Below are 72,089 nucleotides of genomic sequence, written 5' to 3'. Positions count from 1 at the left end.
ACAGTGACAACAGTTACTGGCCAATTATTTGTAGAACTGGTGTGATAAAATTGTGGCCCCCCAATATCACATATTGAAGTGGGGTGTTATTTAACAGTATACTTTTCTAAGATTGTATTTTAGTCCTGCAAAATTTGGCCTTTTTTGCTGTGTTAACTGTGCTACACACAGTGACAACAGTTACTGGCCAATTATTTGTAGTGTGATAAACCTGTGGCCCCCCAATACCACAGATTGAATCGGGGTGTTATATACCTTTTTCCAGATATACTGTTATTCTCTAGAGACTTTTATCACAGGGTAATTTAAAAACATGACAGGCAGAGGAAGAGGCAGACACTTACGCAGAGGTTTTAGGGGTAGGGCAGGAGCAGTAGGCAGGAGCCAAAGTGTAAAGTTTCAGAAGGCGCGTTCGATTACGTCAAAGGACACACCAGACTTGGTTGAGTGGCTGACTCAGGCTTCCTCTTCTGCACCCTCCTCATCCTCTCTATCTGCACCTTCTTCACTCTCTGCTGTGTGCACCCCCAAAGACACCACCACCAACACCACCACCACCATATACCCTACGCTTGAGTCACTGGGATTATTTTCCGATCCATCATAAGACATTTGCGATGCGCAGCCATTATTGGCATTGGATCAGGAAGAGGAGGTAGCAACAGCCGCCATTTAGCAGTCTGACGACAGTACCCAGATCAGCCCAAGGAGGTTGGTCCCCGCTGTTGCTGCCTACTCTGAGATCTCGATTGTTAGTGGTGGGAAAGGTGACATGGATGGTGACATGTCTATGGATGTCACATGGGTGCCCACAAGAGAGGAAGAGGAGGGGAGTTCAGAGGGAGAGACGGACCGGCAGATAGGGAGGAGAGACAGGCAGAACTTGCATTGCACAAGAGGTACAAAGCAGACTGCAAATGTATCAGGAGCGAGCCATCAACCATGTACAGTCACATCTGGCGCTCCCAGGATGCCGGCACATGTCTCTGCAGTGTGGGCTTTTTTTAATGTGTCCGTTGCTGACAACAGTGTTGCCATCTGCAGACTTTGCAGTCAACACATAAGTCGCGGTAAGCCCAACACTCACCTAGGGACAACCGCCTTAAGAAGGCACCTGAACTCCCATCATCGAGCCCAGTGGGAGCAAAACCATCAGAACCCACAAAGCCACACTCCAGGCTCTAACCGTCCAGCCTCTTCTCCTTCTCCTCTCTCCTCACATTTGTCCTCCACTCCACCTTCCATGATGCCGTCGTCACGTTGTTCTGGAAAAAGGCAGGCTTCTGTGGCCCAAATGTTGGAGCGGAAAAAAATGATGACGCCGGATAACCCTCTTGCCCAATGTTTGACTGCTGGCTTGTCAGTTGTCAATTCTTGTCAGAACTGATAGCCCGCCAACTACTGCCATATCAACTGGTGGACTCGGAGGCCTTTCATAAATTTGTGGCCATTGGAACACAAGCAGGAAATATTTCTCGCAGAAGGGCATTCCAGAGCTGTATGGCCATGTTCAGAGGCAAGTGACTATATCTCTGGCACACAGTGTTGGTGCCAAGATACATCTGACCACAGACACATGGTCTAGCAAACACGGGCAGGGAAGGTATACCACTTTTACTGCCCACTGGGTAAACCTTCTGACAGCCGTCAAGCATGTAACCTGTGGCACCCGTGTAGATTTGATTGTACCGCCACGGATTGCATGCAGGCCTGCCTCTTCTTCTCCTCCTCCTCCATCCTCCCTCTCCTCCTCGGCTGACTCCTCCTTTTCCGCTGCTACCGTCTCTTCCGCTGCGCCACCCAAGATCCCCAGAACCTATTCCACATGCCAGGTGAGGCGTTGCCATGCTGTGCTGCGTCTGTTGTGCCAGCCAAGAGCCACACTGGTCCTGCACTCCTTTCAGCTTTGCATTCACAGGCAGATCAGTGGCTGACACCACTGAATTTGACAGTTGGTATAGTGGTGTGCAACAACGGTGCCAATCTGCTGAGCGCGCTGAAACAGGGCAAAATATCACACGCGCCATGCATGGCACACGTCCTGAACTTGGTGGTGCAGTGATTCGTTGCCAAATAAAAGGCATTTCATGTTCATAGAATGGCAAATTTTTGGGGCCTTTCAGGGCCGACAATTATTTTTTCTGTGAATGCCTAATGTACCTCCAGCCACCAAATACTATGTTCTTTGCTGTCAGGTAAACCCATGTGGGCTAATTTTTGGGGTCTATACTGGTCGACACTTACTTCTGTATCCTATGTATGCCTAATGTACCTTTAGCCACAGAATACTACGTTCTTAGCTGTCAGGTAAACCCATGTGGGCTAATTTTTGGGGCCTATACTGGCCGACACTTACTTCTGTATCCTGTGAATGCCTAATGTACCTTCAGCCAGAGAATACTACGTTCTTAGCTGTCGGTTAAACCCATGTGGGCTAATTTTTGGGGCCTATACTGGCCGACACTTACTTCTGTATCCTGTGAATGCCTAATGTACCTTCAGCCACAGAATACTACGTTCTTAGCTACATAGTTACATAGTTACATAGTTAGTGAGGTTGAAAAAAGACATCAGTCCATCCAGTTCAACCTATGATATGTGTGTGTTTGCTTTTAATCGTACATTGTGTACCCCTGTATGTTGTGGTCTCCAAGGTGCCCATCTAATAGTTTTTTGAAACTATCAATGCTCCCAGCTGATACGACTGCTTGTGGAAGAGAATTCCACATCCTTACCGCTCTTACAGTGAAGAACCCCTTACGCATTTTAAGGTTAAACCGCCTTTCCTCTAGTTTTAGTGAATGGCCACGTGTCTTATTGTATCTCCTCTCTCTGAATAGTTTGTTCCTTATGCTAGGGTCGCCAGTACAGTATTTGTACATTGATATCTTAGCTGTCAGGTTAACCCATGTGGGCTAATTTTTGGGGCCGATACTGGCCGACACTTACTTCTGTATCCTGTGAATGCCTAATGTACCTTCAGCCACAGAATACTAAGTTCTTAGCTGTCAGGTAAACCCATGTGGGCTAATTTTTGGGGCCAATACTGGTCGACACTTACTTCTGTATCCTATGAATGCCTAATGTACCTCCAGCCACCAAATACTACATTCTTAGCTGTTAGGTAAACCCATGTTGGTTTATTTTTTGGGGCCTATACAGGCCGACACTTACTTCTGTATCCTGTGAATGCCTAATGTACCTCCAGCCACCAAATACTACATTCTTAGCTGTCAAGTAAACCCATGTGGGCTAATTTTTGGGGCCAATACTGGCCAACACTTACTTCTCTATCCTGTGACGGCTTATGTACCTTCAGCCACAGAATACAATGTTCTTAGCTGTCAGGTAAATGCATGTGGGCTAATTTTTGGGGCTTGGAATGGCTGACACTTAATTCTGTATCCTGTGAATGCCTAATGTACCTTCAGCCACAGAATACAACGTTCTTAGCTGTCAGGTAAACGCATGTGCATGGGCATCCGCAGGTAGGGGCAAGGTGGGGGCAAATGCCCCCCCTTGGAATCTCAACTTCCCATTTTAAGTGGTTGTTAAGCCACTTTATACCATCCTGTCTGTTCTTTTTAATAATCATGTGTGCCTGTGTGTCTGTGTTTTAAAAAAATAAGCTGTTCTTTACCAGTTTTAAGAGGGCCGAGTGCCGCTCACGTGACCTGTCGGCTCTCTCCTCTCTCCGGCTGACAGCTGCCTGCAGCGGGCAGGGCCAAGGATTCCTCACTGATGTCAGTTGGGAGGGGAGGAGGAGGGGAAGAGGAGAGGAGGAGAGAGGTGGCAGGTCACGTGAGCGGCGAGTGGCACTCTATACTTGTAAAGAATGGCTTAATTTTATAAAAAACAGACACAGGGGCACACAGGATTATTAAACAGACTGTAGACAGAATATGAAACTTTAAATGAAACTACAGCAGCAGGAGAGGAGGGGGGTGGGCACTGACACAGGAGCAGACAGGCAGGGAGGGAGGGGGGGAGAGAGGACAGAGGAGGACAGGAGGGCTGCGGATGATGGAGGCACGTAAACTGACCACGGTGTCAGGGCTCAGCAGCCATGGTATACCGTGGTCAGTTTACAGAGGGAAGGACATAGCCAGGCAGGATCAGCTAGGTATTTTAGGTGATAGAAGGGGCCAAATTACACAGCAAAGAACTGTGCTGTATAACATGCTTTAAGGGAATATGCTCAAAATAAGTATAATGACTAAGCCTCTCCCCTTCAAGACATTGTTGAAAAGGGGCGGAGCATGGGTGACCTTAAAATAATGCCCCCCCCCCCTGAAAAAAGTTCTGCGGACGCCCATGCGCATGTGGGCTAATTTTTGGGGCCTGGAATGGCCGACACTTCTTTATCCTGTGAATGCCTAATTTTTCAGACTGGGATTGAAAATCAATGGGTCTGTAAAGGTTCCGCCAAATTGTGGAATGGATGTGGACCCATTTTACAGATGTGTGAATGGACCCTATAGGTATTTGACATGTTTTTACCGGCTGCTGTCTGTTCTGGCTGATTTATGAAAAAAAAAATGTTTTTGCTGTAAAAAAAATAAAAAATAAAAGTTAGGGCAACTTTTCCAATTGCAATACTTCTGTTATGACATTGTCCATGTGCTGGGACTATTTGTGCACAGCTAGTATGTCTTTTGTGGCTGCAAATATGACCTAAAGGTTTTTAAAGTTCGCCTCCAAATAAAGTCAATGGGGCCCACTGCGAACTTGCGATTCACGGACTTTTGAGAAAATTTGCGGCTGACGTTCGCAAACTGCCCCGGCCGATGTTCGTCCATCACTACTGTAGAGATCTTCCATAAAAAACAGCTTGTAAATCAAGTCAATGGAAGTAAAATTGGCTGTTTCCACCGGAATTTTGGGTTGGCCAGTGAATGGGGGAAGTACGGGCACTGTGGTGGGCTTCCAAATAGGATTTGCCAGGGCATCAGGAAGGACACTATATGCTCTATGGGCCTGTCTTCAAATTCTTGGAGGCTGCGGGACACTACTTGTGCTAAACCACTGCACCAGCTTGAACTGCATTTATGGGACTCGCCACGTCACCAAGTGTTACTGCAGTGCTGGTTTGACAATGGCCAGGATGTACTAGGCCGCTGGTGCTTGCCAGTTCACCAGAAGGTTGAGCAGCACTATTACCGACACTCTGCTGCATACAAGAACCCTGCGATTGCTGCACCTCAGCAACAGAAGAACGGAGTAGGGTATGCCTGACCTTAGCAGGGGCCACTACTCCATCGTCAGAGCTATCTGTCAGGGTTCCACTTCTCTCTTCAGGTTCCTATACTGAGCCTGATTCTGACAGTGAAGCTTCCCCATCACTCTCATCTATCATGCTTAGTATCCTGTAGGCCTCTACACTAGTGTACCTTTCATTTGAAATTTTGGCCAATTCATATACAGGTAGCTAGTGTGACTCACAGGCAAAAAAGCACCTGATTCTCGAGGACTGTTTGAATCGCCAAGAAAAAAAAAACTGCTGACAGGCCTGACTCTGCTAACGCTGCAGTTTTGTGTGTTGTGTATTGGAAGTGACAGTAATCTATTGATTAATGCACTTTTGGGATGGGCAGATGGGCTAAACACAGGTGCTGGCAGGTGTATTGGCCGATCCTGCTAACCAATGTTCCCTTTAAGGTGACCGTGAGGTAAGTGCACAGACGGGAGGAGGACGGGAGGAGACGCGGGGAGTCGGGACTGAAGAGAAGCTGCCGTCAGGTAAGTGCACTGGTCTCGCAGGGGGAACGCTGGCATCTCTGCCTTGAAAGGTGGCACACTGGCATCTCTACATTGAAAGGTGGCACACTGGCATCTCTACATTGAAAGGGGGCATGCTGGCATCTCTACATTGATTGGGGGCAATGCTGTGGCACTATGCATTGATTGGGGGCAATGCTGTGGCAACCTGCATTGATTGGGGGCAATGCTGTGGCACTCTGCATTGATTGGGGGCAATGCTGTGGCACTCTGAATTGATTGGGGGCAATGCTGTGGCACTCTGCATTGATCGGGGGCAATGCTGTGGCAACCTGCATTGATTAGGGGCAATGCTGTGGCACTCTGCATTGATTGGGGGCAATGCTGTGGCACTCTGCATTGATTGGGGGCAATGCTGTGGGCACTCTGCATTGATTGGGGGCAATGCTGTGGGCACTCTGCATTGATTGGGGGCAATGCTGTGGGCACTCTGCATTTATTGGGGGCAATGCTGTGGGCACTCTGCATTGATTGGGGGCACGCTGGTCACTCTGCATTGACGTCCCCCCCAAGCGGGCCACAGAAAAATTATCAAACGTTGACCGTTCCGCGGCGATAAAAAGGTTGGGGAGCACTGCGCTCAGAAATTTTTTTGATTTGCTCAGCACAGTAAAAAAATTAGAGGGAACATTGCTGCTAACGCTGAGTTTTTGGAAAACTAAACTATGGGGGACGCTAGTATAGTTCTGATCAGATCAAAAATATTGATCCGTTCAGACACTATACTAGTAATGGAGGTGTTTAGTATGTATATGTGTGTGTCACTGGCAATTCAAGGGTTAAATTATATCACTTAATATGCGGCGGGGATCTGACAATGTACTAGATTGACGCTAACTAGTGTTAACGCTAACTGATGTCACCTGTGACACTAATATAGTGATCAGAAAAAAGATCTGTACACAATAAAGGTGACACTGTGACAGGGCAATGAAGGAGTTAACTGGGGGTGATCAGGGGGTTAAGTCTTTATGGGGAGGGGGGGTGGCAGGTACCCTAAACCTATTTGGGACTGAAACTAACGGTCTCTAACACTAACTGAAGTCACAAGTCACACTATTACAGTAATCAGTAAAAAAAGCTATATACTGTATATAGTGTGCACTGTAACAGGGAGTGAAAAGGGTTAACTGGGGGGTGATCAGGGGGTGATCAAGTGGTTAAATGTTTGCCTATGTATACTGGTGTCAGTGTAGTGATTCTGTACTCACTGTTAGATGCTTTCTTCTCTCTCAAGCTGGAACCGAAAAGTGCTCCACAAGGGGAGAGAGCATAATTTACTGTGCCTGTATTTTGTAAACTGGTCTGCCATTGGTCAGGAACGAACACCAGGTCCAGGCCAAAAATCATTGGCCTGGACCTGATGACTGATCGGTTCTGAACCGAATCAGACCATCGCAGGGACAGAGGGCATATTTACAAAAATGTGTAAATATGTATACATTATCTCACAAAAGTGAGTACACCTTCCACATTTTTTGTAAATATTTTATTATATCTTTTCATGTGACAACACTGAAGAAATTACACTTTACTACAATATAAAATAGTGAGTGTACAGCTTGTATAATAGTGTAAAGTTAATGCCCCCTCAAAATATCTCAACACACAGCCATTAATGTCTACACCGCTGGCAACAAAAGTGAGTACACCCCTAAGTAAAAATGTCCAAATTGGGCCCAAAGTGTCAATATTTTGTGTGGCCACCATTATTTTCCAGCACTGCCCTAACCCTCTTGGGCATGGAATTCACCAGAACTTCACGGGTTGCCACTGGAGTCCTCTTCCACTCCTCCATGACGACATCATGGAGCTGGTGGATATTAGAGACCTTGCACTCCTCCACCTTCTGTTTGTGGATGCCCCACAGATGCTCAATAGTATTTAGGTCTGGAGACATGCTTTGCCAGTCCATCACTTTTACCCTCAGCTTCTTTAGCAAGGCAGTCGTCGTCTTGGAGGTGTGTTTGGGGTCCTTATCATGTTGGAATACTGCCCTGCAGCCCAGTCTCCAAAGGGAGGGGATCATGCTCTGCTTCAGTATGTCACAGTACATGTTGACATTCATGGTTCCCTCAATGAACTGCAGCTCCCCAGTGCCGGCAGCACTCAAGCAGTCCCAGATCATGACACTCCCAGCACCATGCTTGACTGTAGGCAAGACACACTTGTCTTTGTACTCCTGGTTGCCGCCACACACGCTTGACACTATCTGAAACAAATACATTTATCTTGGTCTCATCAGACCACAGGACATGGTTCCAGTAATCCATGTCCTTAGTCTGCTTGTCTTCAGCAAACTGTTTGCGGGTTTTCTTGTGCGTCATCTTTAGTAGAGGCTTCCTTCTGGGACGACAGCCATGCAGACCAATGTGATGCAGTGTGCAGCGTATGGTCTGAGCACTGACAGGCTGACCCCCCACCCCTTCAACCTCTGCAGCAATGCTGGCAGCACTCATACTTCTATTTGCCAAAGACAAACCCTAGATATGAAGCTGAGCATGTGCACTCAACTTCTTTGATCAACCATGGCGAGGCCTGTTCTGAGTGGAACCTGTCCTGTTAAACCGCTGTATGGTCTTGGCCACCATGCTGCAGCTCAGGGTCTTGGTAGTCTTCTTATAGCCTAGGTCATTTTTATGAAGAGCAACAATTCTTTTTTTTCAGATCCTCAGAGAGTTCTTTGCCATGAGGTGCCATGTTGAACTTCCAGTGACCAGTATGAGAGAGTGATAGCGATAACACCAAATTAAACACACCTGCTCGCCATTTACACCTGAGACCTTGTAACACTAACAAGTCACATGACACCGGGGAGGGAAAATGATTAATTGGGCCCAATTTTGACATTTTCACTTAGGGGTGTATTCATTTTTGTTGCCAGCAGTTTAGACAATAATGGCTTTGTTTTGAGTTATATTGAGGGGACAGCAAATTTACACTGTTATACAAGCTGTACACTTACTACTTTACATTGTAGCAATGTGTCATTTCTTCAGTGTTGAAAAGATATAATAAAATATTTACAAAATGTGAGGGGTGTACTCACTTTCATGAGATACTGTATATATTTTGATCTTCTAATATCTTGTCTGGGGTATTAGTAACTTTATTTAAGGTTGTCAGCTAATTTTGCACCTGTTGTCTATTACTACTAAATATATATATATATATATATATATATATATATATATATATATATATATATATATATAGTCGCACTGTGGTCGCTTATTTTGCTCTGTTTGCTCCCAGATAAAGGGTTCTTTGTATCCCTAAAAAGTCAGAGTTTGGGAAGTTTCCGGATTTGGGAAATTAATTAGTTTTCTACTTAAGTTTTATGTATAGGCTTTTTCTGCACTTTGATATGTTGAGCAATTTGTCAAGTTAGGTAGGTGGGCACCAAGACGTAACTTTGTCCGGTTGGGCCCCAGTGCTCCAGTCCATTTCTGGATCTAGAATACTACCTATAAAATATGGCACAACCACTAGTGTTAAGGTACTTATATATACTGTATCTACATTATGGATCCTAACAGGATATAGAAAGACAAAAATTCAGACAGGAGCAATGAGAATATTAATTTATTTGATGTTATTTAATCAACAGAATAAGCATTGCTACATTTATTAGGACTATGCTGCATGTAATCCAGTGTGGTTTTCACTTCTTGTTTCCTCCTGATCCTTTGTTCTGTTGGCTGGAGTCTAGAAGTAGAAAGACAATTTAAAAGTTTTTTTTTTTTAACCAGTGGCAGAATTATAGATAATTCTAACAATAGAATTGTTAGTCAACATTCTAAAACTGTAATCCTTTTTATGCAAGTCACAACTGTTTGAAAGGTTGCTATCCAATAAATCCATATGAACATATACAATGGTGTCACTTACAACTTATTTATGATCCATACAACTTTTATTTGTTTGTTTTAAAGTTTAAATTAGAATGTTTAAATTTAATTATCTATGTCTGAGCTATAGACACCATTGCCATTTTGTTTGTTTTCTCCACCTGAGTTTTTTTTTTTTTTGTTTAGAGGGCACACCTAGGAATTGCACAAAAAATATGCATAAATTGACGCAGTTACAAATAAAGCCAAATCATCCCAGAAGAATCACAACAGTATTTAATATACATTATTAATTGAAATAAATAATGAAGTATAAAAACATATTTGGTGACCCATTATGCAAGTAACACCAATTACAAATTTCCTAACAACATATAAAGATTACCTGATTTGCTACCTCCAATACCACCTTGATCACCACCACAGCTGCCCCCTAAATGAGAAAATGAGCATGATTATTTGTGACACTATTACCTACGTTTCTTTAATGTCACAATATTAGGTCAAAAATGCAAAATATTTTTTATCATGGACCATTATTATTAGGATTGAAAAACATTACAAGTAATAATTTGGATAGCACTTTACCAGATTTGTCACCACCAAGTCCACCTTTCCCCTGGCTTTGTCCAGCATCACCGCCTCCTATGATGGAAAATACATATTTTTTTTAAGAATTATTATAAAAGTGGTACACTGTGTAGAAGTGTATTACCATCATTATTTAGAAGTGTTATATGTTATTAACATGTGAAAGTGAACCTGATCTGTTCTAAAATGTTTCTAAGGTAACAGCTGTGAGGAAGTGTAGGCAGCTTGTGGTTCCTGCTAGTACCTGTGCTAAGTTGACCATACACTAATAGAATTACGCTAGAATTTTTTTTCTTTTAGTTTGAGTTACTAACTGTTAGTGGGTTTAAAGTGACATTCGTTTTTGACCAGGGTGATGAGAAAATTCAAAGGACAGGATGAAATTTTTTCTCAAACAAATGAATTTCTAACAGTGTATGTGGTTTTCATTTGGGAAATTACATTTTGTCCAAAATTGAATGTTAAAAGCACACAAAATGTTGCCGTACATTTAAACGATTTTCATCCAGTCCTTGAATGTACAAACAATTTTCCATATGAAAAAATGTATTAATGTATGACCAGCTTTAGTCCCTAAACGAATCTCTGTATAGCCCCATAGATCATAGGTGCAGGCAGTATGTGGAACCTCAATAGTTTCCCTCATCTAGATTAAACCCTTCAACCCCCCCCCCCCCGTTGTCAAATTAAGTCCATCAAATTGGCCATCAAGTTGAGTCAAATTGAGCAGAAGTTGGGGCATAATCTGCTACCTAGGGTGTCTCCAAGGGGCTCCGTAAGGGCACCTCCAACGGGCTCCACAGTGAGTGAAATGAAGAAAATACGAGTAGCATTCACAACAATGTGCTGTATTTCAACATAGTGTGCATATAAACTTTTGTCACTTTTTCCCTTTAGATTTGCTGTAATTTTCGAGTTTTATACATTTTCAGAATTTGCAGTTTTCGTTCTGTACATTACCTGATTTGCTGCCACAATGATCTCCTTGATCCTTTGACTGTCCACTGCTATCTCCTAATGTGGAATGGCAAAATAGTAATCATTAAGAACTGCAATTATATCAAATTCTGTATAAAAAAGTGGGGCTGATTTACTAAAAGTAAATAGGCTGTTTACTTTGCCAGGGAATTTTCACTTTGCAAGGGTATGTTCTCTTAGCTTAATGAATGCAGTGAAAATTCACATTGCAAAGAATACCCAGTTGTGTGAAAGGAGAAAAAAAAAACATATTTCTTGCATGCACATGATTGGATGATGGAAGTCAGCAGAGCCTTATTTCATTCACTTAGTTAAGGGAAAGTTCCCTTGCAATGCGAACAGACTTTTTACCTTTAGTAAACCAACCCTAGTATATAATACGTTTAGAGTTAAAGTGATACCATTTATTGGTTAACTCGAAAAATGGCATGATACTGGTATTATGGCTTTTGTCATGAAAAAATGTTTGGTCTCTGTAAAAGCAGTTTCAGATGGCTTTCCTGTTTCTAATAACAAGATTAAAAGACATTTGAACCCATTAGTATTATCATCATTTTAATATTATTTAATCACTTTTGTAGAGAACACATTGCTTTGGTACATGGATTAATTTTGGCAGCATGGCATGTCTCTTACTTAGCTAAGATCGAAGATGGTACTGCTTGGTAACAGGGCATTGCTGTCATTTAAAGCGGGGCTTTTATGTTCAGTTCATAGTTTGCAAAAACTTGTAAATATATGAGTATGGAAAATATATGAGTACAGCTGGTGTCAAGACACCTCCTTATTTGAACCCTACTCTCATCTATAGAGAAACCCCCACATGATAAATATTTAGAAATGAATGATAAAAGGCAAGGTTACCAAACGATGGACCCATAACTCCTTAAAGATGCAGGGCATGCTGGAACCAGATGTACTCAAGGCAACTGAGGACATTATGGGGGAGATTTACTAAAACTAGTGCACAGAATTTGGTGCAGTTGTGCATAGTAACCAATCAGCTTCCAGATTTTATTGTCAAAACTTAAGTGAACAAGCTGATGTTAGAAGCTGATTGGTTACTATGCACACCTGCACCAGATTCTGTGTGCACCAGTTTTAGTAAATCAGCCCTTATGTGTTTGTGCACCAAGAACATACATATACCCTACCCAGCACCAAATGATGCAAGACTTTTAAAAAGTACAAATACTGGTTTTTATTACTCTAAATCTATTGTAAATTAGGTTGCTTAAGAGAGCTTTTCATTATGCATGTATATTCACAATTGTTACAGCTGAATTTTGTGATATTATGTATATTTAGTTTTACAAATCACTTTTTGTACTTATAGAGAATATTCAATTTGGGATTGGGAATAATTTATGTCAAAGGACAATCATGGGATTTTTTCCATCAGTATTTCCCCAACCCCTTTTTTTCCCTTTATAGCTATACCAGGATATGAAAAGAAAATGATGTATAGGACTAGTACTTATTAAGGAAAAAAATAAATAGCGGCATAAATGCGCAATTGCGCAAAAATATTTTTATTTTAGGATTGGGATTCCCTGAAATCCAATTACATTTTCCTCTTTACTCCCAGTCTGCATAGGTATGTGGATAAAGTATAATGCTTACCTGATTTACCACCACCACAAGAACTTTTATCTTGTCCCCACCCAGAGCCACCTCCTAAAAAAAAAACAACAGGATTAACTATTCCTACCTGAAACCACATATTTTGTTCTGCAGATATGATTTAAAGTAAAATAAAAAGTCTAATGTATTATTTAATTCCTATCATCACTGCATGCAAACATTTTGTAAGTGAAAGAATATTTAAAATATAAAACTGTTTTCCCCTTAGATTTATAAGACTATGCCTACAAGTTAGTTAATAGGCCTCATTTTCATGCAAAAAGGTTCACTTTAATATTTATATGCATATTTGTTTTGTGAACTTGTTTACCTTAATAGAATTACATTTTTACAGTGTTAAAACCAGGCGATTTGCCAAAAAATTAAGTTACCGAGGCCTAGCATAGAATGAAAAACATTTTATACAAAATTATACTAGAAATGCAAAATAATTTAAATCGTAGTTGTATATGCTAATATCACAGAGCATTTACACATAGACATTTTCCTTCCATGTATCTTGTTTACTGTAAAGCCTAGCCAAGCATTTACCTGTTTTGCCTCCTCCGTAGGAACTCTGATCTTGGCCTTGTCCGGCTCCACCACCTTAATTGAATTTGTAGGAGATGGGTTACTTTATAATTTTAAAGCACATTATACAATTGACATGGTTTCATAAATAATTGATCAGAGTTTATAGACATTTGATGACTATCTCGTTCTGGTTGTTTGCAGCTTGATCAAGCCACAATATAATGCCTATTGCACCTGGAAGATGCTACTTGTTAAAATATATCTTAACCACCCCACCAAAAAAAATAATTATATTGCAGCTTACCAGTCCTCAGACATGGTGGGTGCATTAGTTTCCCTTTTCCAGGCTTTTTTCCTCTTTATTTTTATCTGGTGTTCTGGCAATAACACACTTCCTGTTCTAGGGTGACATCTCTTACTTACTGTACCGTATGAATGAAAAGCAGCATTGTCACCATATAACAGCACTAGAAACACTTCCACTCCACTTATCTTCTCCATAATAGAGGGAAGGGTTCTGTATTCCTCAGGAAATGCTGAGAACATTGTAACTGATACGAATGCAGGATGGTCATGAAACACAGGCAGCTTACAAGATTCATGGCAGGATCACCAGGTATTTTTTGCACTTACCAAATAGATATAACTAAATGCTTTTAATGGCATATTTACCAGACAAAAAGAAGAGAAGTTTTATTTTAAGGTTAACAAATATGTAAGACTCGTCAAGTGAAATAGTGGGCAGACTGGTTAGAAAACCATGTTTAAATTGCAATATTTTTTCCTGATAAGCCTAAACCAGATATGTTTTCAGCTCTTCAATACCACAATTCCATTGGTAACATGGAAACTGTCATCCGAGGTAACCATTTGTATTAAGGAATCCACCAGAAGCTAAAGATGCAAGGAGTTAGTCAGACTGTGCATGTTGCTCTTTAGGCTGGCCATAGATGACTTGCTTTTTTTCAGTCAGCCACTGGACTGATTGAAAAAAGGCAAAAAGATTCTCCATGCACACAAGCGAGGTGGATGGAGGAATCCTCCCCACTGTGCCATTGTAGTCTGACAGCGGGTCTCCTTTGCTGTCAGAATACACTGATCGCTCTAATTGATAAAAGTTTTTACAACATTCCCTTTCGACAGAAGTCATACCTTGTCCCTGCTGAAGCGGCTGAATTTTGAACCATCTATGGATAGCTTTACTTTCTATGTCCATCTTAAAGGGTTCTCTATTGTTAGGGTACTAGGATTTATTTGATGTTAACTGTTCTGGGCTTCTTATTTTTTAAAAGTGCACGTACATGTCAAGATAAGGCCTTCTCAAGGCAGCTGCAAACCTTACATGTTGCTTTTAAGGAAAGAATGTCAACTAGTTGGTGAAGTTTTTGAAGAATTTACAACACTGGCTTTTCTAATTATAAATTTACATAGGCAAACTGCCTTTTATCCAGACAAGGTTCAAATTATGATATATACATATATCACATATATCAGTTGCAGCTGGATTTTTCTATTCTTGTATAACTTCCATTGTACTGATCTAATTCTTTGTACCTATAAGGAAAGTTCTCATTAGTGGATGATTCATGATTATCAAAAAAGGAATTAGGCTTTGGTATTCACTCAACATTCTTTTTCAACTGACAGTTACAACAGAAAGACAGTACAGTGGTAAATGTGTAGCTGGTGGTATGTAAATAATTTAAAAACTGAGTAATACCCAACATCTTACCTAATTTACCACCACCAGAAGAACTCTTATCTTGCCCCCATGCTGAACCACCTACATTAGAAAGAACAAACAGAAGAATGAACTATTTGTTAGGAAATTTGAATTTGAACGCATTCGTGGTAAAAGACCAATTTATTGTTTATCCTCTTTCAAATGTCATTGCATGCATGCATTTTGTAAACTGGAAAATATTTACTAACTTATGATTGAAGCACTGATCTGCTAAGATACATTAGGCTCTATCTCTCTGTACATTTATAGGCCTCATATTCATGCACATACCTAATTCCCCTTTATTTTGCTGATTTTTATTTTACCTTATAGAATCATCTCACTGCAGTAGTAAACTGGGACCTTTACACTAACACAATTTACAAAAGCTCAAAAAAATAATATATATACTGTTATATTGTGTGTGTATATAGTTGTTTATATACACATTTTAATTATTATTATATGTAATGCATGAAAAATAATATAAATCATAACTCCATATTTATCTGATCATTTAAAATTTACAAGGCAAATCAGCCATTCTAAGTTGTATCATTATCATCCAGGATTCGTAGCCGGTTGATTCCTTTCTGCAAATCCCAAGCTTGTATTTATTTACCTGTTTTGCCTCCTCCCTGGCCGCCCTGGTCTTGGCCTTGTCCGCATCCTCCACCTTAAAGAAAAGAGAAGGAGATGGGTTACTATGTAATCTAGAGTACAGTAGAAAATGTGCATGGTTTCTCTATAACTGATCAAAGTTTATTCTTTACAAGAATAAATGTATCTATAGATTTTAGATGACTTTTTGACCTTTTTGGCTGGATCTAGTTGCGATTTAATGTCTACGGTCTAAAATACATACTTTTCCTGCCAAGTCTTATAGGGAGAATTGTGGTAAAATTGGATAGAAAACCCTGTCCCATTGATATTGTTTTTCCAAATAAGCTGGTGCAAGAGGTCTCTGCAGTTCATTCCTTCCACAGGCTAAAACAGATAGTATTGCCCAAGATGGCCAGTTGCATTTACAAAAAGATGAAGATGCAGATGCAGATTCCGGTGATGGTCTAATCATGTCTTCAATAAACTATATAAATATATATATATATATATATATATATATATATATATATATATATATATATATATATATATATATATATATATATATATATATATATATATATTGTTTTACTTGGCTGTAAATATTTAAAGATTTAAAAAATCCCTAGATTCCTTACTTCTGTGATGCACTGGTTGAAAATTCAATGTGATCAAATTGGGGTATTTTGATCAACAAATCAGTGAATCTGTATGTGGGTGGTTATGTACCCATTCTAAATTAGAATGGTCAAAGCATAATTTGAATATAATATAGAATGTTTAAAATATCTATCTATCTATCTATCTATCTATCTATCTATCTATCTATCTATCTATCTATCTATCTATCTATCTATCTATCTATCTATCTATCTATCTATCTATCTTTGCGTTATGTGTCCTATTGGGGAGATTTCTCTTTATTTAACATCCTGGAGATATAATAGCAATTGAAAGAATACATCGTCAAAGTGAGGGAAAATTCCCTCTTAGACAGCTATAACTAGAATAGGCATAGTATTAAACTCTCTTCCTGTTCTGATGACAACAGTAACATTTAGATTTTCCTTCAATGAATGTCCTTGTGACCATTGTCCTAGAGGGAGGCCAGAAATGACAATGAAAACCTGCCAGGCTTTCAACACTTCCCTGTTCTAACTAAAACTAAGAAACCATTTGGGCTTTAGAAATATTTTAAAACATAGGTATAATTAGATATATTTATAATCTAGCAACCTTGTGACATGATGCATGTTGAAAACAAACAGTTTTGTACACTGTCGGATCAAATTTATATTTTGTATATAGTTAGTAACTTTAAGTAAGTTGCCAAAGTTTAGGTATCAAATTCAAAAGATGTTATTTCACTGTTACCTGTCTTGCCTGCTCCACCAAGGCTCTGATCCTGAAATTGTCCTGCAGCACCACCATAGAAAAAAAAATATAGTTATCTATAAAACTATACATTTTTTTTACAAAAAAAATCCAAAAATCATATTATCAAGTGCCCTTAATGTTTTGTTGTGTTAAAAACAGTGGTTAACTGTGTTTATTCATAAAAAAAAAACGTCAAACTTCCTATGTAGCAGATGGTTTGGCATTTACTTTAAAGTGACGCTTAAGTTGATATGAAAGTTGAACTCAGGGAAGATCTTTAAAAAACATTCATGAAGCTGAAATTTTATTCAGAAATCACCAGCCTAAACGTTTATTGTGTCTTGTGTTATTGTGCGACCAGGACAGGAAGTGACAGTGGTTAGAAATGGTGACCAAGCAGCTGCCCCTGTTCAAACAGAAGGGCGAGATTGCTTGATATCCAAAAGTTTGGTTTGCTATTGTCTCTGTCCCTATTGACAAGTGTTTCTTACTTTCTTTGTGTCACTTGAACAGATAGCGGAGGTAAAGACTGTAATGTAGTTCTTGTTTATAGTATACTACCATATATTAGATTCAGAATGTTTAATGAGGATACTAAAATTTTAGGATTATGCAGCGTTAGAACTAGAACTGACTTTGGGGGGGTTTGCCCCCCCCCCCCCCAAAAAAAAAAGCCTGCTATGTACAGTCGTTTTACTGTTTAGTCAATAATACTTCATTTGATTCAGATATTTCAACTGACTGACAATTGTACTCATTACACACTTTATTCTTGAACAGTTTTGTTAATACTGGTTAAGTAGTTGTTCTGTTACCTCCGTGAGAGCTCTGATCTTGGAACTGTTGTCCGGCACCAACAGCTAATTCAGATATAGAAATTATAAATGTTAATGCAAGCAAATTATAGCTTTTTTATGCTGTTTATACCTTAAACAATGTATGTGAAACTCAGATGAAACAGTGGGCTTGGATCTAAAGGACTAAATCTTCCAATTATAAATGTTAATGCAAGCAAATTATAGCTTTTTTTATGCTGTTTATACCTTAAACAATGTATGTGAAATGCAGATGAAACATTGGGCTTGGATCTAAAGGACTAAATCTTCCAGGGGAAAATATATCCACTGTGAGCCCTTTTATGTGTGCTTAAATTTCCCAAACATTAGTCATTTATTTTTGTTCAACCTGATTCCCCCATTCACACATTCAAAGTGCATGGGGGACACTCTATGCTGTGTCTTTGTATTCCGACAGCAGGGAAACATCCCCAACATCAAAATTCACTGATCAGTACTGCCCTGCTCATCATGCAGACATTTTCTAACAGACTGATTGACACGGTAGATCAGCTTCACTTTAACCACAGTAAGGTTGGCATAAAGCATAACTCCACTTGCTAAGAAAAAATCATTCCCCTCTGGGTGATCTATGTAAATTACATGGATTATACCAACCTTTGTTGCAGATTGCTACCTTTTGTTATTCTGAAGAAATTCCTGTTTGTTCCTCTGTGCCTGTGCTAAATGGGTTTAATGGGAGTGATTTCATAATTATCAATCAGCTGTGCAACTGAAGAGCACTAATGAGGAAATCTGCTGGGACTGCATCCCTTTAGATGTATCTCACCAAAAATGACATTTTTGTTGCAGGGGATGCCTGAAATCTGACTTGTATCTTAGGCAGACTTATGGGAAAATTGGTGAGCCAATCACACAAATAGGAAATTATGTTTCGGGGGGGCATTTTGTACACATTCTGTGTGCAAAACACCTCCAGATAACCATATTGCATTGCATTTTCAGAAAATTACAGCGGCTGCAGATTGAAAAGAAAAGGTAATTTTTAATAATATTAAATTACAATATGACTTTTCTGGTGCAATTGTATATGCTATATTATTTTTACTTTATTTGCTATTTTTTGCCCAAGAAAGTGGAGTTACCCTTTAAGCCTATACCCACCTAATTAAAAAAAAAAAAAGATTATGGCATGTTAAGGAAAATTGCAACTTACAATATTTGATAACTAAGAAAGGGGTCATAAAACATTTTTATTCCAAAATTATGCTGGGAAAAGTAACTTGTCAACTGGAGAACAGCCAGTGGTGCATCTGTTTTTTTGTTTTAATCTCTAAACCACTGAAGGCCACAGAAAATAATCTTGAAGTTAATATGTTGTCTATAAAACATCAGTTTGAAATGTCTGCCTTCAAACATTTACTATGGCCACATAAAAATGTTTTTTTGTTTCTATTAAATATTTATATGTGCATTTACCACTTCAAGATTCAAATGCTGGAAATACATCTTGAAAAAACTTTAACAACGTTACTAGGGCGTATCCCTTACATTCAGCTTCCTCCCTGCCACAGCTTCACCACACGTAAAAAAAACAGCTGAGAGCGGCTACAACATTAAATAGCGGATGTAGCTATCAAAACGCAGCCACTTCTGTGTAAAATGACACTTGCAGGAGTTATTGGGTAATACAGTGTAAAAAATGTGTTGTTACATAGTAGTTATTATTTAATTTATATTTAGATTAAAGGTATGACCTTTAATCTGCATATGATGTCATTTAGAAAAAAACTTTATAGGAAAAATAAACTACTTTTTAAAGTGCACTCCTATTTAACTCCCTTCTAACCACCTTTTAACCCTTGGTTAAACCTAATTAGCCCTACTTAACTCCTCCCTCTCCTTTTCCCCTCAGCTATTGTTTTTCTTCATAAAAAAAAAAAAAATATATATATATATATATATATATATATATATATATATATATAACAATTAATATTTTTTTTTTAGAATTTTGTTTGCAATTTTTTCCAGTATTGCATAAAATGTGCAAAACTTTTTTGTACCAGAAGCATCATGTTTGTGTCATTATGAAAAGGAAATATTATTGAGAAAAATATATACTTTTTTACATAAAATTTACAGTAAAATTGTTTTTTTTAATGAACACTAATCAAAATTGAAAAAAATATATATATATAGATTACATTGAAAATTTAATAACTGTGCAATGCTTTTTAATGAAAACTATTTAGCCACACATAAGCTTAATTTTCTGTGTGAGCAACAGTAAACATTTTTTTTTTTTTTCAGAAACATGAAAACAGAAAACATCATAAGAATGTATTGCAGAAAAGATTTGGAGATCCCATTTTATACACGATTTTCTAATGTAGATTAAATAATGGACTTGTTACCTCCATGTGAGCCTTGACTCTGTGACTGTTGTCCTGCTCCAGCTATTTTAGATGTAGAAAATATTTATGTTACTACAAGCAAGTTATAGCTACAGACATATTCAGATTTGCATATCCCTCACCAAGTAATATGGCCATGACCCTTTCTCTTTCTATATACTGTATGTTACTTCCAGTATCGTACATCCCAAGTCCTATTTAATAAAAATGTTACATTTCCTAAAACAGTGTTTCTCAACATTTTTTTAGTCAAGGCACCCTTTAAAATGGTGGACATTCTCGAGGAACCCCATTCTAAAATGTAAAAACTAGTCTAATAGTTTTACATAATGCAGCAATATCTATACACGTAGGACACCCAACATTAGAGGGGATTTATTCTTCCAAAGCAAATACACTTTTGCAAACTGGTATTGAGTAGTATTCCAATGTTTCTTTTCTCCCTCAGTTTTCTCCATCACTTAGCTAATGAGACCCAAAGCTGATAAAGAGATGCAAGGGAGGGTCAAACAAGAATGATATGCAGGCAACTGACATCAACTAAAGATATCATTGGTCGTTAGGATGCCAGCAACTAGAAGGTTGTAATGGTGTATAATGAAAACCTGTGGCTTTGTGTGGCTAAAAGGCAGGTTTCACCCACCCACTGGTTTGTATACAATTTTGGGACCATTTTTAGGCATTTTGCCAAGGCACACCTGAAGAAACCTCAAGGCACCCCAGGGTGCCTGGGCACTCTGGTTGAAAAAGGCTGCCCTAAACTGATTTTGTTTTGCAGTATGGCTCATTTTCAGAAATGGACCTACTAATGCTGGCACAGCATCTATTGATTAAGTTCTAGAGAGAGAAGTTCCTGGGTGACATGCAAGGTTTCCTGGCCTCTGTGCTCTTCATTTAAAAGGGGGTCATTGTAAAGTGCCCTGGACTTGCCCTTTGTATGAACGTTTAGTAAAACTGTAGCTCTTACCAATTATGAAAAGTTTGTGTTCATGTTTTGTTCATCCAATTTAGTATGTTCTTAACAATGTCAACATTGGTTTTATTAATCTCGTTAGAAAGGCTGTGCTTTTTGCCTACATTGATTTTACTGAGACAAGTACATTTTATTAATATAAATGACCATTTATGCTTACCTTCCTTTTTTTCACATACTAGTTTTGGGGCCAAAGCTTTTAACAGTGTATTTTTGAATTTTTGTATAAAACACACAACACATATCTACCCTTAGAAATCTTAGCCTGCTTTGAGCAATTTACCTTTTCACTTGTATAATGCTTAGATAGATTAAATGCTTAGAAAATATTGATACTTACAGCCTTGACATCCACCGTGCTGGTCATCACTGCCTTGAGTCAAACTCTGGCTCTGTTGGCTTTGTCCTCCTTTCTTAGCTCCTGACATGACTATTCTGTGTTTTGCAAAGCTTAATTCTTACAAAACCAGCGTAACAAATGTATTATGTCTTCTCTGTTCGAGAAGGTCCCTTTTATACTTCTGAGTGGATGTACATGCTGTTGGGTTGCTTTTCATTGGCTGCTCTGGATTTAATTCCCTGTTCAAGTTTACAAGAGTAATATGTATAATTTAATAATCATTGACTACTGCGTGTAGCTTCAATGCAGGGTGTTTCCAATGCTTGAGCTTTACTCAAGATGTTATAAAACATATAATGTGAGGCAGCTATATTATTTATTGAAGAGTCATGTAAACAACTGTTTTACGGTGCCTAACTTAGGATGTTATAAATCTTACTGCTGAATCTCAAATTTATTTTAGGATAATAATATAGTGTATTAACATTGTAAAAATATTTGCAGCTATTTATGTAACAGTGTGACCTTTTCATTATTTTAATTGTATATATGTATTCTAAATGTACAATTTGGTTAAAAAAGGAATGGTAGTGACCATTTCTTAAAGAGGGATTCCACGTATGGATAATTTTACATAGTTACATTGGTCCAGCTTGGACCATTGTAACTATGCATATACCACACCTATGGGATCCCCCTGGAAGCTAAGCTACTACTATGATCTCCACTAGCTTCTGGGTTCCATGCCAAGTAGCTGCCCTGCTGCACTGTAAACACAGAAGGTTGCCCAGACCTTAGCACAGGCACCATTCAGAGAATGTTTTGCATTTTCCTAATGAATGCAAAGCATTATCTGATTGGACAAGATTGAGAGTGTGAAGTCTTTTCACCTTGTGAATTTAGATACTGCTTAGCATTCAATTAAGAAAATGCATTGTGGTCCCTAAAATATAAACCCAATCTAGATTATATTTAGTTTATTAAAGTCTTGTGTATCATAAACCATTCCAATTTGTATTTATTTTTCATAAACACTGTTTTAATTTTTTTCATCCTTTTTTGCACCCGATTGTTGCTAATCTCCTTCTACTCTTTCAGACACTTTTGGCCTACATGCACTCACTACTAGATCAGCTGCACATCATTGCTTAGAACCAGTTTACTGAAAGTGACAACCGTGGGGCATGCTAGTGCGATATGTGTCAACACACCCCTTATAGTCTCCATAAGGATTGCATGGGTCAGGATGATTAGGTAACAGGAGCACAATTCGGAGACAGGTGGTGCCCCATAACAGAAAGTGTCTGAACAAGGACTTTCATAGTAGGGTCACCAGGTATTTTTACTGTAAGGTGCATATCCAAAAAGTATGAAAACAACCTGTGAAATATGCAGCTGGTTGCTGCCAAACCAACTGAGGACATGACTTGTGCACTCTGGCAGAAATACCATAAAAACAGTTCACTTTTAGCCTATTCACATTGTTTTAAATCTCAAGACCTTGGGGCATTTTGGACCCAAGAAACATGTTGGATACACTTTGGATTGTCCCCCCTGTATTTTTATATCATTTAAGAAACTGTACCTCAAAACCACTTTGGTATCAGTCCCAAACTCAAGTCAAGAAATCCAGAAGAGAGAACATGGGGGAAAGGGAAGGACTTTGTGATACCCGCAAGATGCAAGACACATTTGACGATTAACTTGAATATTTATTGAAATATCATTAAAAATTACTCCAAGGAAAACAATCTAGGGTAAAGTACAAAAAACATCATAACATCATATCAAATACATTTAAACAGTAAAAGTCAATAACCCATGAGCCATGATGTGATGATACTGATTTCATAGGTCCAGAGCCCCGATGCGTTTCAACTAATTAACCACTTTACCACTAGAGCATTTTGCTGTCTTACGTCTGGGCCACTTTTTGCGATTCGGCACTGTGCGAATTTAACTGACAATTGCGCGGTCGTGCGACGCCATACCCAAACGAAATTTACGTCCTTTTTTTCCCACAAACAGAGCTTTCTTTTGGGGGTATTTGATCACCTGTGTGATTTTTACTTTTTGCGCTATAAACAAAAAAATAGCGTTTATTTTGAAAAAATAACAATATTTTTAAAATTTTTTTATATGAAATTCCCCCCAAAAAAGATGTAAAAACCAATTTTTTTTTAAATTTTTGGCCAATTTGTTCTCTGCTACCCATGTTTTGTAAAAAAAAATCGCAATAAGCGTATTTTGATTGGTTTGCGCAAAAGTTATTGCGTTTACTAACTAAGGGAAAGATTTATGTAATTTTTGGTGTTTTTTTTTTTAACGAGTAATGGCGGCGATCTGCGATTTTTTTTGCGGGACTGCGACATTGCGGCGGACAGATTGGACCCTTGACTGACATTTTTGACACTTTTGGGGGTACCAGTGACATTACTGCAGTAATCAGTGCTATATATATGCACTGTTACTGTAAAAATGACACTGGCAGGGAAGGGGTTAATTTTATTGGAGAGGGAGGGGTTAATGTATGCCTGATGCTTACTGACGTGTGTGGGGGGAGGTGACTGAGTGAGCCAGGGACAGATCGGATGTTCAGCTATGCTGAACACTCCGATCTGTCACTCCCTGTCACTTAGGAGATCCGCCCGCTCTGTTTACACAGCGGGCGGATCTCCAAACTGGATTCCCCGACGATCGGGGCAGAGCAGCGGCGATCGCCGCCGCTCCTCCCCTGGCCCCACTCCCGCTGTGAATGAAAACAGCGGGAGCGCGCCTCCGGCGGCGCGCGAGCGCCACCTACAGGGGGAGGAGTCTGGCGACGTATGTCTACGTCGTCAGACCTACAAGAGCCACTTTGCCGCAGTAGTACTACGGTACTCAGCGGTAAAGTGGTTAAGTCTTCCCTTAGGGGATGGCAGTTGTTAGCATATTAGAAGGATCTCTAAAATACATACAAAAGTAAGTATACAAAGAAAAAGGTGCAATAATCAATTCAGCATATCCAACACTGTTAAAAGAATATCATACTGCACTTATATGAGCATAATTTACACACATCTCATATTATGCTGGAGGTCCACAAAGAAAGAAGACAAGGATGCAATGCATTGGAGACCATATCTCCCAAACACAAGGAATGTAAAAAAGATCAACCTGGGTGGCTTGATATATTCCTAACAAATAAGATAATAAATGTACATGAGAAAAAATTAAAAATAACAAAATATAGATTTATATATAACAAGTAGGTCAGTACCTGGAAATTTTGGTAACTAGGTCTCTCATGAACACAACTCAGACCTCAAAGTGGAAGACCTACCCCTCTGCCTAGGCAGATAGACAAGCTTGTGGTTATCCCCAGGGATCTAAAAGAGACAGAGGGACCTCAGAAACTCAAAACTAATTACAGAAAATAACTTATATCTTACATATCTGAACCTTTTAGCAGGGATGTGGTGCTTCAATTTACAAATTTGTTACATTACACTACAGGCCAAGGAAACAGTGGAGAGCCTCTTATCAGGAGCATGTGGTCTCCTGCTCCGTCATAGCTGCTGGTTCCAGCATCCTGGTTTTGGCTGTGGCATTCTCCTTGCCTGCTTACCTGAAAGGTGTTTGATTGTGGCCAGACTCTGGGTGGAGACCAAACCTGTTATAAGCTAGCCAGGCTTGCAGTCTCATGCATGTGATAGAGTATGTAATACCTCATCAACCTGCCTGTTTGCCTGCCCTGTTAGATTGGATTTCCCCGTGTATGACCTTGGACCGAATATTGACTATTCTCTAAACGCTGCCTGCCTTTTACCTGGACTGCCATTGATCCACTGTGCCAACATCTCTGCCAACTGCAAGTACCTGTTTGCTTTGATCTGTTCACGCATGCCCTGGTGTGGTAGCCAGGCACTATAGCATTGTGTATAAGTCCTGGGGGCAACCGAGTACTGGTAGGCTTGCTTGCCTCATGTTAAAATTGATGACAAAAGTCAGCGCTAACAAAATAAGTGTCACAGGCAATAGGCATAGATATACAACCAACCAAAACAATAAAACGTAGTAATAATTGAAGCACTCAAATTCTAAAAAAATGAAAATAATCCTTATGTGTGCAATTAAGACACTCTTATAATGATAACATGTCCATATGTATACAATCAAGACACTGTATACAATTAAAATGTCCTTTCAATTTGTACAAATGTATATCCTCAATACCCAGTGAGGCAATGTACAATCCCAATTGTGTTGCTTGCAACTTCACCAACAAAATAGATAGCATCCGTAGTGATATTCCTTCATCATATGGCAAGAATGCACACTCACCACAAGCATATGCTGTCTTATCATAGGATGGCAATAAACCCATGTAAACTGATGTTAATTCACAGTTATTTCTCTCTCTCATCACAGGTGTTACTCCACAGCTCTCTCTCTCTCTCTCTCTTTCTCTACACAGGTACTCTGGTCACATCAATATTCTCCAACCCCACCAGGGGTCGTTGACAGTATACCCATCGATATGCAATCACCAGCCCTAAGAAAAAATTCACATAGTGTAGTAATATTTAATAAATGAATGCAATACAAAATCATAAAAACATCCATGAGATAAAAACAAAGCAAAATACAATCGCCGCTGGTGTAACTTGCATCTGGGGCCACTAGTCCTGTACAGGGTGGCCGCATGACCTCAGGAGCCTATGTTTGTGAATATACAGTGGCCATTTTTTTTTAGCCTGTGTTCAGCGCCCTGCAGAGTTCACTTCCAGTTTTTGTGCCATTTTATTGTAGTACCATTCACATTAAAATTAGCTTACATTTTTATGGTATACTGCCTACCTTCAGAAACACCACATCTGGGATCGGCACAATTTAATTGTAGATCTCTAGTAGGTATCTACTAGATATCCAGTAGGTACTGACAACTGCCATTATAATGTATACCAAATATATAGTTATATTCTCAATCCCAGATTGCAAGGAGCTCATTATTAAGTAATGTTAGAACCCCTTTTCAAAAGAGGAAATCCTAAGTGCAGGTTATATGGCAAAAAACAAAAGTCTACAACAAATAATTATATGAACTATATAAAGAAATTTTAACTAAAATTTTTTACCAAGGTATGTAAGCTTAACTTGCATAAGAAAGAAACATGATCTCATATTTTAGCTATTTTAAAAAATGATTATAAAATATATAGTCTTGACAGGCCACATATTACAATCACACTCAAAAATTTATATGATCTTATAGAGATGTAGCACCCTCCTAGGTAGGTGCTAGGTAAAACATATTTGTGGCCCTGTTCTGCTTATCAGGAGGGCCTGATTTGTTAGCTAGCCTGTCACATGCTTCCAGGTGTGGTCTGTTGAGTCTGGGGAGTCTCCCCACTGTATCCAATGAGGGATCTTGTTGGACAGTGGAGGAAATCTAGCCAATAGCACACCAGGGTTTATGACTGTCCCAGTGGGTGGACATTGCTGCATTGCATCCTGGGATTGGAAATAAATCCTGAGGGAGCATGTGACATGGCGTCTTTTGGTGGGAGCAAAGTCCCAGGAGGGGTTGACGGTTGTCTCTCCTCCTGCTGAAGTCAGGAAGGTGGTCCAGGCAGTCGGCCTAGGGACCAGGGGTTGAGCTGTGCTGCAGAGGATCCAGTGTGTGCTGACCGAGTGGAGCTGCTGGGCAGTGTTCTTCTGGAAAAACAGTCGTGTGTACAGTCGTGAGTACTCATGATCTGCCCAGGGGTCTGCCTAAGAGAGGGGGCCACTCCAGAAAGGTCAAGGGGATCAGAGAGCCAGCTAACCCGGGATGTTGCAGTAAAGGGGGTGCCAAGTTGTGAAGCCCTGAAGAATAGGGAGTAAAGAGGGCACCAGGAAGGGCCCTCAAGTGTCTCAGCAGTACAGTCTGTACTACAAGTCAGCTACCTCAGGAAGGAGTACCTTAGGGAGCTTAACCACTTTAAGACCGCTCACTGTGCTGCTACTGTGGCACTGCAGCTCCCCTGGGTCCAGCAACGTAGACCTCCCGCTGTGTTTGGTCACAGCGGGAGTCGGGCCAGAGGAGGAGAGGCGGTGTTTGCCGCTTCTCTTCCCCGATCGTCGAGGAAAGTGCGAGAAAATTCGCCCGCTTGTGTAAACAAAGCAGGTGGATTTTCTCTGTGACAGACAGGGAGAGATCACAGGATTCAGCATAGTTGAACCTGCAATCTCTGTCTGTGTCACAGAACCCCCTCCCCCACACACGTCAGTAAGCACGAGGCATACATTTAACCCCTTGATCACCAACAGTGTTAACCCCTTCCCTGTCATTATTACAGTAACAGTGCATATTTTTAACACTGATTACTGTAGTAATGTCACCGGTCCCCCCAAAAGTGTCAAAAATGTTAGTTAGTGGTCCGATCTGTCCACAGCAATGTCACAGTCCCGCAAAAAATCGGAGATCGCCGCCATTACTAGTAAAAAAAAAAATGACATAAATCTTTCCCGTAGTTAATAAACGCAATAACCTTTGCGCAAACCAATCCAAATACGCTAATTGCAATTTTTTTAACCAAAAATATGTAGCAGAAAACAAATTGGCCTAAAATGCTAAAAAATTTTGATTTTTAATTTTTTTTCTTTGGAATGTTATATAGCAGAATGTGAAAAATATTGTTTTTTTTTTTTCACAATTGTCGCTCTTTTTTTCAAAAATTAAAAATCGCACAGGTGCTCAAATACCACCAAAAGAAAGCTCTACGTGTGAAAAAAAAAAGACGTAAATTTAATTTGGGTACAACGTCGCACGACCGCGCAATTGTCTGTAAAGTAACGCAGGGCCGAATCGCAAAATATGGCCTGGTCACAGGAAGGGGGTAAATTCTTCCAGTCTTAAAGTGGATAAAAATACGCTCATTGAGAATTTTTTTGTCAAAGCCATGTAGCTAAATACATTTTTGGCCTAAATATATGACAAAAATTGAATATATTGGATATTTTTTAACAGTCAAAGTAGAAAATGTAAATTTTTCGCAAAATGTTCACTTTTTTTTTATTAATATCGCAAAAAATATAAAGCGCAGAGGTGATCAAATACCACCAAAAGAAATCTCTGTTTGTGGTAAAAAAAGGACGTAAATTTAATTTGGGTACAGCACTGCATGACCGCGCAATTTGTCAGTTAAAGTCGCGCAGTGCCAAGTTGAAAAAAGTGGCCTGGTCATTGAGCAGCAAAATCTTCCGGGGCCAAAGTGGTTAAAAGACTTTTCACAGTCAAAGCTGAAGCTAAAGTAAGCGGCCTAACCATGACTAGCATCAGTCAGCATTAACCAGCGTCAATCCGCAATTCTGTATAGTCCCTGCCTATTTTGTGCATAGTTCAGTTGTTGGAGTATCCCACTCATCCCTTCTCCTATCCAAGTTCTCAATAAACCCTAAAAACCAAAGAAACTGGACTGGTTCTTGTCTGAGGTGATCACACTTGGAAACATGCTTTTAATGTCCTACTGTTGCTAACGGTAACCCAGGGGAACCCACACTCAGCAGCTCCCATGGGAGTAGTGCTATAGAAAATAGTATTGTTTTTTACCATTTTTAACCTAGAGAGACAAAAATAAAATTGTATCTTAATTACTATCCTATCAAATATACATTGGTCATATCAGAACAAATATAAAAAGTGTACAGAAAAAACAATTTTAGAACATATTTTATTGGTTCAGCTGGTATCTTTACAACAATATAGATCCCAATCCACATCCAGATCAAACCAAATAGGAAGTAGGTCCACAGCTCAAAAATCCACTTCATCTCCAATTTTGATACTTCCCTTGTTCTATGACAACCCCGCCAGTAAGGTGTTAATTTATCAATCGCTGCAAATTTCAGACCTTTGAGATCCCTATTGTGAAATTGTCTAAAATGAGCGAAAAAGCTATGTTTTTTAAAACGAGTCTCCTTGTGGTCCTGCCGACGTATTGTTTCAGCAGGGGCATTCTAACAAGTATGCTACGTATTTAGACTCGCAGGAAATGAAAGGATTTAAATGAATATTCTCTATTTGTAATAGTGGAAATTTTTTTTTTTATTGGTAATGCATATGACGCATTTATTACAGGGATGGAAGCCTTTGAATTCTGTAAAGAAAGAGATTTTACTTGGAGGATTGATTATATTAGGAGCCAAACAATCCCTCAGTTTTGGAACCCTCTTGAATACCACTTCCATTTTTTTCTGATAAAACCTTTTTAAGGACTGGGTCTGATTTCAATATTCTACATCTCTTTTTAAGGATATACTCTACTAGAACATGTTGTACTCAAAAATGAGTCACAAACTGACAAAACATCTTTGTTTCCTTTTTCTTTAATGGGCCTAATAATGTCTCTCTATCAAGGTTAGCTACCTCAGATATGGTTTGATCTAAGATAGACTCATTGTAACCCTTCTCTAAAAATCTCAGTTTTAAAACTGTAGCTTGTTGTGTTTAATCATTTGTCTTTGCAGTTGCATCTCATCCTGAGAAATTTTACTTTAGGGACATTTCTTAGCCACAACGATGATGGCAACTGTCTAGCGGGATGTACCTATTTTGATTTGGAGATTTGAAATAAACTCCAATGAAGATATTTCATCCCATTGCCATAGTAGTAGGATAACAACGATCAACATCTTATAGAAAAGTAAATTCTCAATTTGTTTACCAAAGATGACTTTTGTTCCCAGTTAGACATAAACAGATTTGCTAGACTCGGGGGAAATTTTGCATCTATAGCAACTCTGCTTTTTTTTCAAATAAAAGAAATCAATAACCACTTCTAGACCAGAAGGTTTTACCCCCTTAATGACCAGGCCATTTTTTGCGATACTGCACTGTGTTACTTTAACTGACAATTGCACGGTCGTGGAACACTGTACCCTAATAAAACTGATGTCCTTTTTTTCCCTACAAATAGAGCTTACCTTTGGTGGTATTTGATCACCTGTGCGACTTTTATTTTTTGCACTATAAACAAAAAAAGAGTGACAATTCTGAAAAAAAGAAACAATATTTTTTACCTTCTGCTATATAACATTCCCAATAAAAAAAAAATTGAATCAAAATTTTTCATCATTTTAGGCCAATTTGTATTTTGCTACTTATTTTTGGTAAAAAAAAAAAAATCACAATAAGTGTATAGGGATTGGTTTGTGCAAAAGTTATCGCGTCTACAAACTAGGGAAAAGATTTATGTCATTTCTATTTATTTATTTTTTACTGGTAATGGCAGCAATCAGCGATTATTAGAGGGACTGCGGTGTTGCGGCGAACAGATCGGACACCTAACTGACATTTTTTACACTTTTGAGGAGACCAGTGACATTACTACAGTAATCAGTGCTAAAAATATGCACTGTTACTGTACTAATTACGCTGACAGGGAAGGGGTTAACACCAGTGGCGATCTAAGGGTTAAATGTGTCCCTAGGGGGTGCTTTATAACTGTGGGGGGTTAGGCTTGCTGCATGAACACAGAGACTTGTGTTCCTAAATAAGAGGAACACAGGATTCCTGTGTTCATATCTGACAGGTCAGCGGTCTGCCATGTTTACAACGGCAGACCGCCTTTCTGTCTCTACGGGGGAGCGATCACGGGTGCCCGGCGGCAATCGCAGCCGCTGGATCTGCTGATCAGCTTCCTCTGTGGTGAATTGGCGTGAGCACGTGCCCACCGCTAGCGGTCCTGCGAAGCAACGTACATGTACGTCAATTCGTGGGACAGAGACAACCTGCCACCGTAAAACTACAGCGGCTGGTTGGCAAGTGGTTAAACCAACAAAAAGTGTGGGACATGGAAAAATCTAATAATGATGCAATAAAATCTTTCTGGGACAATGGAATGTTTGTTCCACTTAAATAGGATATTACTGCTGCTTTCTCATCCATGTTTATATTGGTATAAAGAGAAGCCACATCAGCTGTGACTAAGGAAGTGTAATAATCAATCTGGGCATCTTTCAATTTATTTAAAGTCTGAGTAAACTCCCATGCATGAATTCTACCTTTAGGTAAGCTTATAATGAAGCTTACCAGTAGGTACTGTAAATATTTCCAAAACATGCACCGTTTAGGAGATATTTGCTGTAGCTGCAGCTGTAGACAACACAGGCGCATGTGCTCTGAAGGAACAGCATACCCATGGTTAGAATTCCTATCTAATTGTTAGAATCTAATGAGTCCTGTGCTGTAAATGTGACGTCATTGTGACTCCGGCCACTCACACAGCCCAAGTCCGTGAACCCGGAAGGAAGACCTGGGGAAGATGGAAGCACCTTCAGTAGTGACAGCGCACCGCTGGAGGGCTTTGTTCTAAGGTAAATTTCACATAATGTGCTAGTATGCGATGCACAGCACATTATGACACATTATGACATTGCCTTGCAGGTTGAAAAAAAAGCAGACGGTTTACTGTCACTTCAACATTGTTTCTATGTATTCCCCAATTCTAGAAAACAAAAACCGTATTCCACTAATAATGGGTCTACCTGATGGATTTAATGGTTTATTATGGACTTTTTGGAAGAAAAATTTGATTTAAATTTTCAAGGCTGATGCAATTAAATAGCATTTCTCTTTTTTATTTAAAATCCCTTCTTTATGGGCTTTGTTTATCAAATGCTTCAGCTTGTTCTTATATTCTCTGGTTGGATCTTTGTTTATTGGATGATAAGTCTCTCTGTTATTAAGGATGTTTTACATTTCCTGCATATACTTATCCTTATACATTATAACTATTCCACCCCTTTTGTTGGCAGGTCTGATAACCAGATCCTGGCATTCAAGTATATTTTTCATTCCTATACCATATAGTTAGTTCTCTCCTTCACTCTTTTAATCTCCAATTTATCTGGATCTTGCATCACCACCTCTCTAAACACTCCTACATGAGAGTGTTAAAAAGGGAAGCATTTCTTAGAGAAGTATGACTAGTGGAGAAGTATGACAATAAATAGATTTATGCTCATTATTCATAATGGGATCTCTTGATACTCATCTGTCTGGTAAACTTGTGTAAATGTATAAAGGTCTGAAAAGTATTTAACCAGTTACCAACCACCCGCCGCCTTTATACTGTGGCAGGGTGGCTCGTACATGGCAAAGTGACGTAGGAAGCGCGCCCTCCGTCCCCAGGATGATCTGATTCGGTTCAGAACCAATCAGTCATCAGGTCCAGGCCAATGATTTTTGGCCTGGACCTGGCGATCGGTTCTGACCAATACCAGATTGACCTGTGCCTGTGTTTTGTAAACACAGGCACAGGAAATGGTGTTCTCTTCCCTCCTGGAGTCCTTTTTGATTCCAGCGTGAGAGAAGAGAACATCTAACTGTGAGTACACCAACAGCACACATACATACACCTAGCTAGGCACATTTAACCCCCCCGATCACCCCCCAGTTAACCCCTACACCCCCTGTCACATTGCACACTATATACAGTATATAGGGGTTTTGCTGATTTCTGTAATAGTGTGCATTGTGACTTCATTTAGCGTTAGCGACAGGTAGTTTCTGTCCCAAATAGGTGTAGGGTATCCGCCATCCCCATAAAGATTTAACCCCCTGATCACCCCCAGTTAACCCCTTCATTGCCCTGTCACGGTGTCACTTTTATAGTGTACAGATCTTTTTTCTGATCACTTTTATTAGTGTCACAGGTGACATTAGTTAGCGTTAACACTAGTTAGCATCAGTCTAGGACAGCGCAGATCCCTGCCGCATAGTTAGAAATATAATTTAATCCTTTGATTACCAGTAACACACACATACACACACATACACACAATAAACACCTCCATTACTAGTATAGTATCTGAATGGATCAATATCTTTGATCTGATCAGAACTATACTAGTTTAGGGTTCCCAAAATGCATAACTAAAAGGAGTGAATTGCGGTCATATTGGTCCACTAACCCAATACTCCATGTGCGCGTGTTCTCTGCTTGCATGGCCAGGGCAAGATGCAAGCAAATTCTGTGGTTCATGCACTTCAGTGACAATGAATCCTTGGGGAGACCCTAGATATTACCTATTCTACAAAATGTGGCCCCTCGTAAACCACTTCCAGTCCCTGATTAAGTTTTCTGGTCGCCTTGCTTTCAAGCAGTTTGTCCCCAGCAAGTGTGCCAGATACGGGTCAAGCTGTATAAGCTCTGTGACAGGGCCACAGGCTATACAGTTAGTTTTCATCTTTATGAGGGTAAAGATAGCACTGTGGAGCCCCCCAACTGCCCAGACTACATAGGGAGCAGCGGCAAGATTGTGTGGGACTTGGTATCACCCTTATTTGGAAAGGTGTACCATTTGTACGTGGACAATTTTTATTTAAGCGTGCCAATTTTTAGTCACCTTCTTCAATTTCGAATTGGCCGAACCGTGCGACCTAATCACTGTGGCTTCCCCCAACAGCTTGTAGATACACTACTTAGTCAGGGGGAGAGAGCCTGCTTGAAAACAAACAAATTGCTTGCAGTGAAGTGGAGGGATACACGAAATGTTTTCGTTCTGTCCTCCCTTCACGCAGACACGACGGTCCAAATTTGTACAGCAGCTGGTGTTTTGGAGAAGCCCCTCTGTGTCCAAGACTACAACTTTAATATGGGAGGGGTGGACTTGAACGACCAGCTTTTGTCGCTGTACTTAATTGCCAGTAAAGCCAGATGCTGGTACAAAAAAATGTCTGTTTATTTATTCCAATTGGCTTTGCTGAACGCTTTTGTGCTATACAAAGCGTCAGGACGAAGGGGATCCTTCCTACAATTCCAGGGAGAGATCATCAGTGCCTACCTGTATCCAGGAGGTGCTCCGGCCCAAATTCCCCTACCAGATGCAGTGAGCCAGCTGCAAAAAAGTTTAATAAAAAGTTAAAAAAGTTACAAAAAAAAACCCCCATAAAATAAAAAAGCCAAAAATAGTTGTCGTTTGAGTTAATTTTCTGTTCTTACCCTGCTCTTCTACTTCTACTTCTACTTCTACTCTTTCTACTTTTACTGTACTTTATTGTTACTGTTTTTCATTGGTAACCATTTTTTACTTTTCAGGTACCAATGTAATGTTTTATTTTTACTGTTCTATCTATCCAGTTTGCCTTGCAGGTACACCCATCAGCTGCCACACTGATTTATATATATTCTGACACAAACAGCGTTTGCGCTCAGCATATATGCAAATCTATGATGGCAACGCTGTAGGAGGTGCTTTCACCACTGCAGTTAAAAAAAAAAAAAACAGGCATATAGATATATACATATAGACATATATAGCTAGGTGGAGACCAGTGGATGTCGTGTACCTGGATTTCGCTAAGGCGTTTGATACAGTTCCCCACAAGCGCTTAATCTATAAAATAAGTTCTGCAGACACTGACCACAAGGTTTGCTCTTGGATACGGAACTGGCTAAAAGGGCGTGTCCAAAGGGTGGTAATAAATAGCGCATACTCAGACTAGTCTGGGGTGGTAAGCGGGGTACCCCAAGGCTCAGTGCTGGGACCAACCTTGTTCAATTTATTCATAAACAGCATTGAGGACGGGATCATTAGTTCTATATCAGTTTTTGCAGATGACACAAAATTGGGCAGGGCAATAACTGCACAGCATGAGCCAGATATCTTACAGAATGACCTGAACAAAATAACAGAGTGGGCAACGACATGGCAAATGAGGTTTAATGTGGAGAAGTGTAAGGGTTTGCTTCTTACCAGCAAATGCAGAGATAAGGGCAAGAAAAGGCAGCCACCTTTAGGGAAAGGACCTCTTGTGACAGGACAGTAAAGTAATCACTTTCCAAAACTTACAATAGGCAAATAGTCCTCTTACCGGATGACAAGGAATCTTGAGCGTAAGAGTGTATTTCTCCCGTCTCTCCTGATCCCCTTTTGGTTAGATAAGATGGAAGTCCCCTATAGTCTCACCCTCAGTTCAATGTCCAGATATAATATGTAAAGTTTACAAAAGATTTACAAAGAAACCAAACTCTGCAGTGCAATAAGTGAGACTCCACATCTGTCTCTCTCCACCAATAGCATAGATCACCAAGCAACCACTATTGCTCAAATCACAAGGATCCAGGGCAGGACAGATCCCTGTCCAAATGCCCGAATATGGCTGTTAGAAAAAATAAAGCTAGCGAACACTGATAAATCAGACACCAGCTCACTCAGTAGAGTGGTGGGTTTGAGAGATATTATATCTGGACATTGAACCGAGGGTGAGACTAAGGGGACTTCCATCTTATCCAACCAAAAGGGGATCAGGAGAGACAGGAGAAATACACTCGTATGCTCAAGATTCCTTGTCATCTGGTAAGAGGCCTGTTTGCCTATTGTAAGTTGTGGGAAGTGATTACTTTACTGTCCTGTCACAAGAGGCCCTTTCCCTAAAGGTGGCTGCCTTTTCTTGCCCTTATCTCTGCATTTGCTGGTAAGAAGCAAACCTGTGAGGTGGTGGGAAACTGTCACATCCACGTTTGTTTTTCCACCACCAGTTTTTTCATAGTTTTTCACCTCAATTATGACCCAAGAATTTTGGACTTTGTTTTGATTATTTTCGGGACTATTCACTCACCCCTAATTTGGGGCTTTGTTTTATTATCACCACACCCAATGAGCACATGGTTTATATTATCACTGTGGTGTGAATATTTGTTTAAGGAATTTATGTTATATTCATTAAAGGATTTAATTATTGCGATATTACTCATTTTGTATATAACACTTCACAATTAGCGCACCAGACTATTTTCATTTACTTTTATTCCAACAATATTGGATCTTTGGTTGCAGCTCACTAACTCATATCAGCGCACTTTTTCACATTTTTTATAAAAGCACAATACACTTTAAGGGGGGAACCTATGTGGGAATCAAAAATGGAGAAAGATTTGGGAGTCTTGGTAGGGGATAGACTACTAGGCAATAGCATGCAATGTCAAGTTGCAGCTGTCAAAGCTGGCAGAATATTAGCATGCATAAAGAAGGGGATGTATTCCAGAGATAAAACTATAATTCTACCACTTTATAAAACTCTGGTCCGACCACATCTGGAGTATTTGGTCCAGTTCTGGTTGCCAATCCTCAGGAGGGATGTGTTGGAGCTGGAGAGAGTCCAGAGAAGTGCAACTAAACGAATTAGGGGATTGGAGGACCTTAATCGTGAAGAGCGTCTACAATCGCTTAATTTATTCTCCCTGGAGAAGAGACAACTGAGAGGGGACATGATAGCAATTTACAAATACCTCAATGGTGATCTCAGCATAGAAAAAAAGCTATTCAGTCGCAACGATTGCATGAGGACGTGAGGACATACAATGCAATTAGAGGAGAAGCGCTTTAACCTCAGGCAACGCAGGGGGTTCTGTACTGTTAGGGCGATTGTGGAATTCTCTACCACAAGAGGTAGTTTCTGCGGGAAGTATGGCTACTTTCAAAAGACTCTTGGACATACATCTCAAGGATTAGAACATTAAGGGGTATGAGAGATGATTATGGCCACACACACCTACACAGGTTGAACTGGATGGACTATTGTCTTTATTCAATCTCAACTACTATGTAACTATGGAACTATGGCTTTCATCATGTATGCCCATCATTAGAGAAGTGGGTGGATGTTTTGGGCGGTCTAATAATGGGTATACTACACATTGTCTGGCGGATATTTCTTCATCCACATCGATCGATCTGTTATGTTCTCTTTTTTTCATTCAGCAGGCTGCATGAAAAAAAAAAAACCTACAATATATGCCAAACAAGGACCAGCAATGTACTGGTATGTGAGTGGTTATACCAGGATGATGCCTGCAGATTTAGGCATAATCTTGGTATCATTTTTTTACAGCCAGCGGTCAGCTTACATGTAAAAGCAATCCTAGTGGATAATTAGCCGCTAGACTGCTTTTACAAGCAGTGGGAGGGGACTCCCCACTCCCACCGCCATCTGCGGTTTTTCTTGGGCTCTCCTGTCCCACCGGTGCACCAGAGAGTGCAGCCGTTGGTTCAGTTATCTAACCATAGAGCTGATTGGAGACGAGAATGGCTCCAATCATCTCTATGGCCTAAGATACCGGAAGCTACGAGCATTTCATGACTTCGGTTTTGCCAGAAATAAACAGCACCATTAGTAAATTGGGAAAGCATCTTATCACACCAATCTCGGTGTGGTAAGATGCTTCAAAGGCAGAGATCTAGAGTCTAAAAGACCCCAATTTTTTTAAAAAAAAGAGTACCTGCCACTACAGATTTCTATCATAGGGTATATTTAAATTCGCCTCCCCAACGGATGTGGAAGGAGAAGACAGGCAGAGCAGCCCAGATGGTCAGCAGCAGGAGAAGAAGGTATATCAAGTGTCAGTGTGTATAGTCAACAGTGAAAAACTGATCCTATCACCAAGAGGAGGGAAGAACTTGAATTCAAAAATGAATACCTGGGCGAAAGCCGCTAGTGGAAATACTGCACAAAAATGCAGCATAGACTTTCTTCCCCCTTTCCCTTTCCCCTCCCCCCTTTCTTTCCTTTTCTTTTTCCTTCCCTCTCCTCACTCTCCTCCTTTTTCTTTCCTTTGCTCATTATTTCCTTTTTGGTGTTTGGCTCTGGCACCTTGAGTCTTTCCCAGCTCCTTTAGGGTTTATCTCTATCAGCTTTTAAAAATGTACGTAGTTTGTCGCCGCTGCATGGGCGCGTGCAACTTTAAAGCATGTCATGTTTGGTATCTATGTACTCTGCATAAGATCATCTTTTAAATTTTACCAAACAATTAGGAATTATATAGAGTATTTGTGCATTTAATTTTAAAAAAGTGTTTTTTTTTTTTTGCAAAAATTGCGTTTGGAAAATCTGTGCGCAAATACCGTGCGACGAAAAAAATTGCAACATCCACCATTTTGTTCTGTAGGGTCTCTGTTTTAAAGAAATATATAATGTTTGGGGGTTCAAAGTAATTTTCTTGTAAAAAATAAAATATTTTTTCATGTAAACAAAAAGTCACAGAAAAGGCTTAGTCTTCAAGTGGTTAGAAGAGTGGGTGATGTGTGGCTAAGATTGAGCATAAAATGCCAGGACAGCTCAAACACCCCCCAAATGACCCCTTTTTGGAAAGTAGACACCAAAAGCTATTTGCTGAGAGGCATGTTGAGTCCATAGAGTATTTTATATTTTGCCCTAAGTTTTGGGAAGATGACAATTTCTTTTTTTTTTTTTGTTTGTTTTTTTTTACACAAAGTTGTCACTAAATGATATATTGCTCACGCATGTCATGGGTATATGTGAAATGATACCCCAAAATACATTCTGCTGCATCTCCTGAGTACAGGGATACCACGTGTGTGAGACTTTTTGTGAGCCTAACTGTGTACAGAACCCCGAAAACCAATCACCGCCTTCAGGTTTTCTAATAGCGTAAATTGCTTATTTTACTTCCTCACTACCTGTCACAGTTTTGGAGGCCCTGAAATTTCAAGATAGCATAACCCCCCCCCCCCAAATGACCCTATTTTGCGAAGTAGACACTCCAAGCTATTTGCTGAGAGGCAAGGTGAGTCCATGGAATATTTTATACTATGCCACAAGTTTCTGGAAAATTATTATTATTTTTTTTTTTTTTACTCAAAGTTGTCACTAAATGATATATTGCTCACACATGCCATAGGTGTATGTGAAATGACACCCCAAAATAAATTCTGCTGCTTCTCCATGGGGTATGGGGATACCGCATGTGTGAGACTTTTTGGCAGTCTAGCCGCGTACAGGCCCCCGAAAACCAATCACCACCTTCAGGCTTTCTAAGGACGTAAATTGTTAATTTCACCCCTCACTATCTATCACAGTTTTGGAGGCCATGAAATGCCAAGATAGCACAAAACCCCCTCAAATTATCTTTTTTCGAAAAGTAGACACCTCGGGGTATTTGCTAAGATGCATGGTGAGTATTTTGCAGCTCTCATTTATTTTGGAAAATGAAGAAAATAAAGGAAATTGCATTTTTTCTCTTTTTTCCAATTTCAAAATTTGGGACAAAAAGTGAGATCTGCAAAACACTCACTCCATTTCCTGACTCCTCTGCTATTCAGTGCTTGACACTCCTTTTCTCCCCTCCTTCTGGGGGAATCTGTGCTCTATCACTGACTACCTATGCCCTTGAAGAAGATAAATACAGCATCTTACTGCTGTCACTCAGAACACTTCTCCTTCTTGGAAACAGGACAAACCACTGGAGCCTGAGTGGCCTCCTGCATTCCTGCTGAGTCAGGGGAATGTAGGGGTCTTCCAGAGCACCCCTCACCAGACTTCCTGGATGCACCGCCCAATGCTGTGACGGCCACCGGTTTTTTTTCTGGTTGAAAATTCTGCGGTCTCTTAAACAATATTTGTAATCCAAGAGATCCTGGCCCGTTGGCCCAAGGTTTAAAGTATCTCTTTAGGACCCTGGCCCGATGGCCGGATGGCCCAAGGGGTCTGTAGAACAAAGCAACAACTTTAACTGAACAGTAACTGTGTAACTCAGCATTATATATTTTTTTTTTCTTGTGATGGCTAGCCAGCCATAAAATGTCCAGTCTTGTAATGAAGAAAATCTGTTTAGATATAATACTCTGGGAGGGGGACCCTGACACGGGCTGCCTGGCTGTCCTGCAGTCGGATGGACCAATCCTGGCCCAAACCGTCTGGATGGCGAACTTCCACCCTATCAATGTAAATTAATCGTCCATATAGCCATTGTGTCTTTACTGCATCAAATTTTTCTTTGAGGTCAGTCCTGGGTGAGTCCCGAAAAGGCTTAGGGACAAAGAGAAAACCCTATATTGCTTCATCACACCTTTTTCTCTTCAACAAGTAACATGACCTCCCTAGGAGCATATGGATAATCATATCCGTACTCCATCACCACCTTGCATTGCATGCACCTTTGCATCCAAGATAAATCGGGGGTGGGTTTTCCTATTGCCTCTCCCTGGCAAAGTAAAAGGAGTTTCTTTCCTTTTAATTAACGAGTTGCATGCCTTGTTCTGGTCCCGAGTCCGGGCATAGTTTGTAGGTGGGGTTAGGTCTGGGACCCTTTTTATGTAGGCCTCACAGAACCCCAATTTTTGAGCTAACTCCCCTCTTTCTATCGCCTGTTGAGTCTCCTTATCAGGATCAGTGACAACTTCAGGGCCTGATGAGCTGCTCCCAGCCTCAGAACCCCAATCACATTCCGTCTCATCCTCGGATCTCCAATCATCAATCCCTTCCTCAATAGATCCGTATTTGTACTAGAAGCAGGGAGACCCCACATTAATGCCTCTGGCCTCTTCCTCCCTACTGGTGCTGGTCGGTGAGGCCTTGATGACCGCGGGCCATTTTTGCTGCGGAATGGGAACAGGGGCAGACCTTGCTGCTGCTGCGGTGGGTACTGGTGCATCCTCTGGCCACTTCCCGGCCTACTGGACTGGCATGCACCCTCTCCCTAGAGATCCCAATGACTGAGTCCCTCTCACTGATAATGCTGATCCACTGTCAGATTGTGTGGCCCCTAGCATCATAATTACTGGAATCATGTCCATCCTGCCTCCGCAGAGGAACCTGGACTCTGTGCCTGTCACCTCTCGAGTGAACCCGGACTCCCAATATTCACACATCTGCTTGGTCCAGCCATCACTTTTCTCTGCCCGCAGCAGCAGCTAGCCACAATGCCAACACTGACACCATGCTTGCACTTTCATGGTAATACTTGCACACTATGGACATACCGTTCCAAGGTACTCCAGGCCTCCTCCCATGTGCAGCTTGGGTCCTTCTTTGGGCACCATCCGTATGCCCGTGTCCCACACAAAGGTTTGGCTTGGCTTTCTGGATTCGCTCCTGTGTCGGCCAAGTAGGTTCTCCGCCAGCAGGTGAAGTGATCACGGTAACGCACTTCTGCTCTCCAGCAAGCTCCATGTTGCTTCCTCTCGCACGTGTCTCCCTCTCAGCCACACCCAAAGGGGGGTATTATATGGACTCCCCTAGTCACTCCTGATTGGCTGGGAGCGACCGATGTCTCCACCCATACTCCTTGTTTGGCGGTGGCTCCTCCTGCTAGGCAGTGCTTTCTGGATCGCACTTTCCCGCGCTGTACAGTAACTCTTCCAATGCCATGCTCTCTCTCTCTAGCCCACATGGAAGTTACTGCAAAGCGGACCATGTCCCTCGCCAGACATGCATCCACTCTTCTTACTTGCATCAGGGCCCCAGTTGTGCTCCCGGAGCCAGCTGTCCCTCTTTGCCAGGCAAGAGAATTGCCCCGCTGTCATATGCATGCAGGGCCGGCCTTTGGGGTGTGCGAGCTGTGCGGCCGCACAGGGCGCCATGGGCAACAAGGGCGCCGTGCGGCCATCACAGCTCGCAGAGGATCAGGCGATTCAGGCCACACAGCGGGAGGTGAGCGGCGACTGCGGCCTGGACAGGGTTAACACAGGCCACGGCCGCCGCTTACCTCCGGCTGTGCAGCCGTGCCTCGATCACCTATTGCTGCAGTGAGGCAAGCTGTGTATCTCTCACACAGCTCAGCCTCCGATCCTTCCACGGAATCCACGCTGACTTCCTGCCCACACATCCCCGGGAGTGTGGGCGGGCGGGAGGAGGAGAAGGGGCGGGGCGAGGAGGAGCTGACGATCTCTCCTCTGGCGTCAGTGCAGGGAGGGAGGAGAGATCGTCAGCTCTTCCTCGCCCCGCCCCTTCTCCTCCTCCTCCCGCCCACCCACACTCCCGGGGATGTGTGGGCGGGAAGTTTTAAAGAAAAAAAAAAAGCTGCAGACAACGTAAAGTAAGTGACATCTCTCTCCTTCAAAAAATGTAAGGGGGGGGTCTGTGATGTAAGGGGGGGCTCTATGTGTGGGGGGGCTCTGTGTGAGGGGGGCTATGTGTGGGGGTCTGTGGTGTAAGGGGGGGCTCTCTGATGTGGGGGGCTCCATGGGGAGGGGGGGTCTGATGTAAGGGGGGCTTTTTGTGGGGGGGTCTCTGATGTGAGGATGTGAGGGGGGCTTTGTGTGTGTGTGTGTGTGTGTGTGTGTAGGGGGTCTCTGATGTTAGGGGGGCTTTGTGTGTGTGTGTGTGTGTGTAGGGGGTCTCTGATGTTAGGGGGGCTTTGTGTGTGTGTAGGGGGTCTCTGATGTTAGGGGGGCTTTGTGTGTGTGTGTGTGTGTAGGGGGTCTCTGATGTTAGGGGGGCTTTGTGTGTGTGTGTGTGTGTGTGTGTAGGGGGTCTCTGATGTTAGGGGGGCTTTGTGTGTGTGTGTGTGTGTGTGTGTGTGTAGGGGGTCTCTGATGTTAGGGGGGCTTTGTGTGTGTGTAGGGGGTCTCTGATGTTAGGGGGGCTTTGTGTGTGTGTGTGTGTGTGTGTAGGGGGTCTCTGATGTTAGGGGGGCTTTGTGTGTGTGTGTGTGTGTGTGTAGGGGGTCTCTGATGTTAGGGGGGCTTTGTGTGTGTGTGTGTGTGTGTGTGTGTGTGTGTAGGGGGTCTCTGATGTTAGGGGGGCTTTGTGTGTGTGTGTAGGGGGTCTCTGATGTTAGGGGGGCTTTGTGTGTGTGTGTGTGTAGGGGGTCTCTGATGTTAGGGGGGCTTTGTGTGTGTGTAGGGGGTCTCTGATGTTAGGGGGGCTTTGTGTGTGTGTGTAGGGGGTCTCTGATGTTAGGGGGGCTTTGTGTGGGAGGTCTCTGATGTGCGGGGGGCTCTCTGATGTGGGGGGCTCCGTGGGGAGGGGGGGGTCTGATGTAAGGGGGCTTTGTGTGGGGGTCTCTGATGTGAGGGGGGCTTTGTGTGGGGGGTCTCTGATGTGAGGGGGGCTTTGTGTCGGGGGTCTCTGATGTGAGGGGGGCTCTGTGTGTGGGGTCTCTGATGTAAGGGGGCTCTGGGTGGGGGGGTCTCTGATGTGATGGGGGGCTCTGTGTGGGAGGGGCTTTGTGTGGGGGTCTCTGATGTAAAGGGGGCTCTGTGTGGGGGGTCTCTGATGTAAAGGGGGCTCTGTGTGGGTGGTCTCTGATGTAAGGGGGGCTCTGATGTAAGAGGGGCTAAGTTATTAGTTATCATAAAAAAGAAAAGTCAAATAAAGTGCAAAAAAGGTGCAAGAAAATGCGCGCGGGGGGGCGCCACGGGATTAGCTCGCACAGGGCGCCTGATCACCTAAGGCCGACCCTGTATGCATGGTCAACAGTCCTCCCCCCAACACATGTGCAAGTAAAGCCCACCATACCCTCCCGACAGGGGAGATAGTCCCACTGCCCCTCCCGGCATGGCCGACTGCAATCTTCACAGTATCACTGCAATTGCTGTATAGAACAAATGTCCCACTGTCATAAGCATGATCAACATCAGTCCATATAGCCTGAACACACACTTGGCCCCTGGCACCTTGCTCCTTGTGCCCCTGGCCACCATTGTCTTTGTCCACTCCTGGACCTTTTCCTGTTAAGCAGATTTAGCTTTTGTTTAATGACATAAACTTCTTCCCTGCTCTCCAATGCCTGATAGCAGAGGACATATCATAACTGAAGTGGAAAGTTCCCACCATCCGGCAATACTGACTGGAACACTTGCATTGCCAAGGGCAACCCTCCATGTGCACTTCAATCTTCTTCCCACTCTCCCTACCTCCTGCAGAGCTGTCCTCACACTTGGCTTGAGTTTTTGAATAAAGTTCCGGACACAAAAATGGAGATTTTTGACGTTTTTTTTGGCCGTTGCCAAGGACAACCGACCCAGTAACCCATGGCGAAATCCTGGACGAGCCCACAAAAGTAGCAGGATTCCTAGCCATTTTGCTGGATATGGGTCTGCCTGGGTTACCGATAGCAACAACGCACATTTAAGCATGTTCTCCAAGTGTGAGCTGTGAGACATTAACCAGTCCAGTATCTTGTTTTTTTTTGTGTTTATTGAGAACTTGGATGGGAGAAGGGATGAGTGGGATACTCCTCTGGCTCAACATGCACAATTTGAGTGGGTCAGCTGAAAAATGCCTATTGGCGCTGACTTGACACTGGCTGAATGACAGTCAATGCCGGTTGACGCTGGTTAACGCTGGCTTGCTGCGTGTTAATGCTGCACTGACTTCTGACCACCTCCCCGTGGCAACAAAGTCCTATTTAAGCTCCTTTTAGCACTCCTTGCTGAGGTAGCTACTTGTAAGTCTGCTGCATTGCTTAACACTTCAGGGCCCACACCGGCACCCTCTTTCATACACTTATCTTCAGGGCTTAGACACTGGCACCCCTTTCTAAGCCTTCTCTACTGGTTAGCTGGCTGCTGGATTCCTCTGACCTTCTGGAGTGCTCCCCTAACCTAGGCAGACCCCTGGGCAGTTTCCAGTACACACAACACTGCTTTCCCGAAAACTTCTGTCCCTCAGCTCCACACGGTCCACAGCACTCTGGATACCTCTCTGCAGCTTAGCTCAACCTTTGTCCTATAGGCCGACTACCAAGGACTTCTTCATTAGCTCTGACAGGAGGGGAGACAGCCGTCACCCTCCTCCTGGGACTCTGCTTCCCACCCAAGACACTCTGTCATGTGCTCCCCGCAGACTTATACCTCATCCCAGGATGCATTGCGGCCAGTTCCACCCACTGGGACTGATATGAGCCCTGGTGTGCTATTGGTTATATTTCCTCCACTGTCCAACAAGAACCCCTATTGGATACAGTGGGGAGACTCCCCGAGCTCAACAGACACACCTGGAAACACATGACAGCCTAGCTGAACAATCAGGCCCTCCTGATACGCAGATAGGGCCTCTCTTATGGTTTTCCAAGCACCTACCAAGGAGGGTGCTACAGGGGTATTTATTAACCCTTCTCCCTCTCGTTCTTTCTCTTCTGGATCTTTGCTCCTTTTTCTGTTGTGTTTTCCCCTAAAAAAATTATTCTGAATTTGTTGATAGGAGGAGGAGGGCTGTTCTCTGTATTTTCCACCAGATGTACCTTCCCATGCACTGTAACCATATGTATCTTTGATAGGCACCCCAAAGATTAAACACACATGCATTTGTTTGTGTCTACATATATATGGCCCCAGAACATTTATCTCCATGCCGGCACAGTGAAAGAGAAGTGTGTAAGCACTTCACTTATGGCAGAGCGGATAAGAGGGAGATCTTCCCCATCTCCCCTCCTGCATTAAGAGCGATAATGCTAATGCACACAAGGGGATTAGGGTGTGCCCATGCACACCCTGTGCGCACGCCTATAATGTTGGCTCTGAAGTTCCCTCTCCTGCCTCATAACGGTATGTCCCCCTATTGTCTTCCCAACGTACAAATTTAGGTACAAAATCTATTGTAGGGTGGCTGCTTATTTTTCCTTTGTGGGGTGTGAAAGTTTGTGAGATATTTCTTAAAACCATTGTATATAAAGGGAAACTCTTATCAAAGAAATATAAAGTCTCCACCCTGCGCCGTGGATAAATACAATGAGATAAAATAAAAAATTCCAAGTAAAATAGAGCTGCTGCTATAAATCAAGGTAATATAAAGCATAACAAATTATGTCATTCAATGGAATGTCAAACATTAAGCAGCACTGAAATTAGTCCATCACACATTAAATGGAACAAAATAAAAAGCAATTAGAGGTAGAGTCCATATAAATAATACACAGTCCAAAAGAGGCAGCAGGTGAGAAGATAACCAAAGGGAAGGTAGATATGGCTAATCAGATTGGTAAGTGAACCATCACCGCACCTCATGGATCCCTCTCCCTATGGTGGAAAACTCACCACAATCAGCAGAAAACAGGCATTTTGATCTAATCACCATCATTGCATGATACACCTATATCTCTCGGAGGAAACTGCTGCCAAGCAGGGACTCCCCCCTTGCCCGCCACTCTGGTAATCAGTGCCAGCATGGCATGGGAAGATGTTTTTTTTCCCATAATATTTTATTGCAAATAGTAGCTTGAACAATAAACAAAAATACAGCGTGAATATACATGGCATAAACAATATATAAACAAAGAGGACTCTTGAATATCGCAAACAAGTTATGAATGAATTTTAGCAAATACAATCCAATTAATGATTGGAGTGTATTATTTGGCTCACAATATAATTAGTTAGTCTAGGTTGCGACCGGAGTAGTACGTCCGGGTCTCCGGCCTACTACGGAGCACAACACCAGCCACATCAAAAATTGCAGTATTATCGTGAGCATAAATTGTAGTTCTTGGATTGTAGGTGAGATCAAGGAGAGAAAGTAAGTGAGAGATAAAGAACAGTAGAAGGAAAGGTAGGTAGAGCAAGATAAAAAGCAAGGGGGAAGAGAGAGGGTGGGGAGAAAAAAAAAAGGGGGGGTGGGGGAGGAAGGGGGAAAGGTTGATGCCGACAGTACCAGTACGGCGGGGAATGAGGGAGAGTGGAAGTGATTAGGGATCAAAAGATGGAAATCCACCGAGCAGCACGTGGAAAAGAAAGACTGCCTGCTGCTCTATAGAAGCCAGGTACAAGACCCTTCAGTATCAGTGACCCATCAAGGAACTGTACTCTGCAGATTCCCTGTATTGCATCCAATATTACCAAATTTGGGTGAAGGAAGACATTGTATCGTGGGCAGTGTGAATCAGCTCCCCCATAATCTCCATCCTGTTAATTTTGCATAACCATTCTCACACCGAGGGGATACTGGGAGAGCACCGGTGGCAGGGAATACACAGTTTGGCCTCGTTGACCATGAACATCGCTAGTGATTTGTTATATCGTGTATTTGGTAGTGTGGTATGGTGAATTCCATGTTAGGAGATGCGACTGTTGTAATTATATTATGTATCCGTTTCCTGAAGGTTTGGATACTGGGACATGACCACCATATATGCAACATGGTGCCAATGGTAGAGCCACAACACCAGCAGAGGTCTGAAACAGTTGGATACAATTTGTGAAGTAGGGACGGGGTGCGATATCATCTAGAAAGGATCTTAAACCATTTTCCTATACCGCGACATGTAGTGATCCTTTGTGGATCAAAGAGCACATCGCCTCCCAATCCTCATCAGAAAAATCACGGTTTAATTCTTTGGACCATGCCCGACATGCCGGGAGGTCAGACATGGCACACGGGGTCAGAAGAGTGTTATAGATGATGGATATGGTATGCCTGAGTGGTTGTTGTTTGTAACAAATGTTCTCCAAGGTGGACATCCATCTAGACCATATGGAGGCAGTCCCTTGGGTCGTCAAAAAGTGGCGGATCTGGAATTACTTCCAGTACGGGAGTTTGTGTGAGGAGATCAGAGATTCCAGGGCAGCTTGAGAGAGCACGGAGCCTTTGCGGAAAAAGTGTGTCACAAATACCGCACTGTGGAGCCATCCTATGTTCAGGAAGGAAGGCAACATTCCCGGCAGAAACGCGGGGTTGTGACCCATAGAGGTCAAGGGGCCTTTGTGCGGTACCCCACAAAGGGATTGTTGGTGGAGTAAAAGAGGTGGTCCTAACAGGGGGTGAGAAGTGACCTTCCTAGGCACATCATTCCATTCGAGCAAGGGCAGAAGCCGTAAAGGAATATGACACTGAGAAGCCTCTAAGTCGACCCATCCCTTAGTTTGTGCATGACAACTCCAGTCCACCAATCTGGCCAGAAGGCATGCCCTGTAGTAACCTTGTAAATCAGTAAAGCCCAGTCCCCCTTTACCCTTTGGAGCAACTAAACGGGTGAAACTAAGCCTAGGCGGCTTCTGGCGCCAGATAAATTGGGAGCTTTCTCGCCGATATGTTGAGAAGAAGGTGCGGGGTACCCTTATATGGACTGTCTGCAGGGTATATAGTATATGAGGCAGTAGTGTCATCTTAATAAGAATGGCTCTACTGAACCAAGAAGGGTTAAGGGAGTTCCAAGAGCGTAATTCTCTGCAAATACCCTCCAGTACGTGTAAGGGATTTAGCCGGTAGAAGTCTAGTAGATTACGGGGATCCCTAAAAATGTCAGGGCACCTGTGCACCATTTGAACAAGAAGTTGAACTGACAGCTGTCAACATCCTCTTTTGAAAGAGAAACATTCAAGGCCATCGATTTGTCATCTTGAGGTTGGAGATCAGTCTAAATTGTTCAAGATCAGTGAGAAGATTAGGTAGCGAGATATGGGGATCTGAAAGAAACAAGAGCATATCGTTTGCGAAGGCGGCTATCTTGTATTCAGCACCATGGACCGGAAGACCACGAATATCAGGGTTCGAGCGCAATTTGTTCAAGAACTGTTTAACGGTGAGAATAAAGAGGATAGGCGAAAGGAGGCATCTCTGCCTCGTGCCATTCGATAGACGGAAGGCGTCTAACAGGTCGCCATTGACACGCACTCTTGCATAGGGATTAGAGTAAAGTGCTTGGATACTATTGCACATGTTTGGTTGGAGACTGATAGCTTTAAGAGCAGACTTGTATAAAGTACTCAAAATTTCTACTTGAGTAAAAGTACAAGTGCTCGATCAAAAAGTGACTTGAGTAGAAGTGGAAGTGCTCGCAGAAAAAGTTACTTAAGTAGAAGTACTAAAGTATTCAACATTTTTTTTACTTAAGTATTGCAAGTAATTTTTTCAAAAAATTTGCTACTTAAGTACTAAAAGTAAAAAGTACCAGTAGTTTTGAAAAAAAAATTCTACTCAAGTACTGAAAGTAGAAGTAGAAGTACTGTGTTATGTAGTTATTAAAGAAAGAAGTCAAAAGTTTGAACATCATATTGTTTTTTATTATTTCAAATGATTTATTCAAATGATTAACCTGTGTTTGTTAGTAGTTTCTTGATGCACTTTAAGCGCTGTAGCACCATTTATTTGTTTGTTTCATATTTTCTTTTTATTGGAAAGATTTGGTATAGCAGCTTTTATTATACACAGCCTTTATTTTTCGTATGCACTGATTTACAAATGACATTATACACATTTTTTTGAGCTTTATGCAACCTGCCATCTACTGTTCTGGCAGTGGTAATTTTTTTTAAAAGTAACGAGTAACTATGCAGCACAAAAAAAAAAATACTTGAGTAGAAGTATCGAAATCATCGAAAAAATGTAGTGAAGTAAAAGTAGAAGTAGGAGAAAAAAATTCTACTCTAGGAAAGTACAGATACCGCATTTCGGTACTTAAGTACAGTACTTAAGTAGTTCTACTTCGTTACTATACATCTCTGTTTAAGAGTGGCCGCCAATTAATCCCAGGCCACTCTGTCGAACGCCTTCTCGGCATGAAGTGACAGGAAAAAACCTTGTTTGTTCTGTGATGTCAACCAGTAATGAAGGTCTAAAGCTTTTATTGTGTTGTCCCAAGCCTCCCGTCCAGGGGTAAAACCCACCTTGTCCAAGGAGACAAGGGGGGGTAAGAAGGATAGCAGCCTCTTAGCCAAAATTTTTGCGTAAAGTTTAATGTCCACATTCAAAAGTGATATCGGGCGGTAATTGGTCACTTGAGTCTCATCTTTCCCCTCCTTAGGAATTACCGTGATGTGAGCCTCTAAAAGGTGCAGGGTTCGGGGTGGGGTGGTAGCTAAACTACGAAATGCTGACAAGAACTGAGGCTTTAGAATCTCAAAAGAGGGGTGTGAGGGGAAGGGGGAGGGGAGTATATAAGCAAACAGTTGAAAATCAAGTCAATGGTTCATAACAAAAATCAATAGCAGCATGCAGCAAGTGATCCCTGGAGGGGCCCATGACTCACAGCACATCAGGATGCAAATGGGAGCCTGGAGGCCCATAGGGAACACAACCCCAGAGGTGGTGAATGTAACACAGGATATATATATATATATACTGTATATATATATATATATATATATACATACATACAAACAAAAGGAGTTGATAAAAGGGTGAACTCCACACAGAAAGGTTCAAAACCACAATGTGCTGTACCCTGCAATTTTGGTCCACAGCTAGGTTAAGATTTTTCCACTGCAATGCTAAAAAAAAAAAGTGAGGGGTACTATAGCAGAATGTGGGGATGTAACCATGAAACTGCATAACAAGTTTCTGGTGCAAGCAAACCTTAGGGACCTCATCCAGATGAGTGATGAGCAGCAGTGGTAGGGGCCAAGCAGGGGTCCTGTTACTTGCCATGTCTAAACAAGGATACAAGACGCCGGGATTTATAACTAGAAGGAAAGGAAGGCTCAGGGTCTGCAAAATGAAGAAGAGAAAAAAAAACCAACACCCATCCAAAATGAAAGAGGAAGGGGACACCAATGGATTAGAACGCAGATTAGGTCTATCCATTGCCAGGTAACTGGGCGTCAAGGTATAGGGTTTCTCTTTTTTCTTTTTTCCTCTGAGGACAGGAACTCTTACATCTGCAGTCGCTCTCTGCAGCACAAAGGTGAAATCAGTGGACTCCTGCCATTCTCTTCATGGTGATGAGGGGCTGGATCAAGTGTTTGCAAATGGCAACACCTGTTGTGGATGCATTTGTGCTTTAGGGGTGGTGCTGGCAGTGACAGAGACTCACGGGTCTATGGTGTAGAAAGAACCGTACCAATCAGGATGATCTATCACTGGTATCCCAAGCCCCTTGCAAAATTGCTGGATGTCCTCTGGGACTCTCAGAGAGGCTGACCTGCCTCGTGTGGAAGCAAAGAGGCAGAAGGGGAAACGCCACCTATAGGTGATTCCTCTGGTGTGTAGCAGGTCCAGTGGGGGGGCAGTCCCAGACTATGTTGTAGAGTGATATTTGATAAATCCTGGAAAAGTCTAATTTCAGACCCATTAAACAGAATTTGGCCTCCCCCCAGCTTTTCGCAGAATGGCTTTACTTTAAGGAGGTAACTGACCAGGCAACATATGACGTCCCTGGGGGGTCGGTTTAATTTCCTCGGGGTCTAAGTGCCCTATGCGCCCATTCAAAATCGATCGGTGTCTCTGCTGGTCTTTCAAGTCATTGAATAGAGCAGTAATGGCGGACTAAAGAGACTGGATTTCCACTGTTTCAGGCAAGCCACGCACTCTAATATTGTGCCTCCTACCCCGATTGACGAGGTCCTCAAATTTCCTGTGCATCTCTATAAGTTGGGAGATGTAGTTGTCTGCTTTAAGTTGCGGCTGTTTAATAGCTGTGCCCTGTAGTGCAGTGGCTTTCTCCATCTTCCCCACCCGCGTCACCACTGAGTGAAGATCAGAATGGAGCTCAGAGATGGTGCCTCCCAGCATGGCTTTTTTGTCCACCGCGACCATTTGCAGGTCTGACAGACTGGGGAGAGAGGTGGCAGGGCCGCTGCCGCGTCTACTCACCCTGGACGTGGCATCAGAGTCACTGCTAGGTGAGCGGGCTGGGCTGGATGAGAAAGCCGCATGGCGGTCCGCGTGTTGTGCTTGGAATAGGGCCGGGATGTTACCGCTCATCTGCGTGGATGGCTCCCGCGGTCCCTTGTTGGCTGACAGACTTCTGCCCAATCTAACCATCATGATCCGAGGTGTGTAAAAGCCCTTAATGGAAGAGTAGTCGTCCTGGTGCATGGAGCTCTGGAGTTAAGCTGCCATCTTCGGGCCGGAGTCAAGCCACGCCCCCTGGGAAGATGTTTTTTTATTTTCTTTGATTTACTTGGGTGTTCCTTTTTTGAACCTGTTTACTCTCATAATTTGTCACATTTTCATGCAGCCTAAAACCGAATATTGGAACATAAAATTATTTATGTATTATTATAATTCATCAGGTTGTGTGCTGCCCCCTTTTTTTCGGGGGGGGGGGGTTCCTTGACAGCTGCTTTGAGCCTTGACACATCGCTCCCAGGCCTTGGACTGGCCTGGACTACTTAGTTGGGACTGAACACCTCTGGGCTTTTTTTCATTTCATTTTTTAGATGTGAGAACTGGATACGGTATTTATTAGATAGGAATTCTAACCAAGTTATGTAAGTAATTGTGATTTGTTTCTTAATATAAGTAAGATCTCCCGAAGAAGCCATTTTTGTCTAAACACGTAGACATTAAGACCTATCTTTGCACCCTTTAGATCATCTGGCCCAGTACACTTTGCATGTTATCTGTTACCTATGTGGAGCAACATACGTTGTATATATTGATGGGCTGGACCTGTATGGGTAATGTATAGTGATCCCACTTGGGGATTTACCTACATCTACTATAGATGAATGATACATTTTTATACTGATTTTTAAAACTTTTGGATTATGAATAAACTTTATATTTTTATACACAACTCTAGTATTCATCTCCTTTACTTAGGGGTTATTGCTGACAACCTATAAAGTGCTTCATTTTTTCTTTTTTTTGTACTTCTCTTTTGATACTTATGGGATGTGGTGCCACGTCAGCAGTCTGTGCTTCATTTTATGTTTAAACCTACTGTACTTAACCATGTTTTACATATTTTTAATTTGTCTAAACTGGGAGAAAAAATACTACATGTCATTGATGCCCATTTTGCCACAAACCACACCCTTCGGAACATTATTTCTCTCAGACCCTAATCTCCCTGTAAAATAGATACATATCTACATTTTTTAGGCAATAGCTGGTAGAGAACACTTTATTGATTGGGAGTATATTATTGATTTGACACTGCCTACATCTACTGCCTGTTCTCTCAATAGAATCTCTCTTGAGATATTCCTGGCTTTCATCGTTAATGCCTCCCTATCATAATCCTATAGTCTAGAGCAATTCCATTTAACTGACCTTTGGGTATGGTCTTCTTCACATAGAAAATTTGAAAAAAAAAACTTTACCCACGCTCAACTGGTCTGTTACCACATAGAATGTTAAAGGCCGGTGCTCATGGCTGGACTGTGTGTTCTCAAGGCATCACTCCATTGAAGAAATTAGCTGGTAACCCGGTACGTTTCAAGTTCCAAATTCTTTATTGGTCTCCAAAAAAAGTAAAACAAAATAGTTAACATGTTTCGGCCATTGCGGCCTTCTTCCTAAACATGCTAGGTATTTTTGCTGCTTATAATGTAGATGAATAAAGAATTTGGAACTTGGGTGTACCAGGTTGTCAGATAATTTCTTCTATGGTATTCTTCACGTGCTTAGGGTGGCAACTGTCAGCCAGTTGGAAAAGAGTTCCTTGGGATTGGCTTACAAAAAGCCCAATGGATGGGTCTTCCAGACCGAGATTCTGATTTACACTGTCTTGCTGGAATAAAGTTTTAAATTAAGTGATGTCACTGGTGTGTGGTCTCTGCTTTCTATGGTATTGCTACTATGTCATAGTAGGACTACCTTGACACTTGGTTGGAATTTGTTGGCTGTATGTTGCGTAAAGGGATGTATGGATATTGTATCAAAATATAGTTATATGTTATTGATCTGCATTAAGGGTTGCATATGTAACATCAGTTTTTGTGAGTCTGTGGGAAGAACAGTAAAAGTAAAGTGTGAAGGAATAAAAGTAAATTTACAAGGTAAGTGAAAAAAAAATATTCAACAGAATAACAATGCTAAATCAGGTATGCTTTATTCAGATAATTAGCAGCAATATAGACAAAATAGGACACACGTAAAGTTAATCGTAAATAATCATACATATAACATAAAGCATTTAATTTACATTTTAGGATATTCATTTCTTGAGTCCACCACCGTAACTGCCACCTTTCACTCCACCAATATTTCCTCCAGAAACTCCTCCTCCAACTCCTGCACCTATCCCTTTCCCATAGTCTTGCTGGCATGGGTCAACCACACCTAAAGTAAGAGCACACAAAGTAATTATTACATGCATAGGAATACAAGTTTTTTTATTTTATTTGGTATGTTATAAAACATGCTTATCAAACAAAAGACTTTCTGTTCACAGATATGCTTTTATTAGCGGAGAAAATTTCTGTCCAGGTTCAATTAGCTGGGAGTTCTGAGTTCTGTTAGAATCTGAACTTTGTAATGAAATTGTGTTAGCTTTTTATTGCAAAAGTCTAATATGTAAGTTTTTATATGTATATACTGTAGCAGTTGCACTTCAATCCTATTCCTGTCAATTTTTAAAAAAAAAGCCTGCCATAAGGCCTGCTTTGACCAACAGATAGAAAATTGGTTAGTGGTTCACTGAGGCTGTCCTGGTTCTCACTGATGCAAAATTATCCTGCCACTGATCAATTTCTATCACCTTCTTAGATACAGCTGAGTAAAAAATGGAGAGCAGCGGTGAGTTTAAAGGCATAGTCCACCTTTTGCAAGAATAATCAACGCACCCATATAAATTATTTAATTATTTAAAAAAAAAATTACATTTACTTTTTTCCAATGGAGTCTGCAAGGCATTGCAAATACAAACAGTAAATCAGGGTGCAATGCTCTGGCTCCTGCAGACTTTTCCTTTAGCCTAATGTCCATACCAAGGTGCAGATCTTCATTTACAGGGCTGGAGGAAGTTAGTAATGGACTATAAGTGCAGTGAAATTGCTGCAATTGGGTAAATGGGCTGTTGAAGACTTCAAGTCTCTCTGCTGTGGCGACAGATAGAACATGTTTTTTTCATTCATAGATTCCCATTAATCAATGGCATGGCTATGCCAGTGGAGCCACACACAGCCACGCTAATGCTAGTCATGCTTTGCATCTTTTTTTTAGAATGCCATGCTAAATTAAATATACTTTAATGAGATTAAAAGCAGAATAGACACAGTGAGACACTTGTAAAGATAATCTTAAATAACTGTTAATAGTATAGATCTAGAAACAGTAGTTTAAGAATTTAAATTCACATATTTTAAGTGGTTTATTTTCTTCTTAAATTCTTGACTACACTACAGTAATCCATACCTTGTGCTCCACCGCCAGTTCCTATACCAATTAATCCAGCACCACCTCCTGCATTTTGGCATGGGTCAATAATACCTAAAAAAAATGGCATAGTACATAAGTTACTGTGCAGGAATGCAAGTCATACTAGGTATCTTAAAACATTTTTTTTTTCTAAATCACATATACTTTAATGAGATTAAGAACAGTATAGTTACAGTAAGACACTTGTAAATATAATTATAAATAAGGGTTAATAGTATAGATCTAGAAACAGTAGTTTATCATTTAAGCATTTAATTTCACATATTTAAATGGTTTATTTTGGCTCCTTAAATTCTTGACTACACTACAGTAATCCATACCTTGTGATCCACCGCCAATTCCTATACCAATTAATCCAGCACCGCCTCCTGCATTTTGGCATGGGTCAACAATACCTAAAAAAAATGGCATAGTGCATAAGTTACTGTGCAGGAATGCAAGTCATACTAGGTATCTTAAAACATTTATTTTTCTAAATTACATATACTTTAATGAGTTTAAGAACAGTATAGTTACAGTAAGACACTTGTAAATATAATTATAAATAAGGGTCAATAGTATAGATCTAGAAACAGTAGTTTATCATTTAAGCATTTCATTTCACATATTTTAAATTTTTTATTTTGGCTTCTTAAATTCTTGACTACACTACAGTAATCCATACCTTGTGCTCCACCGCCAATTCCTATACCAATTCCTCCAGCACCACCTCCAGATTGTTGGCATGGGTCAACAGCAACTAAAGAGTGACACGGTACACAAATTATTAAACAATAATTATACTTTACTTAAACAAAAAAATGTTGGATAGTAGCAATGAAACTTTTATCTAACCCATTTTATTTTTGGGATTCTGCATTGGTTCTAAAGGGAAGGGCATTTCTTACTTCCTCTATGGTATGGCATAAGAAATAACGAGGAAACACCCTCAAACAGGGATGCAGACAGCAGTAAAAGCGCTTTAGTAAAGTGGAAAGGGTTAAACCCTGGCTATGCACCCAGTGGAGAGTTTTTCCCTTATTTTTGCTGGGATAGAAAATAAGGGGAAATCTTTCCAGTGGACTTACAGACAGCAGTAAAACCAAAACTACAAAAGAAAAAAAAATGGTGAGATTTTTTTCTTACCCCACCAGATCTTTAAATGCTCTATTTCATCTAACGCTGATATACCAGATTTAACAACAAAATCTGTACATGTGACCTTATTTAGATAATGCCATTTCATTATTTATGTATTCTTCATCACAGGGTTCAGAACCCATGCAGTTATAGAAGCCATTATGTCACAAAACACTGCTATATATGGTTGACTAACCTAAATTACAACTTGGTTTACATTACACCTACCTGTGTGTGCGTGTGCGTGTGTGTGTGCGTGTGTGTACAACTTTTTTAAAGCATATCTAAACCAAAGAACACAGGTCCAATATATTGCATGGTCATTAAATGTGTCCTAAGGAGACAATGCTCATTTGGTGTACTATATCTATGGAATGTGGATTGTCACCTAGAATAGAAAGTTAGTACTACAGAACCCTGCCCGCTGTCCTCATCTCCATAACATAAGTGTGAGATGTTTAGTAGTTCCAAAAAGTGAACTGGGAACATTGATAGTGAAAAAAAGTGCTGCAGAGGAAGAAAGCATAAAAAACTAATGAGATTACTTGTTCCTAGCAGAATCAATTTTTATAGGAAATAACAAAATCCCTTTAATGGTATTATTAGACCAATAAGGAGCAAATATGAGAAGTTTATTGTTAGGGATTACATATATTTTAACTAAGGAAACCAACAGTTGTGGTCTTACATTGAGTTGCAGCCATCAGTAATATTTAGAAGGTAGTAAAGATGTTAAGGGAGGCTGAGGTCTATTTATCAATGTAACAAATAAGAAAACTGTAGAAACATAGAAGAATAATGGCAGAAAAACACAGAGGACTAATGTCTGTAAGCCCACTGGGAAATTCATTTATTTGTTTGTAATATACATCCAGGTCTTTTTAAATTAAAGTATTGCACCCAGTTTTTATTTTGTGATTCCATAGTATACTTTCTTCCTGTCAATAATATTTCCTAAAATGTTTTGTGACCTTTCTTAATAGATATAGGCATCCTTTCCTCTTTCTGCACTTTAGCAGCATTAATAATATGTTGTTTGGCCTACCTTTGTTTTTATACACTTCGTCAGCTATTCTTTTTCTTGCATCTCCATTATACTGATTTTTAAAATGAATTCATTTATTATGTATTTGTAAAAAATAAATAATACGGAGTAACAACATTTTCTTTTTTGACATTGCCACCAAGCATGGTTTTATGTACCAATGTAACCATTTTTGTAACTCAAATTGAAGGAAAACATCTAGCAATGCTGGACTAGGGACCATATTACCAACACAATGACACTTTGTAATTAGCTTCAGTAAGACATGTATTAATCAAAATGGCTCTGGGACCACTTCTACCAATCTGCTAAGTATAGTGTTTCTGATTCAACTGCATTCCCAAGCAGAATGGGACTCTAAACATATTACAGTTATAAAAAGTGCAATTCTAGTTTGTCCAATTTTAGCTATTATGACAATTTAAAACATGTTTAAAGTTAAAATATACACTGTTCTTACCTCCACATGGTTGTGGCATGACCTGACATGGCTGGACTGGCACAGCTGGAAAAAATAAAAGCTTTAATAAATCGGAAACCAAATATGCCTATATATAACTACACGCAAACGATGCTATGGGTTATATTTTATGACATACCTCAAAACCTGCTTATGCTGATACTTCACAAAGTAATGCCAGGTAACATTTAATAAAAGTATTGCATTTTTATTTTGATTATACAAGCCATTTTTTTATATATATTATTCCCTTCTTATGTAAAGAAATTAAATATAAAATAGCTAACATACATTTTGTGCAAATCCTGAAAACCAACGGTTGGACTTTATAATTATAATTAATTATATAATTATAATTTCTTATTCATGGCAAAGGATATTCATGAAGAATGCTCAATCTTCTTGTGTTGATTCATACATAAACACCATTGCATGATAACCAGTGGAGAATTCTGTATATTGTACTTTCAGATTTTTAAAACATATGTATAATAATAAGAGTTTTGTTAATAACTCACTGTGGTAATATTTATACATTATGTTGATATCCTAAAAGTCTCTTGTGCATATTTATTTCATTGCATCATAACCTGCTGATAGCCATTTCCAAATATAATATTTTAGTGTAATGCTGAATTAACAAAAAGGTACAACTTGTCTAAACATGTATTATCATGCTTTGATCTGATCCTTGTACATAGACACAAGGATCATTTTCAGGAGTGGTTGGAATTGCCTATGCCAAAGTTAATTTAAATATGGGTACCACTAAAACCAGTGGGCATACAGTATGTAATATTCTGATTCCTCGCTTGTGTACCCTTACAATACCACATCCATGCTAATTTGGAATAGCTTGATTTTTTTAGTTACTTGTATTTTCTCCCTGTCAGAGCAAATGTATCAGGCTGTAGGAGCATCCTGTCTCCTGCCTAAACTTAGTGTTGATAACAGACAATCAAAAATGTGTCATACAACAAAGATATTGCCAGGATTACATGAAAGGAAATAAATGGCTTGGTAAATTGACAGTTTTAATCTCCTACAAAAGCCCTCATAGCATGTTAGCTAACAGCCTTGTACACAGGCAGAAGACAAGTCAACCTCCTTACAGTGTGATTTTGAGCTAGCATTTTTGTTCTGATATGCAGATCATCAGATTGCACTATTCTATTGCACTATTTAGGCCTGGTTCACACCTGAGTGTTTTTTACGCTTATCTCTGAAGTCTCAAAATGCCCAACAAGCAAAATCCCATTAATTTCAATGGCCCCTGTTCACATATGAGCATTTTATTGCCTGAAGCAAAACGCCTGAAGCTCAAAAAAGAACACAAGCTTCTTTTTTTGGCAGATTACAAGCATTTTTGTTAGATGTCAATGCCTGCCTCCAAACACCTGGAAAAAAAAACGGCTGAAAAACGCCCCAAAAAAAGCCTGAAAAATGCACAAAAAGCCTAAAAATGATACGCTAAGGTGTGAATGGAGCCTTAAGTGCGCATTTTCAGATCTCCCAAATACTCATTGCTGACTGGTTTCTTTAGAAATCTAGAGTGTACTTTTGCAAAATGTATTTTACCCAACCAATAAAATGTAGTGAATATCTTTGGCATCTAGTCATATGTTTAATTAAAAATTATTTTCTAGAACAGTTATTACTAACAAATAGGTATGGCTTAAGAATTGTCAGCATTTTCTTTACAAAGATTGATAATTTGATCTCTTTCCAGGTTGATTGAATTGACTACTCCTCAATGTAAATGCAGGACATTTTCTGCACAAATACACACTCTATTTACAGTTTTATGCTGTACTTACTGCCACAGTCTTTGGATTGAGCTGCGCCTCCACCATAGTTACCAGCACCACCGCTGCCTCCGCTTATTCCTTTTCCACCCTTAGTGGCCATAACTGCAGATTGATCTTTGTGAATGTCTTTAGTGAAATGCTTGCAGTTCTTTTTGTTATCCTTTTATACAAAAGGTTCTGTACTTTTTTTTTTTTTATTAAAATATGTTTACCTACAGGGGCCAATTACATTCCTGTTACAACCTATTTAATTAGAAGCTTGCATATCAAAGGCATTTTCGTGACTTACTGTTTATTTAAATTTGGGGATGGGTGCATCTCATTAGTAATTTTTTTTTTTTTAGCCATAGTAATCCAATTGTTGACATGTTTCTTATAAATCCGTGCAGTGACTAATTTCAGCATCGATACATTAATCATTCACAGAGTGACCTGATTAGAAGGGGAACAGCAATAATCCTTTTGACTATTTGTGGATGCAGAATAACAAAAGATCAACTCTACACGTAATATACTTGTCATATCGTGGATACTTCTTAAGCTGATACAACTAATTATTGCATTTTTTAAACCTCTTTTCAGTCTTGTCACGTAATGTAAAGTCGGTATTGGGAGCTATAGAAACATAGAAACATAGAAAAGTGATGTCAGAAAAAGACCAAGTAGTCTATCAAGTCTGCCCATTCTATCTTTTGTTTTTTTTTTTGTTTGTTTTGTTATTTTTTTCTGGTTTTATTTTTTATTTTATTTTTTTTTTAACCACTTCTAGACCAGAAGGATTTGCCCCCTTTATGACCAGGCCATATTTTGCGATTCAGCACTGTGTTACTTTAATTGACAATTGCGCGGTCATGCGATGCTGTACCAATAAAATTGATGTTCTTTTTTTCCTACAAATAGAGCTTTCTTTTGGTGGTATTTGATCACTTATGCAATTTTTATTTTTTGTGCTATAAACAAAAAAAGAGTGACAATTCTGAAAAAAAAAAACAATATTTTTTCACATTCTGCTATGTACAGTAACATTCCCCAAAAAAATATTTAAACATCAAATTTTTTTTAACATTTTAGGCCAATTTGTTTTCTGCTACATATTTTTGGTAAAAAAAATTGCAATAAGTGTATTTTGATTGGTTTGTCTACTAACTACAGGAACGATTTATGTCATTTTTTTTTTTTTATTACTAGTAATGGCGGCGATCTGCGACTTTTTGCAGGACTGCAGCATTTCGATATGGGATATGGCAAGAAGTGCAGGATCTGGAGGAGAACCAAAGGAGGGCTGGAGTCAGCTTCCAGAGTCTGCTGAATGCTGAGACCAGGGGAGGTAGAGGCAAGGTGGTGTTGTGGCTGCACAGAGAGGTGCATGATCTGTAGGAGGAGTTCTGCCCTCCTCTCTGCTGCGGACTGCTGAGAAAGGGGGGTGGGCAAAGACTAGCCTTTCTGCAGCTGCACAGAGGAGTGCAGGATCTGGCAAAGGAGTTCTGTCCTCTGTTCTGCCGACTACAGAGACAAGGTGGGGACAGAGACAAGGTGGGTGCCGCAGCTGCAGCAGAGGTGCGAGGGCCACATCAAATAGCCTGGGGGGCCGCATTCGGTCCGCGGGCCTTACGTTTGACACCTGTGGATTAGAGGGTTCTCTGCAGGGAAAAAAAACAAAACCATTATGCTATGCTTTTTCCCAATTCCTCTGAGCTCTGGCATATCTTTGACAGCAATTAGTACAGCTCAGCTGTCATGATATAAAGCCCCACATTCCAATCATTTTATGCTATTTTATTGTCTTTTCCTCTGTTTTATTAAGAGAAAGACATAAGAAGTAATTAAATTGACTGTTAAGCCACTTTATCCACTTTATCCCATCTTGTCTGTTTAATAACCCTGTGTGCCCCTGTGTCCGTGTTTTACCAGTTTTCAGAGCGCCGATTGCCGCTCACATGATCCACCGGCTCTCCCCTTTCCCTGTACGACAGCTGCAGTGGGTGGAGCTGAGGATTCCCTCCTGATGTCAGTTCGGAGGGGAGGAGGTGAGAGCCGGCGGGTCATGTCATGTCAGGTCATGTGAGCGGTGATCGGCACTCTGAAAAATTGTACAAAACGGCTTATTTTTATAAAACACAGACACAGGGGCACACAGGGTTATTAAACAGACAGGATGGTATAAAACATTAAATAATACCACAGCAGCAGGAGAAGAGGGGCAGGCACTGACACAGGAGCAGACAGGCAGGGAGGGGAGGGGAGAGAAAGGACAGAGGAGGACAGGATGCGCGTACACTGACCACAATGTCAGGGCTCAGTGGCCATGATATACCGTGGTCAGTTTACAAGGGGAGGGTATAGCCAGGCAGGATCAGCCAAATATTTTAGGTGATAGAAAGGGCAAAATTACCACTGCGCATTGTGCTGTATAACATGTATAACATGCTTTAAGGGAACAGGAACAATATTTTTTTAGGTTAACAAACACTAGACTGTACAAGGTCTAATATTTTCTTTAGGTGGCATTAAAATTGCTAGCAGATTTCAACTAAACTGAGTGTATTGTTTACCAATCTGTGCTTAGCTCTAAAATGTATAGATTCCATATATACTTTTAAATCTTTGGGATTTTCTTTTATTTTCATAAGGTACATGGTGTGGTATGGCCTTAGTTTTATTATAGGTAAATCTGACATTGAAATGTATAATTCATTTGATTTTACCCAGAATCTATAAGCTTTTATTGGTGATTTACTTTAGTAAACAACACATTTGGTTTCAAATGGGTTTTAGAAAAAAAAAAAAAAAAGATTAGTTTTTTATATTCGCTTTCCATAACACCACTAAGTTTTTATATTCACTCTCACCATAAAGCCACTAATCTTTGCTTAAAAATACAAAAAGTAATAATAAAAAGTAAAATGTGTTGGTCCTTTTTTCTATATATCCCATTTATTTTGACGCCTGATCTGAAAGAACTCAAATAAGTGCTTTGTGCACCTACAATTGCATAATTCACAATATAAAATTTCTCAGTTTCAAAAATACATCACATGTTTTGTAAAATACAGACAAAATAAAGCAAAACATATTGATAAAACATGTCAGTACTTTTAAACTTTTAAAGTTTACTGCTATTATTTGTGTCAAATAGATAGCCCTCCTCTGTGTCCCTTTCTGAAGCTGAATTAATTTTGTAACTTACCTGATTCCAAGGCTATGCTCCATCAACTGCCTTTCACCTAATCCAATAAGAGTTTCATTATTGGTCACTTAGACTCCTTTCACATCTGAGCGATTTGGTTCATGGATGAGATCGCTGTGATTCTGCCCGGATTCCAGATTCATGGCAAAACGTGGAACGCGTTTGCAATGCTATTATTTCTTAAAGGCACCCCAAATGCAGTGCGATTGACGAGCAACAAAAACAAGATTTGGTAAATTAGCTTCTTTGGAACGTTTTTGGAGCACAAAAAAAAACAAGCAGCAGCAGCTGTTGCGAGGAGCATAAAATAGAAATAGTTTTATCTGTAAAGGTAAGGCCATTTTCTTAAAGGAAAAACAAACAGAAGGCGCTTCTAAGTGCAGTAACACACAATGTATTTGTTGCCCAAGGAAAAAACACACCTACTAGAAGTAAGATGGGGGAAGGCTCATTAGGATCATCATGGTAGTGAGGTATGCAGTCCACTAATAGACAGTCCTAAGTGTAGTTCAGCTAATGTTCAGCCTCGATTCCAGCCAACCAGCAGAGGGGGGCCGCAACAAGAAACACCAGGAGGAATGGCTGTGCTGCCAGGACCAGCGTGGAACGCAGGGCACGGAGGTGACATCAATCGGAAGTGACCAAGGCCAGTTTGGATCGCAGGTTCCCGGCATTGATGAAAAAGGGGCGGGATGTGTTTCGGAGCGTGCAATTGGCTCCTTCTTCATGCCAATCATCCAACTGGCTGCACATTGAACTACCCTATGGACTGCCTATTGGTGGACTACCTCCCTACCATGATGATCTCGATGAGCCTTCCCCCTACCTACTTCCAGTAAGTGTGTTTTTATCCTTGGGCAGCAAATACATCTTGTGTTAATGCACTTAGAAGCGCCTTCTGTTTGTTTTTTTTTTTCTATTACCAGAGAATTACTTCCCTTTTGGAGTGCTGCTCTAGTGCCATCTGAGTCTTCTGTTTGCCTGATTCACAACATCCCTGCAGACTATTGTCTCTGACCAGTCCTGTTATCCAGAGCGCCCTTCATTCCACTACCCACTTTTTTAAAGCCATACTACAGGTATTTTTCTTATTCAAATGAGCCCCCAGGAAGGGTAAAATAAAAATAAAAAATCAGCTTATTATGCAATACTCACCTTTTAATTCATACCTGTCCTTTACAGTTCTTGTATTTTGCCTTAAGATTATTTCATTCACCTGGGCTTAATTACACCAATCGTCTATCAAAATAATCTTCAGGGCCCCAGTGCAAAAAAACATAAAACCACGTAGGGCCCCCCTGGCCCACTTGTCCCGAGGTGCATCCCTCTGAGCCTGGGCCCCTTTACCCTCATCATGGGGCCCTTTATTATGACCCTGCAGTGGGAACCTTTCACATGTTCTGCAGTGGGCCCCCTTCCTGCCATCTTGGGGCCCCCCACAGTGGCGGAATGCCAGGGCCCAGTCACAAGTGCAACCTCTGCGATCCTAGTAGTTCTGCCACTGGGTGAAATATTCTGTGTGTGTGTGTGTGAATATATATATATATATATATATATATCTATATATACCCACATACACACAGCCTTCCACAAATCAGCAGTACAGTACCTTCGATCAGACAGCCAGGTGAGGCAGAGGAGCACAGCACACAGGAAGACACCTCTCCCTACTTCGCTTTCACTTTGCTAAGTGTGTTCACTGTCTGATGGAGCTTCTGGTGCCAATGCACGATGGGGAGTTTGATCTGACAGCCTCTCTCTATGAGCCACGTGGGCCCCCCTGAGTCTGGTAGCTATGCTACTGAAAAAGAATAAGAGCATACTATGAATGAATGGTCATCACCCCATGGCATCTACTTCCCAAGAGGATATGTATCAGGGACACAAATGAGTATCTATGTGAAGAAAAATTTAGTAGAATTGTGAGATACATTTATTCGGTAGTGTAGGAAAGGAGAATATGGACTCTATCAGAGTCAACTCTTGTAAAGATCTGAGAGGTTTGGGTAAGGTGTGTTTGAATCAAGATAATTGGAGGTAATGCCATGTGTTCTTTGATGAAATGGAATCAGGACCATTCATTTCTTCCATGGGTAAAAGTGATGAAAGACAAGTAACACGGTGCAGTAAATGAGGTTGGGGAAGTGGCCAGTGTAGAAAAGCTCAGTCCATAAGTCCCAGGAGGAAGAAATGGTGGTTTAGAAGGGGCCTTAATAGAGAATTGTAACTCTATTTATAGTAAGTATGTAAAGCTTCCCAAATTGCCAAGGTCGAAATAATAAGTAAAGAAGTTAAAACTGAAAGATTCCTATAAGTTTTGGGAAACTATGGTGATATGCATGGTGAGTTGTTTATTTTAGTCTTAGGGAGATATTAAAGCGGAGCTACACCAAAAATGGTAAGCTCCGCTTGTTCGCACCCCCCCCCCCCATGCCACTGCCACTTTTGGCACTCATTGGGGGAGGGGGTGGGTCTTGACAGGTACCCATTCCCACTTCCAGGTAAGAAGATCGCTGCGGCGATCTCGGAGCATTTCCAGACCCTCCTCCTTCCCTCTGCTGCCCTCCGGAACACACACTATTGGACACACACACTGGGACTAATCAGAAAGCACAGTGCACACAGCAGGAACCTGGCTGTGAAACCTGAAGGCTTCACTGGTGGTTTCCCTTACTTACAATGCCGATGCCTGCACCCAAAGCTGATTGATGAATCGGCTCGGAGTGCTGACATCGCAGGATCCCTGGGCAGGTACGTGTCCTTATATTAAAAGTCAGCAGCTACAGTATTTGTAGCTGCTGACTTTTATTTTTTTTTTCCAGACTGGAGCTCCTCTTTAAGGAATTCAGATTTGCTCAGGTGATTTTGAAATTGGAAATGTCTCCATATGTTGAGAATTATTTCATTAGACAATATTATAGGATACATATTTGTGCGTTTTACCACTTATTTTAATACCATGGATATCTTGATTATAAAATTGTGTATTTCACTGTACCTGAGGTTCCTAAAAGTCTCGCTTATATTGTCATATATCTCAGTGCTGCTACTTATAATAATAATAAATCCAAACTTTGTGACATTAATATTAGTGTGACAACCAATAATCAATTCCACAGTAGCGCAACCACTGCTCCTATGCAGTGTTAAAACATATGTCTGCAAAACATATAATCAAACGTGAAAAAATAATGAAAAAATTATATAAAAACATTCGAACTTCAAAATCATAAAAAAAGGCCATGCAAATATCAAATCAGCAGTGTTTGAATCAAAAATAAATTTCTCCAAAGTGATTCAGTCCAGGAAAGTTTGTGATTAGCACTCACATCCCTATGTGAGTAGTGGCAGGAATAATACACCTTGTATCCACCACCAGTGAAATTAGATAGAGCGTCTCCGTTATGGAAATGCACTTTGACTCTCATGAAAGACTGGGGTATTTATGAGGTTTGGAGGGATGTTACAAACACTTCTAATGCCAAACTATAACCTATCTTATTATATTATATAATTTTATATATTATATATTATGTTATTATAAAGCTAAGAATATAATAATATAATTTTATAATAGTGTACTGTTTATTGTATGAGCAAGATAGGTTTTAGTTTGCCATTAGAAGTGATTTTAACATCCCTCCAGACCTTGTAACTACCCCAGTCTTAACATAGCACCTTATAGTTAAGATTTAACAATTGGTATATAATTAAGTCCAATATATAATCGAATGGACCTTATGAGACAAACAATAATAACTTGGATGACCATCTAAATAATAATAATATATTGGTAATGTACCTTTTGGTAATTAAGGGGTTATCATTATAGGTGGATCATTTTTGTTTGGCTTATGTAGGGTTAATAGTCCAGATGGACAAAACATCTTGCATTAGGTGAGATAATGCGATGAAACCTGGATGTCTTTGAGACCCGATAGTTACCTGAGGGTAAGGAGGAGATGCGTAGAAAAGCTGAGATACCACACCGTATAGCCACCCCCCCGTGACGAAGTTGGATATGACGAAATGCGTCAAACGTCTATGCAGAGCTCGGTTTTTGTATTGATTGTGGGAGAGTGTGGAAGGTGACTACACTGACAGTTGAAACCAGCGTGGAGGTGGTGAGACTGGAATGAGCTGTTGCCTACCTAATACCTACCCACTGACAAGCAATGCACAAGATGATTTTAAATGTGAGTGGTTTACTTGGAATTTAATAAATGTGTTATGGGATTAATGCACTGTTGGAGGATTTTTGTTTTCTCTCACACACATGCGATGAGATAAGACCTGCTGATTGAGGAGTAAAACTACCAGGTGGATATTGATCCCATCTTAAAAGCTTATTTGCCTTTTTATGAGTGTGAATCTGATGAGTGCATTTCCATAAGGGAGACGGCTCTATCTAATTTCACTGGTGGTGGATACAAGGTGTATTATTCCGACCTCTACTCACATAGGGATGTGATTGCTATTTACAAACTTTCCTGGATTGAATCACTTTGAAGATTTATTTTTGATTCATACACTGCTGTTTTGATATTTGCATGGGTATGATTTTGAAGTTCAAATGTTTGTATATAATTTTTTCATAATTTTTTCACGTTTGATTATATTATTTCCAGACATATGTTTTAACACTGCATAGGAGCAGTGATTGCGCTACTGTGGAATTGATTATTGGTTGTCACACTAATATCAAGATACTAATCTTGATTATGCTTGATTGTCGAAGGGAATGTTTCTAGGGACAATATATATATATATAAATGAATGCGGTAGCGCTGCTAAAAGGACACAACTTATTAAATAAAATCCGCAATATGAAACTAAATTAAAACACCATACTGTAAATAAACAAATTATTTCAAATAGAGTGAATAATTGTTACGGTACAATGTAGTGCAGAGACACTGTCTCTGGTGTGGCTAAAGTGCAATCAAATACAATTAAGAAAATGCAATTCAGGATAAATGAGTAAATATAAGTGATAACACTGTTACCAAAAAATAAATGACAGTGTGAAATCCATACAAAAAATACCATACATATAGATATAGTGCCAAATAAATAAATACCTAATAAAGGTGCAATGTGCTGCCGAGACACTGTCTCTGGTTAAATACAGTGCAACCAAGAGGAAGAAGTCCAAAGTGAAAAAATAAATAAATATATAAATAAATCCCTTTTAAGTGTCGGGTCACACTTGTGCGATGCGGGAAGGCTGCGAATTCGCAGCCTGTTCCCGCATCGCAAACGCACATCTGGCAGTTCACACTGCCATATGCGATACGCTGGGGGTGTCAATGAAATGTTAACGACACCCCCAGTTTGATCGCATATCGCAGTGCGATCTGACAGTTCGCACAGGATCGGATCGCACAAGTGTGAACCACTGTGCGATCCGATCCTGATGCGGCTGAAAAAAATGCCTCATGTGCGACTTTTGTGCGGGTGCAGTGCGAATTTAGCCATACAAAGTGCATGGCTGAATTCGCACTGCACATCCGATCGCATGTAATGAAGGAGCAGTGCGCTCCGATATTACATGCGATCGCCGCACACGCGGAAGTGTGAACTGGCACTCATGTACAAATAGTGCAAAAAAAATAAAAATAAAATAAAAAAAATAAAAAATCTCTATCAAAACAGCAGTCAGTGGGTCATTCTGTGTGTATCCACTCCTTAAGTGACGTGCTGAATTTACCAGATGCAGTGTTTGCTCATCTCCGTAATTCACCCACTAGGGGTCTCAAGCAGTACAAAAGCTGATAAAATCATGCCATCCATTCAATAGGAAAACTCACCAATCTTGATGTTACTCCAAAATGGTTTAGCACATATGAAAAAGAGAAGACAATCTCCAATGGTGCAGTATCGACACATTCAGAAGGTATAAAACCACAACCCAACTTCAAATATTAAACTCACATTTATTAGGTGAAAATAAAGCTTATAAATTCATAAAGTCCAAACGAGGTCATATCAAAACCATCAAATCTGTCCACCGCTTGGTACCTCCAAGGTACCTCCTGCACCATACTACTATGCATTATATGCTGGTATTTAGTTAAAGTGATTTTAAAGTCAAATTGTTTTTTTAACCCAACCCCCCTAAATATTCACCTGAGTCCTCTATCGATTACTGTGCATGGCTGTATCTCTTCTTTCCCCTCTTTTCCTCTTCACACAGGGACTTGGGCAGCAGCTGAACTCATTGGCCCTTGCTGTTGTCAATCAAATGCTGTAAGGAGGAAATGGGGTTGGGGCAAGCTGCACTGTGTGTCTATGGAGCGCGGCTCCATAGACACATACATTCTGGGAGTCAGCACGCACTGTGTGCCTTCATAATAAGTAGCTTGCTATGGGTGAAAAGGGAGAAGAGGAGGAGCCAAGATCTCCGGCGGGGGACCCTAAAAAGGAGGTTCAGGGCCGCACTGTGCAAAATAATTGCACAGAGCAGGTGAGTATAACATGTTTATTATTTTAATTTAAAAAAGTTGCCTTTAGTAACACTTTAAAATACATGTGTTTTTACATGCAGAAAATGGATGGGCCGGTTTCCCAAATCTGAGAGTAGAAAATGAGGGCGAAAATGAAATTGTTTCTGATAGTCAGGTTTTAGCATGCATTTATTAGGAAAATGAAACAAGAATTCTGCTTTTATGAACAAAAATTCCACTTTAATTTTTGTTTTTATATATATATATATATATATATTTATATATATATATATACAGTGGGTACGGAAAGTATTCAGATCCCCTTAAATTTTTCACTCTTTGTTATATTGCAGCCATTTGCTAAAATCATTTAAGTTCATTCTTCTTCCTCATGAATGTACACATAGCACCCCATACTGACAGAAAAACACAGAATTGTTGACATTGTTGCAGATTTATTAAAAAGGAAAAAACTGAAATATCACATGGTCCTAAGTATTCAGACCCTTTGCTCAGTATTTAGTAGAAGCCCCCTTTTGATCTAATACAGCCAGGAGTCTTTTTGGGAAAGATGCAACAAGTCTTTCACACCTGGATTTGGGGATCCTCTGCCATTCCTCCTTGCAGATCCTCTCCAGTTCTGTCAGGTTGGATGGTAAACGTTGGTGGACAGCCATTTTTAGGTATCTCCAGAGATGCTCAATTGGGTTTAAGTCAGGGCTCTGGCTGGGCCATTCAAGAACAGTCACGGAGTTGTTGTGAAGCCACTCCTTCTTTATTTTAGCTGTGTGCTTAGGGTCATTGTCTTGTTGGAAGGTAAACCTTCGGCCCAGTCTGAGGTCCAGAGCACTCTGGAGAAGGTTTTTGTCCAGGATATCCCTGTACTTGGCCGCATTCATCTTTCCCTCGATTGCAACCAGTCGTCCTGTCCCTGCAGCTGAAAAACACCCCCACGGCATGATGCTGCCACCACCATGCTTCACTGTTGGGACTATATTGGACAGGTGATGAGCAGTGCCTGGTTTTCTCCACACATACCGCTTAGAATTAAGGCCAAAAAGTTCTATTTTGGTCTCATCAGACCAGAGAATCTTATTTCTCACCATCTTGGAGTCCTTCAGGTGTTTTTTAGCAAACTCCATGCGGGCTTTCATGTGTCTTACACTGAGGAGAGGCTTCCATCGGGCCACTCTGCCATAAAGCCCCGACTGGTGGAGGGCTGCAGTGATGGTTGACTTTCTACAACTTTCTCCCATCTCCTGACTGCATCTCTGGAGCTCAGCCACAGTGATCTTTGGGTTCTTCTTTACCTCTCTCACCAAGGCTCTTCTCCCCCGATAGCTCAGTTTGGCCGGACGGCCAGCTCTAGGAAGGGTTCTGGCCGTCCCAAACGTCTTCCATTTGAGGATTATGGAGGCCACTGTGCTCTTAGGAACCTTAAGTGCAGCAGAAATCTTTTTGTAACCTTGGCCAGATCTGTGCCTTGCCACAATTCTGTCTCTGAGCTCTTCAGGCAGTTCCTTTGACCTCATGATTCTCATTTGCTCTGACATGCATTGTGATCTGGAAGGTCTTATATAGACAGGTGTGTGGCTTTCCTAATCAAGTCCAATCAGTATAATCAAACACAGCTGGACTCAAATGAAGGTGTAGAACCATCTCAAGGATGATCAGAAGAAATGGAAAGCAAAGTTAAATATATGAGTGTCACAGCAAAGGGTCTGAATACTTAGGACCATGTGATATTTCAGTTTTTCTTTTTTAATAAATCTGCAACAATGTCAACAATTCTGTGTTTTTCTGTCAGTATGGGGTGCTATGTGTACATTCATGAGGAAGAAGAATGAACTTAAATGATTTTAGCAAATGGCTGCAATATAACAAAGAGTGAAAAATTTAAGGGGGTCTGAATACTTTCCGTACCCACTGTATATATATATATATATATATATATATATATATATATATATATATATATATATATATATATAAATATACACTGTATCCCACAAGTGAGTACACCCCTCACATTTTTGTAAATATTTTATTATAACTTTTCATGTGACATCACTGAAGAAATGACACTTTGCTACAATGTAAAGTAGTGAGTGTACAGCTTGTATAACAGTGTAGATTTGCTGTCCCCTCAAAATAACTCAACAACCAGCCATTAATGTCTAAACCGCTGGCAACAAAAGCGAGTACACCCCTAAGTGAAAACGTCCAAATTGGGTCCAATTAGCCATTTTTCCCTCCCTGGTGTCATGTGAGATGTTAGTGTTACAAGGTCTCAGGTGTGATTGGGGAGCAGGTGTGTTCAATTTGGTGTTATCGCTCTTACTCTCTCATACTGGTCACTGGAAGTTCAACATGACACCTCATGGCAAAGAACTCTCTGAGGACCTGAAAAAAAGAATTGTTGCTCTACATAAAGATGGCCTAGGCTATAAGAAGATTGCCAAGACCCTGAAACCGAGCTGCAGCATGATAGCCAAGACCATACAGCGCTTTAAAAGGACAGGTTCCACTCAGAACAGGCCTCACCATGGTCGACCAAAGAAGTTGAGTGCACCTGCTCAGCATCATATCCAGAGGTTGTCTTTGGGAAATAGACATATGAGTGCTGCCAGCATTGCTGCAGAGGTTGAAGGGGTGGGGGGTCAGCCTGTCAGTGCTCAGGCCATACGCTGC

General features: G+C 40.8%; 1 protein-coding gene and 1 long non-coding RNA gene across 2 annotated transcripts; both read right to left on the bottom strand.

Moving 5' to 3' along the window:
* Nucleotides 1-9,361: 9,361 nt before the first annotated feature.
* On the bottom strand, nucleotides 9,362-21,733 carry LOC309564862 (uncharacterized protein). The gene is made up of 11 exons (XM_082269548.1): nucleotides 21,586-21,733; nucleotides 20,273-20,314; nucleotides 17,874-17,918; nucleotides 15,701-15,754; nucleotides 15,088-15,138; nucleotides 13,374-13,427; nucleotides 12,822-12,875; nucleotides 11,181-11,234; nucleotides 10,218-10,274; nucleotides 10,015-10,062; nucleotides 9,362-9,486 (listed from the first exon to the last, which is right to left on the bottom strand). Exons 1-11 carry the CDS (start codon nucleotides 21,671-21,673, stop codon nucleotides 9,443-9,445), a joined length of 591 nt encoding a protein of 196 aa, XP_082125674.1. The 5' UTR covers nucleotides 21,674-21,733; the 3' UTR covers nucleotides 9,362-9,442.
* Nucleotides 21,734-54,210: 32,477 nt separating this feature from the next.
* LOC309564517 lies at nucleotides 54,211-56,106 on the bottom strand. Its single transcript, XR_014225751.1, has 3 exons — nucleotides 55,998-56,106; nucleotides 55,654-55,728; nucleotides 54,211-54,235 (listed from the first exon to the last, which is right to left on the bottom strand). It is a non-coding gene; the product is annotated as an uncharacterized lncRNA (long non-coding RNA).
* Nucleotides 56,107-72,089: the final 15,983 nt, after the last annotated feature.

This window comes from Pelophylax lessonae, assembly GCF_965119305.1.
Source record: "Pelophylax lessonae genome assembly, chromosome: 9".
In the NCBI taxonomy this organism is placed as follows: Eukaryota; Metazoa; Chordata; class Amphibia; order Anura; family Ranidae; genus Pelophylax; species Pelophylax lessonae.
Note: the sequence above shows the minus strand (reverse complement) of the source record. Positions and strands in the feature narration are given on the sequence as shown.

Excerpts from the sequence above, each read along its gene's own strand:
- LOC309564862 (XM_082269548.1), bottom strand. The coding sequence starts at position 21,673 with ATGTCAGGAGCTAAGAAAGGAGGACAAAGCCAACAGAGCCAGAGTTTG. Across the intron at positions 15,139-15,700 it reads CCAGGGAGGAGGCAAAACAG|GTGGTTCAGCATGGGGGCAA; the intron begins GTAAATAAATAC and ends TTTCTAATGTAG. Across the intron at positions 11,235-12,821 it reads TTGTGGTGGTGGTAAATCAG|GAGATAGCAGTGGACAGTCA; the intron begins GTAAGCATTATA and ends ATTCCACATTAG.